This window comes from Lactuca virosa, chromosome 3, assembly GCF_052849685.1.
Source record: "Lactuca virosa cultivar CGN04683 chromosome 3, Lactuca_virosa_CGN04683_v6, whole genome shotgun sequence".
Taxonomy (NCBI): Eukaryota; Viridiplantae; Streptophyta; class Magnoliopsida; order Asterales; family Asteraceae; genus Lactuca; species Lactuca virosa.
Genome location: NC_136428.1, coordinates 155516487 through 155588575, shown reverse-complemented (window position 1 = coordinate 155588575; position 72089 = coordinate 155516487). Strand labels below are relative to the sequence as shown.

Genomic DNA, 72089 nt, shown 5'->3' with positions numbered 1-72089 from the left:
ACCTAAACGAGAATCGAAGAGCTCTTTAATTGTGGCGTAACAATAAAAAGACAGACGAAAACGGACGTCGGATGAAGAAGTTATGAATTTTTAACGGACCAATCCTGTCCCGGCCTGTTAAAAATATAACTTTTAAAATAAATTCAAAATTAGCCAACGGAGTCTAAACGAAAGTTGTAGATTACGTTCCCGCCTTCGCGTGGATATAAATAACGTCAAAAACGGAGCTCGTATGCGAGAGTTATGATTTTTCTAAGACGGGAGGCCGATACGCGATATTGGGTGACGTGGCACCACCAGAAATTGGACACATGGCACCACCAGAAATTGGACACATGGCACCACCAGAAATTGGACATGTGACACCACCAGAATTTGGACAAGTGGCACCACCAGAAGGCCACCACATGCCCCAACTCACTATAAATAGAAGTGCCGCGTTCTCTCATTTCTTACACCTTTCCTCTTCCACTTTCCCTCTCTAAACTCTCTCTCTAAGCTCCCTTGAGCCCCTAAAAGTCTAGGTAAACCCCCTAGCACCCGAAGGAAGTTCCGAGGCTCCCGGAGTCCCGAGAAAAGAACCTTTCGGCTCGGAAACGCTGCTCCAGCGAAGCCCGGTTTTGAGAAAAACCCGCTGTAAGTAAGGTACGCCTACGAAATTTTTAATATAACTTTTAAATAATTATAGTAATGTTATTAGGTCCTTAAAATAATTATTTGGGCTATTATTATTTATATATTGAGTGTTATTTAACGCTTATATAATAATAATAATAGCTAGACTATTAATTAGTCACGGTTAACGTTAAAACTAAACTCTAGTGGTATTAATACTAGGTTTTGGTCAAGGAAAAATTGTTTTGAGATAACGAAGTGCTGTTCAAATACCGAGTCACCACCTAATCAGGTGAGTGCATAGTTACTTTCATCTTACACATAGATATGAAGTATTTTATATTAATTACGTGCTATGTGTGCATATTATCTGAATACTTGCTGCCTATGCTGATGAAAGATTTTTATACATGTTTTAAATAATTTAAACTGTATATGTATTTTATATCTACAAAAAATGTTGGGGTAAAACATGGGTAGATGTAATAAGACGATGTGTGGTAAAATTATGAGAGGCCTCGATGTTGTTGTTATTGATTCTGTCATCTAGCGGAGTATGGATGACGACCACGGACTCTTCTAGACAGTCCAGTGGAACGCTAGCAGGCTCGCAACCTGTAGGTGTTTGTGAACGATGTGTTCACCGATGTACTCCATCCCCCTCATGGTTGCCTTTAGGACATTTATTGCTAAGGAAACCCCTTGGCAGTAGTGTCCATCCCGATATTGATCCTTAGTCTAGGTCCCTTATGATAGGTGTTTTAGGGACGTAATGTGAGGATAACGGGAACGGGTAATCGGGTTATTGTTGATTGATGAAATTAATAAACTTATTTATTGTGGGTTGAAAACCCTATGTGCTCACCAGGCTCCCAAGCCTGACCCACTCAGTTTCTTGTATTACAGGTAGTGGCGCACGAGCATAGATATGATGTTTGGGATGAGAGATTACGGATATAGGCCTGTAGATATGAATAAATGTAGTAAGGCTTATATTGTACTGTTTATGCTTTTGATCTGTATTGAACATGACATCCCGAGGTTTTTAATGAAATACATTTCTACGGAAATGCTTTGATAAATCTTTATCATATTTTATTTTGGGAACAAATTCCGCAACACTTTTATTTAAAATGTTACTCTGATTTTTAAACAAAGCATAAACAAAATCGGTCTTTTCTGGCCGTGAAAATGGGGATGTCACAGTTGGTATCAGAGCATTAGTTTAAGCGAACTAGGAATTTGTAGGATTTCTAGACTTAAACTTAGAATGCTAAGCAATGATTGTGAGGTGTGAGCACTAGCTTATTTTAGGAATTGTGCCTAAAATGCTTTTATGTGCTAAATGATTTATGCCTTATATGCTGTTATTTGTTCGGATCTATGGTCTGTTGCCGACCGGATCTGGAAACCTTATGTGTTTAGGATTCTAAACGTACGACTACGATATTAGAACTAACATGTAAACGTTTCGGAGAGATAAGGATGATTTAAACGTCTATCCTGAATAAAGATCTAAATTCACCTTATTCGGTGTATAGATCAAAATGGCAAGAACCCGCAGTGGAGCTGGAAACGCAAACGAAAACAGGAATCGACCACCTGTAATTGAGCAAATACCTGTTGTAGCTGCAGCACCTGAGCCAGTAACGATGGCTGGTGTACAATTGATGATTCAGGCGATGTTGGATAATCAGATGGAAGAAACTAGACGTCTGCTTCGACAAAATCGTGAAGAACTTTCAATCCAAGTTGAAGAGCCCGAAGTGAATGGAGGGCCATCGGAAGGTGGAAACTTCAGTGGTACCGTTGATCAAGACAACCCACAAATTGTTAGACAAGGCAATCGTAATGGAGGAAATGATGGAAGAGGATGTAAATACAAGGATTTTATGGCGTCTAAGCCACCGTGTCTATCCGGAAGCCCGACGCCGGTGCAAATTATGGATTGGATCTCCGAAATGGAGACAATGTTTGAAAGTTGCGAATGCAGCAATAGGCAGAAGACCGCTCTTGCGATCCCGTTGTTGAAATCTGGCGTGTTGAGTTGGTGGAAGCTGTTAGCTGACTCTATGCCCAAGGGAGACGCGAGTAAAATGTCTTGGGAAGATTTTGTGGAACAACTGAAACTGCAATACTGCTCAGAGCAGGACCTACTGGAAATCAATAACGAGTTTCAGAATTTGAAAAAGGGAAAGATGAGCGTTGCTGAATACGCTGCAAGTTTCACGGAGAAAATGAAGCTTATCCCATACCTAGTTCCAACAGAACTCTCAAAGGTCAATAAGTTTGCCCTTGGACTACCAGCGGACTATGGTCCAATGGTTAAGCAAGCAACCACGTTGAAAGCCGCCATCTGGGCTGCCAGAAATGTTGAGACCCAGATCAGGGAGAAAGGTCTGGAAAGGTCAGAGGTTGGTGAGAAGAGGAAGTTTGACGGACCCTCGGGGTCCAGCAAAAAGGGTAAATTCTCAAAGTCTAGTTCGAAAGGAGGTGGAGGAGGTGAAGTGAAGTGGTGTGACAAGTGCAAGAAGAAGCACTCTGGGAAGTGTGACGGAGGGGTCACTTGTTTCAAATGTGGGAAGCCTGGGCACTATGCCAATGAATGCACGTTCACTAAGAAGGTCTGTTATGAGTGCAACGAGGAGGGGCACATTTCGAGGGACTGCCCGAAGAAGAAGGAAGCAGGAAGACCCAACATTCCACCAAAGCCGAAGGCTAGAGCCTTCCAGATGACACTGGAAGCTGCTAAGGAAGAAGCTGATGTCGCTTCAGGTACCTTTCTCGTAAACAAATTGCCTGCCCAAATTTTATTTGATTCTGGAGCCAACTACTCCTTTATTTCGCATGAATTTGGTAGAAAGCTAGCTTTGCCTGTCGATAGACTAGATAATGCCTTATTAGTCGAAGTCGCTAGAGGCAAGTTTGTACCTGTTAACCATCGTATGAAAAACATCTTAATTGATTTGAACGGGAATAAGTTTCACGAGGAATTATTGCCTATCGAACTTAACGGTTTCGACATCGTGTTGGGAATGGATTGGCTTAGCACCAATGATGCGGAAATACTGTGCAAAAAGAAGATCGTAAAAGTAAACCCGCCTGGGAAAGAGTCGTTTATGGTGTATGGGGACAAACGCAGGGTAAATTCTGGAATCATTTCTCTAATGAAAGCCAGAAAATGTTTGACCAAGGGATGTACATCATATTTAGCATTCGTGATCGATGCTAAGAAGGAAAAGAAGGTGATACAGAGCATTCCTGTCGTGTGTGATTATCCGGAAGTATTTCCCGAAGATCTTCCCGGATTACCGCCTGATTGACAAGTAGAATTTCGTATTGACTTGTTACCAGGAACGACACCAATAGCAAAAGCACCTTACCGATTAGCACCGACGGAGATGAAGGAGCTGATGATGCAACTTCAGGAGTTATTGGACAAAGGTTTCATTAGACCTAGTTCATCACCCTGGGGAGCTCCGGTGTTATTCGTGAAAAAGAAAGATGGAAGTATGAGAATGTGTATTGATTACAGAGAGCTGAACAAGGCAACAATAAAGAATAGATATCCGTTGCCAAGGATTGATGACCTGTTCGATCAACTGCAAGGTTCGAGTTATTTCTCAAAGATCGATCTTAGGTCAGGATATCATCAACTGAAGGTGAGAGATCAGGATATTGAGAAGACTGCGTTCAGAACGAGATATGGACACTACGAGTTCTTGGTTATGTCGTTTGGACTAACTAATGCTCCAGCAGCATTCATGGATCTGATGAACAGGGTTTGTAAACCATTCCTCGATAAATCTGTGATAGTGTTCATAGATGACATTCTCATCTACTCGAAAAGCCAAGAAGAGCATGGTAGACACTTGCGGGAAGTGTTAGAAGTCTTGAAGAAGGAGAAGCTGTATGCTAAATTCTCCAAATGTGATTTTTGGATTCGAGAAGTCCAATTCTTGGGTCACGTGGTCAACCAAGAAGGGATAATGGTCGATCCAGCAAAGATTGAAGCGGTAATGAAGTGGGAACAACCAAAAGGTCCCACGGAGATCCGAAGCTTTTTGGGATTAGCCGGATATTACCGAAGGTTTATCCAAGGATTTTCTTCAATCGCTAGTCCATTAACAGCGTTAACCCACAAAGGAGCTACCTATGCTTGGAGTGATAAGCATAAAGAAGCATTCGAGAAGCTAAAGAAGAAACTATGCGAGGCACCGATACTTTCTCTACCCAATGGAGTTGAAGACTTCGCTGTTTATAGTGATGCGTCTGGTGTTGGGTTGGGTTGTGTTTTGACCCAAAGAGAAAAGGTGATCGCATATGCGTCTCGACAGTTGAAGGAACATGAAAAGAACTACCCGACTCATGACTTGGAGTTGGCGGCGGTAGTTTTCGCTCTAAAAATATAGAGGCATTACCTCTATGGCACGAAGTGCAAACTTTTCACCGATCATAAGAGTCTCCAATATCTCTTTAATCAGAAAGAATTGAACATGAGGCAACGACGCTGGCTAGAATTACTCAAGGACTATGACTGTGAGATACTTTACCACCCCGGTAAAGCAAACGTTGTCGCTGATGCTCTCAGTCGAAAAGTCAACCTTGAAAGAAAAAGGCCAAGAGCGTTGAGAATAGAAATTGTCTCGACCATTGTGGAAAGTATCAGGGAAGCTCAAGAAGAAGCTTCAGAGAAGAGTGACCGAAAAGAAGAACGTTTGGGAAAAACATTAGTGTTCGGTACAAACAGTCAAGGACTAAAGGTATTCCAAGATCGGATTTGGGTACCTAAGACTGGAGGAATAAGAGATCTTCTGATGGAAGAAGCTCACAAGACCATGTACTCGATTCATCCCGGTAGCACTAAAATGTATAGGGACCTAAAACCCTACTACTGGTGGCCGACGATGAAGCTCGACGTTGCGAAATATGTGGCCGAGTGTGTAACTTGTGCAAGAGTTAAGGCCCAACATCAGAAACCATATGGGAGTTTAGAACCCTTACCTGTACCCATGGGTAAATGGGAAGACATCACCATGGATTTTGTGACTAAACTACCCAGGACGAAGAACGGTCACGACATGATTTGGGTGGTCGTGGATCGTTTCACAAAGAGTGCACACTTCATAGCTGCCAATGAAAGGTGGTCTATGGATAAGCTTGCAAATGCTTACGTGAAGGAAATTCTGAGACTTCACGGTGTTCCTCTAACAATTGTATTGGATCGTGATAGTCGTTTCACGTCAAGGTTTTGGAGAAGTCTACAAGAGGAATTGGGTACGAAGTTATGTCTGAGTACAGCTTACCATCCGCAGACTGATGGTCAGAGTGAAAGAACGATTCAAACTCTTGAAGATATGTTGAGAGCATGTACCCTCGAGTTCCAAGGTAACTGGGATGAGCACTTACCTTTGGTAGAATTTTCCTACAACAACAGTTTCCACTCGAGCATCAAGATGGCACCTTATCAAGCTTTGTACGGACAAAAGTGTCGTACGCCTTCTTGTTGGCTTGAGGCTGGAGAAAAGCAGTTTATGGGCCCCGAGATAATCCATGAGACTGCTGAGAAACTGAAGGTGATAAAGGAAAGGATGTTAGCAGCTCAGGATCGTCAGAAGAGCTATGCTGACAAGAAAAGACGACCGATGACCTTCGAAGTTGGGGATTCCGTTTTGCTTAAAGTCTCACCGTGGAAAGGACTTATACGATTCGGGAAACGAGGAAAGCTGAGTCCAAGGTTTATTGGACCGTTCAAAGTTCTTCAGAAGATTGGGAACCAAGCTTACAAGCTGGAATTGCCCGAAGAACTCGATGGTATTCATAACACCTTCCATGTATGTTATCTGAGGAAATTCACGGGAGAAGTTCCCGACATAATTCCGATCTCAGAGTTAAGAATGGATGAGAATAAGAGGCTAATCGAAGAGCCCGAGGCAATTGTTGACCGTAAGATTAAGAAGTTACGACGCAAGATGGTCGACTTAGTGCTAGTCCGATGGAAACATTCGAATGGGCCGAATCTCACTTGGGAAACAGAGGATGACATGATGAGTCGCTATCCGCATCTGTTTGCTGACGCATGATTCCGGGACGGAATCATCCTAAGGGGGAGAGAATTGTAACGCCCGGGTTTCAGGGCTAAGCATTTTTAGACGATGTAATAGTCTAGGTCAACTATTGTAACTCTTTTGATGTAATAAAAATGAAATATTTGAGTATTTTGTGAATTTATGTGCTTATTATTTAATTATAAATGTATAATTAATAAAGAATAAAAATAAGCGTCAAAATTAAAATATGAGATAAGCCCGATATCTTTACATAAAGTTGTAGTGGTCAAAACAAGGATTCCGGAGATATAAAGAACGCCGAAATCCGAGTTATAACGAAGAAGTTATGACCCGACGAAGTTTCACGACGGAACCGGCACGATACCGGGAAGCGTGAATAGTGAATTTATGATAAAGCGAGTTTTTAGCCGACACGACCTAAACGAGAATCGAAGAGCTCTTTAATTGTGGCGTAACAATAAAAAGACAGACGAAAACGGACGTCGGATGAAGAAGTTATGAATTTTTAACGGACCAATCCTGTCCCGGCCTGTTAAAAATATAACTTTTAAAATAAATTCAAAATTAGCCAACGGAGTCTAAACGAAAGTTGTAGATTATGTTCCCGCCTTCGCGTGGATATAAATAACGTCAAAAACGGAGCTCGTATGCGAGAGTTATGATTTTTCTAAGACGGGAGGCCGATACGCGATATTGGGTGACGTGGCACCACCAGAAATTGGACACATGGCACCACCAGAAATTGGACACATGGCACCACCAGAAATTGGACATGTGACACCACCAGAATTTGGACAAGTGGCACCACCAGAAGGCCACCACATGCCCCAACTCACTATAAATAGAAGTGCCGCGTTCTCTCATTTCTTACACCTTTCCTCTTCCACTTTCCCTCTCTAAACTCTCTCTCTAAGCTCCCTTGAGCCCCTAAAAGTCTAGGTAAACCCCCTAGCACCCGAAGGAAGTTCCGAGGCTCCCGGAGTCCCGAGAAAAGAACCTTTCGGCTCGGAAACGCTGCTCCAGCGAAGCCCGGTTTTGAGAAAAACCCGCTGTAAGTAAGGTACGCCTACGAAATTTTTAATATAACTTTTAAATAATTATAGTAATGTTATTAGGTCCTTAAAATAATTATTTGGGCTATTATTATTTATATATTGAGTGTTATTTAACGCTTATATAATAATAATAATAGCTAGACTATTAATTAGTCACGGTTAACGTTAAAACTAAACTCTAGTGGTATTAATACTAGGTTTTGGTCAAGGAAAAATTGTTTTGAGATAACGAAGTGCTGTTCAAATACCGAGTCACCACCTAATCAGGTGAGTGCATAGTTACTTTCATCTTACACATAGATATGAAGTATTTTATATTAATTACGTGCTATGTGTGCATATTATCTGAATACTTGCTGCCTATGCTGATGAAAGATTTTTATACATGTTTTAAATAATTTAAACTGTATATGTATTTTATATCTACAAAAAATGTTGGGGTAAAACATGGGTAGATGTAATAAGACGATGTGTGGTAAAATGATGAGAGGCCTCGATGTTGTTGTTATTGATTCTGTCATCTAGCGGAGTATGGATGACGACCACGGACTCTTCTAGACAGTCCAGTGGAACGCTAGCAGGCTCGCAACCTGTAGGTGTTTGTGAACGATGTGTTCACCGATGTACTCCATCCCCCTCATGGTTGCCTTTAGGACATTTATTGCTAAGGAAACCCCTTGGCAGTAGTGTCCATCCCGATATTGATCCTTAGTCTAGGTCCCTTATGATAGGTGTTTTAGGGACGTAATGTGAGGATAACGGGAACGGGTAATCGGGTTATTGTTGATTGATGAAATTAATAAACTTATTTATTGTGGGTTGAAAACCCTATGTGCTCACCAGGCTCCCAAGCCTGACCCACTCAGTTTCTTGTATTACAGGTAGTGGCGCACGAGCATAGATATGATGTTTGGGATGAGAGATTACGGATATAGGCCTGTAGATATGAATAAATGTAGTAAGGCTTATATTGTACTGTTTATGCTTTTGATCTGTATTGAACATGACATCCCGAGGTTTTTAATGAAATACATTTCTACGGAAATGCTTTGATAAATCTTTATCATATTTTATTTTGGGAACAAATTCCGCAACACTTTTATTTAAAATGTTACTCTGATTTTTAAACAAAGCATAAACAAAATCGGTCTTTTCTGGCCGTGAAAATGGGGATGTCACACATATAACATATCATCAAGCATATTGTTGGATAAGGTGTCTAAGTCCATAACTATAATTAGTATGTACTTGACCCGAGAGTAGCATGGTCCATTTGGGTTGCATTTCACCAGAACAATTTGTAAGGATGGACTTTTGGAGAAGAGGTTATTTAGGATGGGCTAAACCAATATGGTAGTCCATGGAGGTTTAACCCATGGATCCTAAGTAATATGAAAGGTCATGTCCATTAAGGTTTACATGGATGTAACCCTAGACTTTGCCACACTATATAAGAAGCCCCTAAGCTCCTAAAATCAGCAATAGTGGTTCAAGGAGTTCATAAGAGCCGATTTTTGTGCTAGACAATCTCTCTCAAGTCCTCCATTATTGGTGGTGTTTTTAGAAGCATTTGAGGCATCACATTTGGGGTGCTAAGCTCTTAAAGGTCCAACTTAACAAGCTACAAGAAAAGGTAAGTCATCTAACTAGTTTTTTTATTCAAGTACCTATGATTTGTATGTTAGTTAGGACAATGCTTTGGAAAATCAAATTGCATGTATAATTAGAGAAAACATAGATCCAAAGAATTTAGGATTGTGTGTGCTCCATATGTAACGCTCAAAAATTCCAACCAAATTAAACTTTTCAAAAAAAACAACCATATTCATTAAGTTATTACAAAAAGGTTTTCAATTCATTTATTTTCAGAGTATCCCAGAAACATCAACATAAAACTGAGGAGTGGTACGATCACGCCTTCGCCTTGCCACAATCTCCTGAAGTACCTGAAACAATACACTGAAACTGTAAGCCCGAAAGCTTAGTGAGTTACCCCCAAAATACTACATACAGCACAAACGCCCTTCCAGGCCATAACAGCACGTACGCCCTTCCAGGCCATATCAGCACATACGCCCTTCCAGGCCATAACTCCATAGGATCTTTGATCCATATGTCTCAGGGGATTTCCATCCCATAACTCTGTTGACCTTCCGGTCCATACTCTGTTGACCTTCCGGTCCTTCCATACATAGCATACATAGCACATACATATCATATAACCGCATATAACACGATGACCTTCAGGTCCATAACATACTGCTCATATCGTAACATAACACATACAACTCTCATAACATCTAACAACATATATCTCATACTCTTCATAGCACATAAGACCTTCCGGTCGTACATATACCATCCTAACCATCATGATACCGACCTTAACCAGGTCCCTAACGTATACCATCCTAACTACCAGGATGCAAACATAGCAAAACAATAACATAACAATAATACCCGAATTTCCATCTGATAGAGGGCCGGCCTTGGTGCCGTAGACCCTGTCAGTATAGTGAGGATAACTCACCTTGAACTGCTGAAACACTGTTGGTACCCTTCTGGCTGCTATCTGAAAATCCCCGCACTGCTGCCCCTCTAGCTCCCCGAACTATCAATGCCACAATAACACTTAGCCCCAAAACAATATCCCTCTAAGGGTAAATTGACCATTTTACCCTTAACCCAATCTGACCCATGACTAAGGCCCAACACCATAATATGAAGGGCCCAACACTAGGTAAGCTTCTCAAGCCCACTAATGGCCCAATTTGCTACATTGGGCCCAATCCCTTAATGGGCCTCACCCTAAGCCCAAAATATATTCCTTGATCCATATAATATGATTTCTGATGGCCCACTAAGGCCCAAATACCCAAACATGCCCCAAACCACGACCCCAAAATTCATGATCCATACAGACAGAGTACGCGGGGCGTACCCCTCCCATGTACGCTAAGCGTACAGGCAGAATGGTGAGTACGCTGGGCGTACATCACTTTACGCGGGGCGTAAACTCACTGAACTAAAAGTCCTCATAAGTTCTTATTGACTTAAGCTCTTAAGCCCAAACTTCCGATCCATCGACCAAACATGCCTAGGATCCATAAAGTCTCAAACTTTATTACTTGGGACGTCCATAAAGCTCTTAACTCAAGGTCTTAATCCCTTAAGACCCACCTACATCATACATGAGACAACCAAAGCCATTGGGACCTCATTTTTCTCACTCAAGACCTCTCCTAAGGTCTGAAAGGACAGCTAATCTCAACCAACTCACATCATGCATCACTTTGGGGTTTGTGGGACAAGAAATGATGTCAAAACTTCATAACACCAAGATCTACACAAAATAAATGCCAAGCAAGAGTCTTTATAAGGGCTCCAAAAGATGATGCCTTCCCAGATCTACGAGCTCCAGCCACCCAACTCCTTCCTTGACAACTTCCTCTTTTCCTCTTCCAAGCTTAAACCACCAAGATGAGCTTTCCAAAGCCAAGATCTCTAAAAATGGAGGTTGGAACGTTCTAGGGTTTCTTCTGAGGTTAGGGAGGCTAATATGGGGGCTAGGGTTGAAGCCATTATGTTCTATATATAGTGGCTGGCCCTAAGATTAGGGTTTAATGACTCTGAGCGTACGTTGGGCGTACGCGTCCTTGCACTCGCGACCACTTACCCAATTACGCTGGGCGTAACCCAGCTTACGCTGGGCGTACCCACACGTGTCCCATTCTCATACATGGCCTTCCTCATCAACTTTTCCCATTAAGGGCTATAAATGTCAATATCTTCAAAGTGTCATAACTCCTTTATTCTAAGCCCGTTCCCGACGAACTTTATATCCACGCGAAGGTGGCGAGAAGCCCTACGCTTCTATCAACATACTGTTGGATTAATGTCTAAGTCCATAACTATAATTGGTAAGACTTGACCCGACCCGGCATGGTCCATTTGGGTTGCATGGCATCATGCATTTGGATAGACTATAATGAGAGAAATAACACTTAAGGTTGGTTAATATATTATAAGTTCTAATATATTAATAAGGTTATTTAATTAGTATTGATCAAGAATTAATTTGGAATTAATTAAGTGATCAAAAGGAGACTAATTAAATATATGGGTTGATTGTGTAAATCATTCATTCTTATATATGTGAGCTTGTGATCCAAGATTCCTTATGTTGGACTAAGTCCATGGGGTGACCCATGGATACTCCATGGAGGTTAAAATCCATGGAGCATAAGGAATGGGTAAAGTTATGAGTTACATGGTGTAACCCTAATAGCCACCATATAAAAGAATTCCATGGCTCAAGAAATCGTGCACTAATGTGTGAGTGTGAGGGCTAGACGATTTCAAGGAGTGTTCAAGTTTCTCTCAAGTTATTCCAAGTGTATTTGGTGTTGTGTGAACCATTTGAGGTGTCACACTTGGGGCACTAGGCACTCAAGCTTCATGAAGACATTCTACATCAAAGAGGTATGTATTCTATCTTGTTATATTTATTATTTTGTATGCTAGATTAGGATAATACCTTGGATGTTCATAATTGTATGTATAATAGAGAAAACATAGATCCAAGGTATTTAGGGTTGCATGTACACTTAGGAGTGTTAGAATGCTCATAACCCAACAGTGGTATCAGAGCCTAGGCTTGTTTTCTTGTTATACTTGCAAAAGTAGCTAAAAAATCGAGTTGGATGCATATATTCGATTGTTTTGGCTGGAATTGGACTAGGAACATTACCCTAAGATGTTTTTGGACTTATAAACTTGTTTTTGATGTGGTAATGTTCATGCTAATCCAATTTCTATGATAATTGTCATAATTTCAAGATTTGTATTAGTTTGTATGTTCATGCTAATTTCTTGAAGATTGATGATTTGAATTATCTTGTTCTTATGAGGTTCTTAGATTAATAGAAATAGTTGTTTTCAATCCATTTTAATCTAAGAGTTGATTTCAAAGTGTGTTTTTGTAACTTGTCCTCAAGTTATATGAAAAGTCACATTTAAGAATCATAAAACTCATAAAAGTTGGCAAAGGTTACAAAATGAAGAGTCTAGTTCTAATTAAATGGTTTTATGACTCCATAACTTGTCCTCAAGTTATGGAGGTTCAAGAGTCTCTTCATTAAATTAAAAAAAAAAGTGTAACCTTAATTAGTTCCATAAGTTACAATAAAAAAAAGTTATTTTTTTTTATTAATTAGTTTAAAGTCTTCCATAACTTGTCCTCAAGTTATGGAACTTGAAGAGTGTTTTTTTTTTAATTAAAACTACTTTAAACTCATAAGTTATGGAATTAATTAGTTTTAAATAGTTTCAAAACTTGCCCTCAAGTTTTGGAATTTGAAAAGTTTTCACTTATGAATACTTTAATTCCAAGTTAGCCCTTAGAATTTTAAAAGTTAAAATTCAACCCTTATACTTTATAATATTATAAGTTAATAATATTTATATATATGTATAAGAGTAAAGTCAGTCTTACCGTTAGTAGGCCTCATTCACGAAGCCGGTCTATAAGGGGGGTATAAGGTTACTGCCTATAAAATGACAGTTTAATGGGTGTCCACTCTCACCCACCGCTTCCTTGACTGGTGGAGGGTCGTTAGCCGAACGGGTAGGACAAGGACTATAATTCTCCTTTCATTAAAAGTATTAATGATAAATACTAAGTAACTAAACTCTTATTAATACCCAATCTTAGTTACTTAGGAAAATGTGAATTTGGTGCTAACCCATGAAATTACACTTTGCACTTTGCTTAAGTCGTTAGTGGAGCGTGTGTGGTTAACTGCCACACTAACCTGGACTTAACAAGGTAGGCAAAGGGTAACTTAATATTTATCATAGTATCGGTGGAGCGTTTATGGTTAACCAACACACTGATTAAGGGGTAAATATTAAGGGTACCAAGTATATTTGCATGGTTATTCACACCTTGTTTTGTGATCCTCGGCATCCCAGTCACAAAACCTGAAGGGCACACTCGAGATTGAAACATGCCTTTGAACAGTTCAATGAATCTCAAAGATCTAGGACTTTCAAATCCAATTAAAACCTAATAAATTATTTCGTTTTTCATGGTGGAAATTGGTGAATCGTCATTCACCTACCTTCAAATATTTTATAGCTTGGATTACGGCATCCCTCTTCTAAGTTATAAAATAGTTTGTTGGGTCCTAGCCTTAATATTTCATATTGGGTGTCATATTAAGGACTTTAAATCAACTATCTTGAATATCTCCCAAAAGGATGTCTGGTCTAGACATTTATGATCTTCCCAAATCTCTTGAAACAAGCTTTCCTAAATGAAGATAATGTCCCATGGATATCATACTTCTTTCACCTCCTCCAATTATTCTCCCTAACCCACAAGTTCCTAAAAAGTTTAAGGTCACTCAAGCCCTATTGGCAAGGCAAGGTCTAGGTGTGATCACATCTTGGAGATGTAGTCACATATTGACAAGCCGGGAGAGTTGGGTGTCAAAGTCTTGAGAAAGTTGGTGGCTCAACTACTTTCTAAGTCACATAGTGAGTTCTTTTGGGAATCCTATGAAACAGACTAAGACAAGACCCTTAATGATCTTATCTATTTGCTAAGATCAACTTCCTAAAACGCTATGGACATTGACAATGATGACATTGGATATCCAGTAAAGCTCTCTCTTCCCAATGGAAAGGGATCGGCCATAGTCAACTCGGTTGACCCAATGGTAAAGAGAGAGGCGAAGTCTGAGATAGTCCCATTATCAAGGGTCCATAGGTAACTATTGCCAAAGGAAGGGGCATTGGTTACGAAGCTGCCAAATTTACCTAAGGATGTTAAAGTCAATAAGTTTGGCTCTACTTCAGGTAAAGTCCATTGTCTAACTCTATTAAGTACATGTTGATTCTGATCGCGAAGATGGATTTCAATCGTATGGTTCGGTGATCAGAATTTTGGGCTATTACTTAAGAGTTATGATATTTATATTGCTTAGGAATAGATAACAACAAGGTTTTCATATGGATTGTAAGGATAAGTTTTTCCGCAAAGTTTTAAAATAAAAAAAAAGGTTTTGATTTTATTTATTTTAAGTATCCTTACAATGGCATTTGTGAAAAGTTGTTGCTTATAAGATTCCATTGATAGCAATATTGGAAAAATGGATTTGATTCTTTCGGTTGTGGTAGTGTCTAATATTACCAAATAAGGAAAGATTCTCATCACCCAAGGTTCAATTGGACCGAAACTTGGAATCATGCAAGTTGTATAGTATGATGAATGAGAACTTTCAGCTTGGAAAATTAAGACTAATTCCTTATGTGAATAAGGAAAGGACTAAGGGATCGAGTACACATTCTTGTGCACTGGTCAAGTCCACCACAAAAGATCAAGAAGACTATTCGTCATGATTTACTTAAGTTCAGTAAATATGGTTATACTTATAAGTTTAAGTATAAGTCTGTAGCATTGGAGAAGTTTCAATGTGAGACAGAACGAATAAGAAGAATCAAAGTATGGCAGAAAGATAAAAGTTTCTCAAATCTGAAAAGATGGGAGAGTACTTTAGTATCATGTTTATGATCATCTTAATGATTAAGATACCATATCACAATTGGTCCTCTAAAGTCATCTTAGTGCATTCTTATGACTAAGAAGAGGAGTCATGAATTGTTGAAATGGTTAAATCAAAAAGATGAGTCATACTTCGTTCCAAAACAATTCTTAGAGTCATACTCCAAGATTGTAACTTGAGTGACATATCTTAAAGAGGGTTTGTTAACACTAGTCAAATGTAAGAGTAAAAGGTTATCTACTATTGTACATTTGAAATTGGTAAGTTGTGATGTTTTGGATAAAACAGAGACCAACTTAGGCCAATTGTGTAAAGTGTTAGTCTTGATAAAGAATCCGCACTATCTCTTGAATATTTGACAAGGGAGTCTTATATGTCAAGAGGACAGTGGGAGTCTTAAAGCTCTTGAAAGTTTCAAGACTTAATCAAGAATAAAACCTAAAGTCCTTCACTAGCACACGACTTGAGGTTTATAACCTATCGTGTTGAAATTTTTGTGCCTATTCAAGTTGGCTTTGCATAGGAGTTCTGAGAGTTCTCGATTGGTTGCACAACTACTTGGAAGCAATGGCAGGCACCTGAGCTGCCAAATGGCAAGAATTTAAGATTGCACAAGTTTAATCAATATGAGTTTGGATTTGTCACTAACCTTGTCTTGTGAATATGGTTTTGACAAATTCACATGGATAAGAACACATACACTATTAAATCTAAGTGTCATAAGGTTTCTCTCCGATTCATGAAAATGATGGTGAGGAAACACTTTCACTAAGTAGATTTTAGCTAGATAGCAATTGTGATATTTGTATTCTCAAAGTCGTTAGTGGAGCATGTGTGGTTTACCGGCACACTAACATGGACTTGTGAGAAGTGGCAAAGGTCTAAACAATTGAGACTATGATTACGGCATCCCTTTTCATAGTTCTAAAATTGTTTAGACACACATGTGAGCTATCTAAGAGAGGTGTATGATTTTGATAAAGTTTTATCAAAACAATCTAGTATCAGAAATCTGAACTTTGGTAAGAAAGTCAGATGATTTTTGAGTACATGTCAAAGCTAGTGGAAGCATAAGTGTTATGCTAATAATCATCATGTTAGTGGGAGCATGATAATTATGACAAAGGTTGCAAGTTAGCAATGTTAATTATAGAAAACAAAAGTTTCAATTCGTGAGGTTGCAGGGGTTGAAAAAGTTGTTTTGCTATAATTAAGGGAGAGGAAACTATACTTCATTTCAATTCTAAAAGCTTAGATTGAGATTTTAATCGTATTTAATCAATGATATATATATGAATTTCATGTTGGAATGGCTCAACATAAGGAAATTCTATATATGGGTCCATTATTTGCGTTCTAAAATTCGATTATGATTACGGCATCCCTTTTCATAATCTGAATTTTGAGAACTTGGCAAATTGAAATGGAAATATTATAGCAAAAGATTGGTTTAGTCTTTATGTGAGACATCATGAATCGTGTCCTATATGCTTCGGATATAGGATCGATTACATGTGCTATATTCATCCTTTCTAAAATTTTCCAAATGCCTGGGGCATTATGAAGGGAAAAGGTCTAGAATTGGATATGACTAAAATGATTAAGCAATTGTCGAGGACAATCTAAGGTTTACCAAAGATTGGTTGCTCAAGGACAGTTGGAAGTATAATGTTAATTCTGGAAGGACCATATTGACATAATCTGTAAGGAGGCAACTCTTGTTCAGAAGTGATAGTCAAAATGGAATATGGAAATGTTTCAAAGTTAGAAATTATTCAATCTGTGTAAGATTAGGAAACTTAATGAAAGAAGGATGTTTCCAAGGAGCTGATCTCCTTTGGAATGCTCTGTAATGATTGTTGTCAAGTCTTTCTGACTTCGTGCATAATCATTAAGAGGATCAATGCATATAAGTTTAGAATCTAACAGATTTCAGTAAATGGCATGAATTTGGAATTCTTGCATTTGCAGTAAGGATTTGGGACTGTGAAATGAGGATCATTGGAGTGATGTTCAATTGATCTATTTTACAAAGTAAAGATCATAGACAAACATAGTATGCATACTTGGTGTATGGCATGACTAGTGTTTAGAAAACATAGTGTACATGCTTGGAGCATGGGACAACTATTGTTTTAAATTCAAGTATAAAGTTGATAAAACCGAAACAATGAATAATGAGTAATCAGTATGGTGATAAATAAAAGTGTTTATTTATATTCATAGGGTTTGATACCATATTTGATTCATTTATTCTTGTGTTTCACTTTGCATGTTTTGACTTCCAGAATAACTAAGTCGCTCTTCCTGAATGATTAAGTTATTCAAACCATCCACAGTCGGACATATGTTGGAAGTAGATATGAATCAAGACTGACATGGGTTGGTTTGTAGAGGTCCAAGTTGGTGGACAAAGTGGTGCTACAACACTCATGAGTGCTCATAAGTTCTGAGTATTGGATTCAACCCGCGCTCATTTGAATCACTTCATGGATTTTATCACGAGTGATCATGAGACGATAATATCCTATATTCTTCAAACCTAGAGATATGAGTTGTTACTATGAGTTGGTTATACATTGATTGCACGAAAACGCATTGGTAACTCGATGTTATAAAACGTGCCTTTGTGTATGATTCAACAAGTAGTAGAACAAGCCATATGAGTCGAAGTTTATCCATTCCTTTTACCTTCGGGATAAAAGCGATATTTGTGGGCCCCTCGATGATTTAAAGATGATACATGTGAGTGCTTGGCCAAGCCAGGACTGATTTGATTTGTTCAATCAGTCAGTCATCATGAATCGGAAATCGGGAAACAACAAATGGACAGAGAGAATGATTGATAATCCATGTCTCAGTCCATATGATATCTAGAATGGAGGAATATATGATCCCTTATCTAATGGACAAGTCATTGACAAAGGTCAGAGTTCATCACCAAGGTCAGAGTTCGACAGAAGCTTTTGAGAGCTACGATTGCTGATCGGTTCCTGAAGTCATACGCAATAATAGTTTTAGACTTATCCAAGTGGGAGACTGTTGGATTAATGTCTAAGTCCATAACTATAATTGGTAAGACTTGACCCGACCCGGCATGGTCCATTTGGGTTGCATGGCATCATGCATTTGGATAGACTATAATGAGAGAAATAACACTTAAGGTTGGTTAATATATTATAAGTTCTAATATATTAATAAGGTTATTTAATTAGTATTGATCAAGAATTAATTTGGAATTAATTAAGTGATCAAAAGGAGACTAATTAAATATATGGGTTGATTGTGTAAATCATTCATTCTTATATATGTGGGCTTGTGATCCAAGATTCCTTATGTTGGACTAAGTCCATGGGGTGACCCATGGATACTCCATGGAGGTTAAAATCCATGGAGCATAAGGAATGGGTAAAGTTATGAGTTACATGGTGTAACCCTAATAGCCACCATATAAAAGAATTCCATGGCTCAAGAAATCGTGCACTAATGTGTGAGTGTGAGGGCTAGACGATTTCAAGGAGTGTTCAAGTTTCTCTCAAGTTATTCCAAGTGTATTTGGTGTTGTGTGAACCATTTGAGGTGTCACACTTGGGGCACTAGGCACTCAAGCTTCATGAAGACATTCTACATCAAAGAGGTATGTATTCTATCTTGTTATATTTATTATTTTGTATGCTAGATTAGGATAATACCTTGGATGTTCATAATTGTATGTATAATAGAGAAAACATAGATCCAAGGTATTTAGGGTTGCATGTACACTTAGGAGTGTTAGAATGCTCATAACCCAACACATACCCCGGTCCGACACCTTCTCGAATGAAACTCATTGCCCACAAAAGACCGAAACGCCCTTACTCTTGATCTCGGAGATTCATAAATAAGTACTTTTAGAACGAGGCATTACAATTCTCCCCCACTTAAATTAGGCTTCGTCCTCGAAGCCTGCGGCAACACAAACTTCCAGATGATGCTCCTACAATGCATCCATTGATCTCAAACCGGCTCAGATTCCCTCAAACACAGGTATCGACTCTCTAAATCCATCTCTTCCCTTGCAGGGTCCCGATCAACTGCTTCAAGCAGGCCACCGGCTTCTTTTCTCTGACGAAAACGTTCGTCTTCTGAGTGCCGCCTGAAGACACTACCTTTCTTCTGTCCCACGCATTCATTCGCAACTTGCGAAACTGGATACCACAACACCCACTGAGCCCTTGCCATGGCACTAATCCGACTTCCTTCGCCCAAAATTGGCGATAACCCTGATAACTTGCAACTTGGAACGAATCATGTTCCATCCTCGGGTTCTACCCCTTACGCTCTGATAGGATACTACATCCCTCAGCACCGGTCCAGACTACTCGCGAGTCTGTTAACCTGCTGTCTCACCTTCCTCTGTCCCAATCTCCAATCGGGACTCCCTCACCTTCTCCTCTTCCAAGGAGACCGAACACATGCATGCGCATCATCCAACATTGCCACAACGGCCATCTTAACAGGCATCCAACCCGTATGTGTTTCCATAAATCTGGTACAATCCCAGTGCTTACTACCAATAACTGAAGCATCTTCGCTCATCCTTTTACTCTGCATGCCTTCCTCTCAGAGGACCCACACTCCTTCCGGAGCTACACACCCATCCTTTCCAGGAAGTCTACTTAACAACCCTTACCGCACCTATACGTGCCACAGAGCTAAACTCCACTCTACACTATCCATGTAGAGCAACCGTTATTCTCTATCTCCCATATACTGTGAATCCGATCACATAACTAACAAGGCCAATGCACGGCCTCCAGCCATCTCCATCATCATGATCAATACTTGGGGCCAGACCATATCGATTAATATTGCATGGCGACATATTTACTCATTCTCCTCATATCGATCCATTATCACATACAGAGTCTTCAGCATGACTGGACCGCCTTTCCAGGCCTTCAGCCAAACTGGTACGCCTTTCGGCCGGACCGGTACGCCTTTCGGCCTGACTGGTACGCCTTCCGGCCTTCAGTCTCCCCGATCCGCTCAAAATATCCATACATCATCACGAGCTATTCCTCCTGGGAATCTCTCCCATGCATACTGTTCTAGCCCTCTTGGGGTTCCGAACTCCAACTCCATTTCCATATACCCAGATCCCGGCCTAATCCTAAGCCTCACAACAACCAATCACCCTATCCGGAATCCTTAGTCTGTACTCCGCCCCATCGATCTGTCACTTACTCATACCAGCCCACACTCTTGGCTGACTAAAACACTATTGGATCCCCAACAGCTAATCAAACTCTAACGCTTATCGATCCTCCTGAGAATTTTTCAATTCTCCCCACTTAGAGCACTGACTTCCAACCACTGGTGACCCAACCGACATCACTTAAACAACCCTACTCAACATATTCCCCTTATCCATGAACTGATTCCCCCTAAAACGAGCACCTCCACAAAATTACTCCCCCGGCATCGAACATCTCGAACTCTAAGGGAGTTCGACTCTCCGCTGAACACTTCTCAAATCGCAATTGCTCTATCTAGCAACAAGACCATACAACCAATTTCTGACCATCAACCCCTTGGATGATAACCACATACCACTCCTGACTACTATCACTTTCAACCAACCCATGAAACATGCAGAATGGCGAATAAAATGCAACACCACAAAATAACCAGATAACCAGACAACAACGAAACGAAAACATACCCGCAACCGCATCCAGCTCTGCCCTGACCTCCTCTGCTGTAATCTGAAAAGCTCGACCCTAAGCCCTCGGGGGCTCCGCTCCACCCAGACCCCTGCCTGTAATCCTCAAAGTGGCCGGTGTTGGAGCCTGCACCGGTCTAGCAACAAGCTGTGGATAGTTGGCCCTCATGTGGCCAACCTGATGGCATTGATAACAAATCCTCATATCCTGAACCGGGGCTGACTGATGGCAATCCCTCGTATAATGCCCCACTCTCCCGTACTTGCGGCACGCACCACCGGACCTACAAACTCCGGTATGACCCTTCCCGCACTTCTCACAAATGCGGCCGCTCTGACTGTCCAACCAGGAATCAACGGTCTTGGGCCGTTTCGGCACCGGCTGTGACTGCACCGGGGCCTGCCTCTGCTCTCTCAACTGTAACTCAATCTCCAACTCACGCCGCCGGGCGGCCTCCTGCAGCTCCAGCAAGGTCTCGCACCTCAGCGTAGACACAAACTGCCTGATATCCCTCTTAAGCATACTCAGATATCGGAGCATCTGACTCTGCTCTGAAACAAACTCAGGGCAAAACATTGCCCTCTCAGTGAACATCTTGGTGATTTCCGTCACTGACTCCGAATCCTGCTCCAGTTCCAATAACTCCTGAGCCAACCTCTCCCTCTCAACCCGTGGAACATAACGGGTACTGAACATCCTCTGGAACTGATCTCATGTAACCGCAGCCCGTAGTCAACCTCAACCAATCCTTTGCCCCGAGCCTTAAAAGGTTCAGATCACATCTCACCCTCTGATCCATAGGACATGAACATGTGAAGAAACAACCCTCCATGTCTGACAACCACCTCATAGCAATTACCGGATCCTAAACTCCATCAAAAGTAGGGGGCTTCGTATCATCGAAGTCCCGATCCTCCACCTGTCACTGCTACAGCCGTTGCAGCTGCCGCATCAGCCGTCTCTGCAAGAGCCGCATAGCGCTCATCAAAATACTCCACCATGGCGGTCTTGATCGACCCAAACATCTCCGGCAATTCAGCCCAGAACATAGCAGCAACCTCATCATGCAGGATCTCACGAATCCTAGCATCCAACTCATCTATACTCATCTGACCAATGACCTCAGGTGGCGCTGATCCATGCTGAACACCCTCTCCTGATCCCGATCCTGATCCAGACCCATCCCCGGCATGCCTCAAAACCACCATACTGGAAATACACTGCCAGAAAATAAGATGCTTCCCCAATAACCCGGGAACCAACTCCCAACCCGACCCTAGGGGTTGTGACTTCCTTGATACGCGTATGGGTCTTGTGCTTTCAGTAGTACGGGCCCATACTACCTTCCACACCTACCCATATTTATATCAAGTATCACCACAACACCCTAGTGATGAACATGCATAACAAGCACTCAACCCTCACTCCTAGAGGAACACTGGAAATCTCATACAGAAAGAAACCCTAGGCTAACAGGCATCATAAATCAGGCAACTCTATCATGCAATTCCTGAAGATCCCTAGCCTAGTACTAGCATGCTGTTCTATCATATCTCATAAACAAATAACTTGTATGGTATTTTGGGGTTACTTATTGGCTCCGGCTGATAGTACCTCCGCGTCCTCCTTTACTCATTTTTGAAAACCATTTTTAGATTCTCTTTTGAAAACTCTCCTTGATTTGAGACTGGATTCACACGAATGTTCCTCCAATTCTCTCAAACCAAGGCTCTGATACCAACTTGTAACGCTCAAAAATTCCAACCAAATTAAACTTTTCAAAAAAACAACCATATTCATTAAGTTATTACAAAAAGGTTTTCAATTCATTTATTTTCAGAGTATCCCAGAAACATCAACATAAAACTGAGGAGCGGTAAGATCACGCCTTCGCCTTGCCACAATCTCCTGAAGTACCTGAAACAATACACTGAAACTGTAAGCCCGAAAGCTTAGTGAGTTACCCCCAAAATACTACATACAGCACAAACGCCCTTCCAGGCCATAACAGCACGTACGCCCTTCCAAGCCATATCAGCACATACGCTCTTCCAGGCCATAACTTCATAGGATCTTCGATCCATATGTCTCAGGGGATTTCCATCCCATAACTCTGTTGACCTTCCGGTCCATACTCTGTTGACCTTCCGGTCCATGTCATCTTGACCTTCCGGTCCTTCCATACATAGCATACATAGCACATACATATCATATAACCGCATATAACACGATGACCTTCCGGTCCATAACATACTGCTCATATCGTAACATAACACATACAACTCTCATAACATCTAACAACATATATCTCATACTCTTCATAGCACATAAGACCTTCCGGTCGTACATATACCATCCTAACCATCATGATACCGACCTTAACCAGGTCCCTAACGTATATCATCCTAACTACCAGGATGCAAACATAGCAAAACAATAACATAACAATAATACCCGGATTTCCATCCGATAGAGGGCCGGCCTTGGTGCCGTAGACCCTGTCAGTATAGTGAGGATAACTCACCTTGAACTGCTGAAACACTGTTGGTACCCTTCTGGCTGCTATCTGAAAATCCCCGCACTGCTGCCCCTCTAGCTCCCCGAACTATCAATGTCACAATAACACTTAGCCCCAAAACAATATCCCTCTAAGGGTAAATTGACCATTTTACCCTTAACCCAATCTGGCCCATGACTAAGGCCCAACACCATAATATGAAGGGCCCAACACTAGGTAAGCTTCTCAAGCCCACTAATGGCCCAATTTGCTACATTGGGCCCAATCCCTTAATGGGCCTCACCCTAAGCCCAAAATATATTCCTTGATCCATATAATATGATTTCTGATGGCCCACTAAGGCCCAAATACCCAAACATGCCCCAAACCACGGCCCAAAAATTCATGATCCATACAGACAGAGTACGCGGGGCGTACCCCTCCCATGTACGCTAAGCGTACAGGCAGAATGGTGAGTACGCTGGGCGTACATCACTTTACGCGGGGCGTAAACTCACTGAACTAAAAGTCCTCATAAGTTCTTAATGACTTAAGCTCTTAAGCCCAAACTTCCGATCCATCGACCAAACATGCCTAGGATCCATAAAGTCTCAAACTTTATTACTTGGGACGTCCATAAAGCTCTTAACTCAAGGTCTTAATCCCTTAAGACCCACCTACATCATACATGAGACAACCAAAGCCATTGGGACCTCATTTTTCTCACTCAAGACCTCTCCTAAGGTCTGAAAGGACAGCTAATCTCAACCAACTCATATCATGCATCACTTTGGGGTTTGTGGGACAAGAAATGATGTCAGAACTTCATAACACCAAGATCTACACAAAATAAATGCCAAGCAATAGTCTTTATAAGGGCTCCAAAAGATGATGCCTTCCCAGATCTACGAACTCCAGCCCCAACTCCTTCCTTGACAACTTCCTTTTTTCCTCTTCCAAGCTTAAACCACCAAGATGAGCTTTCCAAAGCCAAGATCTCTAAAAATGGAGGTTGGAACGTTCTAGGGTTTCTTCTGAGGTTAGGGAGGCTGATATGGGGGCTAGGGTTGAAGCCATTATGTTCTATATATAGTAGCTGGCCCTAAGATTAGGGTTTAATGACTCTGAACGTACGCTGGGTGTACCTCTAGTACGTTGGGCGTACGCGTCCTTGCACCCGCGACCACTTACCCAGTTACGCTGGGCGTAACCCACCCTACGCTGGGCATACCCACGCGTGTCCCATTCTCATACATGGCCTTCCTCATCAACTTTTCCCATTAAGGGCTATAAATGTCAATATCTTCAAAGTGTCATAACTCCTTTATTCTAAGCCCGTTCCCGACGAACTTTATATCCACGCGAAGGTGGCGAGAAGCCCTACGCTTCTATCAACATACCCCAGTCCGACACCTTCTCTAATGAAACTCATTTCCCACAAAAGACCGAAACGCCCTTACTCTTGATCTCGGAGATTCATAAATAAGTACTTTTAGAACGGGGCGTTACACCATAAGGTTGTTAGAGTGCTCAAAACCCTTCAGTGGTATCAGAGGCTAGGATTGTTTTCTGTTATACATGATGTTTATTGGTTTTCAAAGTTGAAAAAAAATGAATTTCTGCCTTCTGACTGGTGAACTCGCCGAGTCCACTGGCTGACTCGACGAGTCCAGTTCATGCACTCGCCGAGTTGGTGCTCCTGTGTGTAGAATTTTAAGTTTTTGGCCAGAATTGGATTAGGATCATTACCCCAAACTGTTTTTTGAACCATGAAATCTGTTTTTTGATATGGTAATGATCATGTTTGTCCAATTAAAAGATAATTGTCATAATTTCAAGATTTGTATTAGTTCAGATGATTAGGCTAATTTCTTGAAGATTGTTGATATGAATTATCTTGTTCTTATGAGTTTAATTAGATCATGTATGAATTATTTGATTTTGTGTTAATTAAAATAATGATCTAAATGCTTTTAATGGACTCCATAACTTGTCCTCAAGTTATGGAAAATGGAAGGTCTTTTTCTTTAAAAAGTCATTAAACTCGTAAGTTACGGAAATGAAAAGTTTTGAAGAGTTTCAAAAAGTGCCCTTGATAGCTTCATTTTATTTACTTCTTTTTATAGTTTTTTTTAGCACATTCCATTCGCATTTTAGTTAATTTCCATGCATATTTTCCTTTTTGTTATTTTTATGATCATTTCGGGTACTTTCTAGTTTCTTGAGCATTATTGCAGATTTTAAGGAAACTAGAGGAGCGGGAGTGTGCGAGATCTTTTGGAAGGCGATTGGACTTGAAGAGCAGTGGGGATTTCGTGCTTGATAGTTGTGGAGGTGATTCAGGGAGTAGGCTTGTCGATTGCTTGAAGGCGCAGAAGTGTTGAACTTTAAATTTGAAAGGGCGTGGGAGAATTCTTGAGTGTGCAGGATCGATGTTTAGGAGTTTGCGGAAGCTTTGAGTGATGTGGAAAGACAAATTGGGCTTTACTTGAAGAAATATTGAAGAAAAATGGGCTAGAAGCTGATTGGATTCGAACTGGGCCAATGGATTAGCTGTGGGGGCCCAAGACTTGAAGAAGCCTAAAAATTCCGTCGAAGTGACGCGGCCCGCGTAAGATTCCCCGCGGCCCGCATGGATTCCTGACAAGGGTTCGGGATTTTACATAGAGCTCTATATTGGGAAGGTTGGTGTGCCTCTTCAGCCTTATCTTGGAGGTCCGATTTTGATACTTTCTCTCTGGAGTTTGGAGCACTTTTGGAGGCCAAGAACAATTCAAGAATATCTTCTTTTCATCTCTTGATTCTTGTCAAATGTTTGGTACAATCTTAACTAACTTTGTTTCTTTGAGTTTAGTCATGCTTGGCTAAACTAATCTTGGTTGACTTTTTATTGAATCCTTTGAACTTTTGTTGGATGTTGAAGAATCCATGAACTTGTTCTTAAATCTTTATGGAAATGTTTTGTGTTTTATCATATTATCACTACTATTATAATTTTATTCATGAGTTTAAATGTGTTTGTGGTGATTAGTTGGCTAATTTCTTAATTAAGTAAAGGATCCTCAAATTAGAAAGCAACAAATGATTTTTGTGTTGTTTTTGCTTCACACAATCATAAAAACATTTTCTCCAACATGGTAGTGAAAGCAATTGACTCCTCTTGGATTTGGTGACTTTCTGGTTCTTAATGCTAGTTGACTTTCACTAATTACATGCTATTTGGAATTGGTGACTTTGACTAAGGAAATTGTTATGAGCTTCTCTAGCCATTTCAACAATTAAGAAAAGTCTAGGTAATCTCAAGCTCCTTGGATTACTATAGCCAAATTAAGGATTTAAATCAAAGTATTGCACCATTGGATTCTAATGATATGTTCATCAAAAGTCAAAGTGAGGAAACTTTAAGTCAACCATCTCTCCCTTATTGATTTTACATATAACCCTTATTTTTGTTGAAATTGTCTATTTAAATCATAGTTAATTCTAGTTTGTTTCAAGTATTTCAAAACACCAAAACCCCCCATTTTATTTTTATTGTTATTTTACAAGTATTTTTACAAAGAGATTTTTCATAGAGTTATAAATTGAACCAATCTCCGTGGATTCGACCCCTTTACCACTATACACTATTTTAGTGTGTAATATTTAGGGTTATTATTTTTGTTGGCCTCGACAACCACCAGCCCTCAAGTTTTGGAATTTGTAAAGTCACACTTATGAATACTTTAATTCCAAACCCTAGAATTTTAAAAGTTTAAAATTCAACCCTTATACTATTATAATATTAAAAGATTAATAATTATATATATATATATATATATATATATATATGTATGTATGTATAAGACAAGTCAATTTTACCGTTAGTAGGCTTCATTCACGAAGTTGGTCTATAAGGGGGTATAAGGTTACTACCTATAAAATGGTGGTTTAATGGGTGTCCACTCTCACCCACCGCTTCCTTGACAGGTGGAGGGTCGTAAGCCGAACCGGTAGGATAGGACATTAATTCTCGTTAAAAGTATAATGAAAATTATAAAGTAACTAAATGCTTTATTAAATTCCCAATCTTAGTTACTTTAGGAAAAATGTGAAATTGATGCTAATCCATGAAATTGCACTTTGCACCTTGCCAAGCTGTTAATGGAGCGTCTGTGATTAACCGACACATTAACTTGGACTAGTAAGGGTGGCAAAGAGTAGCTTGATGTTTATCATAGATCGATGGAGCGTGTGTGGTTAACTGGCACATTGATTAGGTGATAAATGACATCGAGTGTACCAAGCACATTTGCATGGTTATTCACACCTTGTTTGTGATCCTCAATATCCCAGTCACAAACTTGAAGGGCATAATCGAGATTTAAACATGCCATTGAAAAGTTCAATGAATCTCAAAGGAATCTAGGAATTTCAATCCAATTAAAACTTAATAATCAATTTCGTTTTTCATGGTGGAAATTGGTAAATCGTCATTTACCTACCTTCAAATATTTTACATTTGGATTACGGCATCCCTCTTCCAAATTGTAAAATATTGTGTTGGGTCCTAGTCTTAATATTTCATTTTGGGTGTTATATTAAGGATTATTGTCTAATCTAAACTTTGTCTTTCTTTTTCAGATGTCTTCCAACACTGCTTCTGGCTCAAATCCTACTGGTTCCTTCTCTCTCATGAACCTGTGTGGGAGAGTCATCTTTGATGGTACCAACTTCAATGAATGGATTAGGAACATTAGGATGGTCACTCGCTATGAGGACAAGGAATATGTCCTCGATAAGGAGCTTAAGGAAATCGATGAGTCGTCTGCTACTCCAGAGGAGATCGCTGAGTTTAGGACTCATGAGAAAGATGCCACGAAGGTGTCTTGTATCATGTTGGTGACCATGACAGCTGAACTCCAAAAGTCCTATGAGGACTTCTACCCTTTTGAGATGCACCAAGACCTGATGGAAAGATACAATCAGAGTGCTCTTCAAGAGAGGTATGAAATCATCGCCTCCATGATAACAACTAAGATGAAGGATGGTGAACCCATCACGACCCACTTGCAAAAAATGCAAAGGTTTGTGGACCGCTTGTTAAAGTTGAATGTGAACTTTGATGAGGAGTTGGCCATAAATATCATTCTACACTCCTTACCTCCATGTTATGATCAGTTCCACATGACCTATCATATGAACAAGGAGGAGGTCACTCTAAGCAAGCTTCAAGGCCTTTTGAGGACTGCTGAAAGTAGTCTCAAAGGTAAATCTATTTCTACTCCTACAGCTACTACCCCTGTCTTGGCAATTGGACATGAGAAGAGGAAGAAGATGAAGGCTCCCTCTAAGAGCCGCAAGGGAAAGTCTCTTGATGGATCCTTTTCAAGTGCGACCAAGGCTGGTTCTGCTGCTCCCTCTACCATTCCTAAGGAAGCAGAGTGTTTCTATTGTTATGAGAAAGGGCACTGGAAGCGAAGCTGCCCTAAATACTTGCAGGATGTCAAAGATGGGAAGGTTAAGGCCACCCATGCATGTATTTATACTATTCTATCTAATAACTCATCACATTCTTGTTCTTGGGTCCTTGATACAACTTGTGGATTTCACATTTGTTCTGATTTGCAGGTACTATGAAGAAGTAAGGATGTGGAGCACGGGAAGATGAACTTGATCATAGGGAATATGAAAGTTTCACCTGTCACCAAGATTGGAGTTTATTCTTTATTGCTTAGTAATGGGTTAGAATTAGATTTGAATAATTGCTGCTACTCGTCTGAAATGGCGAGAAATATTATTTCCTTTCATGGTTTGTACAAACAAGGTTTTAGTTTTTCATTTAATAATGAAATTGGTGCTATTAATGCTTTTTATAATGGTGTAACACCCGTTTATTTTTTTATAATAAATAAATTAATTAATGATCGTAATATAGCCCTAAAATCAATAATTATTAAGCAAGGTGTAATTTCAAGGAACTAATTGTAAAGATTTGAGAAGTCAAGGGTTAAAAGTGTAAGTTTCGGATGGGTTCCGTAAAGAATTATGAGTGCAGGGATTACTTGGTAATTATTGGGACTTCTTTTGAAAATAGTTTGTAGGGGAGGGGCTATTTTAGTAGAAACCGGGCCTAAATTGTTAAGGATTTAATGCTGAGGGTTTAAAGGGTAAAATATGGGATTTAATTTGAAAAGGTAATTCTGGAGAGGGGCCATTTCTGCCATTATGGCAGCAACTTTGGAAAGGCATCGGGTATATATTGTTTAACGAACCCTAACCCTAAATCATATTACAGTCGTCACCCCCTCACCCTTATATCTCCCATCTACGGCGCCACCTCCTTCCGATGCTCCTCAGCCGCCGCTGACGATCAGATGGAGTCTAGAACAACGCCGCCTGCTGCCTCACCATCGAAGAAGCCATCGTGGCTTTGCTGCCGGCGAAGACATGTCGCACTACTGTTTCATTGCCGCCTCCTCTCCACCGCCAAAGAATCACCAAAGCATCCTGGTTCCGTCGCCAACGAAGATGAAGGGTTACAAGGAGATCGTAAATCGTTGTTCGTGGGTGTTATTGCTGCTCGTGGCTAGGTTTTCTGTTGCCCCACTTTAGCCCGAGACCGCCACCGTCCCACTATTGCTGCCTTCGACCATGGCCTGTCACCGAGATGGCGGTTGTGATGGCGTTTCCTTATTCTGTAAGAGCTATTGTTCAGAATGGTTCATGTCGGGGGGTGTGGGTGTCATCCCGTGAGTTTGGTGTGTGTGTATCCGGTTAGGGCGACGATTGAACATGTGTTCATCAGTTTGATATGCAACAATGGTCGGAGATCACGAAAAGACCACCATGGCTGCCAACCATGGTGGTTGCCGCCACTCTTTCCTTCCCCGCCACCAACAGCCATTGTGGGTGGGTGGCTTTTGGTGAGTATTAGGGTGTCATTGCGTGTAATTTTAGGACTGTGATGGTTGTTGAGATATTTTAGACCGAAAAGTCCATGAGAAAGCCACCACCACCACCGTAAGGTGCTGGCTGCCGCCTCGTGCCACCGCCGGCCACCGCAAGGGTGGTTGCGTGTGTGTGTTTATGTTAGTGTAGGGTGTGTGTACGTTTATTTTAGTATTTCATTGTAAATTGTAAAAGTGGAATAATGGAAACAAATTGAAAACCACCACCTTAGGGTGGTGGCTGTCGCCTCCTGCCGCCACCGGCCGCCGTGTCGGGTGGCGGTGTGCTTGCCTCGTTGTGTTGGTTCGTTTGTGGTGCTTGAAACCCTAGTGGGCCCAAGGAAGCTCAAATGGGCCCAATAAAACTTAATGGACTCTAATGGACCCTAATAAAACCCTAATGGGCTTGATGACATTCTTATGGGCTTGATAGGCCCAATAAAGCCCTAAATGACCTAGAAGCCCAACAAGTTAATAAATGGGCTAGTCTTTGGGTTGGAAACCCTAATTAGGGTTTGGAAAACCCTAATGCCATGAAACCCTAATTTGGGGAATTAATCGGAACATTCGGGAATTATTTAATAATTTGGAATATTAAATAATAATCATTGGCAAAAAATTAATATAAGCAATATTGGACTTAATGGATTAAGTCCCTAATGGGTTAAGTGAGAAACACTTAACCCTAATCATCATTTTATGTGAAACCCTAATTTCACTTGGGTTTATTGTTGGGCCTTTCTATTGGGCCTTGATGATTGGATTATTATTGGGCCATCCAAAGTCAAGCAATTGGACTAGAATAATTAATGGGCTTTGAGGAGTTAGGCCCAATTTGGAAAATTGGGCCATAGATGGGCCATAGTCTGGGCCTTAATGATTACATATGATGTTGGGCCTTAGAATAAGGTTATGTATAGGCTTGGGCCCAATTTGGAAAACTGGGCCATATGTTGGGCTTTGAGTCCTAGTCGACTTTGGGCCTATGAATTGGGCCTTGGACTGGAATAAGCCAAGCTAGGGGTAATGTAGTAATTACCCAAAGCATGTACTTATGGTTATGTAATGGAACCCAATTATTAATTGGGTAATGTTTTGATATTGACAGATCGGGAATCTGTCATCCAGCAGCTGGGGTTGAGTCTGCGGGACTTCAGCAGTGTGGGGTTGAGTCTACGGGACTTCAGCAATGCGAGGTGAGTTACCTTCCAGTAGGGGTGGGTCTAAGGCCACAATGTCGGCCCACCAACAGGGGTGATTGGTAGATAATTGTCTTTGTGATAATTATCTTGGTATGCTTATGTGATATGCTTATGTGATATGGATATGAGATATGCTTATGAGATATGCTTATGTGATATGTGATATGCTTATGTGATATGCTATGTGTGTCATAGGTAGTAGCAGGGAATAATTCTTCCCTGATTTGGTCGTTAAGATCGAAGGGTAGGTCAGTACCCCAGATATGTCTGACTGTATGATTATAGCATGTTATTATATGGTAGTGGTAGGGGTGAAATAGTCCCCGGTTACCGGTTGAAAGATACCGATGGCGGATACTGGTTGAAAGATACCGATGGCGGATACCAGTTGAAAGATACCGATGGCGGATACTGGTTGAAAGATACCGATGGTAGTTACCGGTTGAAAGATACCGATGGGGTATACGGAACCCATGAAATGCTTATCTGTCTGTTTATGATATGTTAGTATGTGATTAGTAATATATGATGTCAGTATGTGATTAGTAAGATATGATGTCAGTATGTGATCAGTATGATATAATGTTAGTATGTGATCAGTATGATATGATGTTAGTATGTGATCAATATGTTATGATGTTAGTATGTGATCAATATGTTATGATGTTAGTATGTGATCAGTATGTTTATGATGTTAGTATGTGATCAGTATGATTATGATACATTATTATGTGACGATGGTAGGGGTGAAATAGTCCCCGGTTACCGGTTGAAAGATACCGATGGCAGATTCCGGTTGAAAGATACCGATGGTAGTTACCGGTTGAAAGATACCGATGGTATTATGTGGTATGTGGTATGATGGGGGAACTCACTAAGCTTCGTGCTTACGGTTTACAGTTTTGGTTTCAGGTGCTTTGTTTTCAAAGGAAAGGAGTCGGCTTGATCGCAGCGCATCACACTATGTTTTCCGCACACGAGATTCTTAGGATTATACTCTGATATGGTTTCATAATATTATATTTTGATTATTCACACTTTGGTTTTGTGAAATAACCTAATTAAAAATGAATTTTTTTGCCTTGAATTTTGGGATGTTACAAATGGTGTCTTTTATTTTAAAGCATTGCCTTGTAATGGTGTATATGAAACTATGATGGTTAAAGACAAATTAGGGAATAATTTGTTGCACATTGATTCTTCCAATGAATTGGATAAGGCATGCTTGTGGCATTATCGTCTTGGACATGTTAGCAAGAAGCGCATAGGCCAACTCCAAAAGGCTAGAGTTTTGGAGTCGTTCGACTTAAGGTCGGATGACACTTGCGAACCTTGTTTACTTGGAAAGATGACCAAGTCCCCCTTCATTGGTACTTATGAAAGGGGTGAAGGTTTGTTGGTTCTCATACACACCGATGTGTGTGGACCCTTCAGAACCGCCACAGGGGATGCTAACCGCTTCTATGTTACTTTTATTGATGATTACAACAGATATGGCTATATCTACTTAATCAAACATAAGTCAGAAACCTTTGAGAAGTTTAAAGAGTTTAAACAAGAAGTGGAGAATCAGCTGGGCAGGAAGATAAAGATGCTCTGATCCGATCGGGGTGGTGAGTATCTTAGTATCGAGTTCCAAGACTACCTCAAGGAATGTGGGATTGTTTCACAATTGATGCCACCTATGACACCACAGCTTAATGGTGTGGCTGAGAGGCGCAATCGAACCTTGTTGGACATGGTTCGTTCCATGATGAGTCGAGCTTCGTTACCTATCTCATTATGGGGTATGCCTTAGAGACTGTCGCCTATATCCTCAATCTAGTCCCAACTAAGAAGGTTGCCAAAACACCTCACGAGATGTGGACAGGGAAGGTTCCTTCGTTAACACACATCAAGGTTTGGGGTTGCAAGGCTTTCGTGAGACGCGAGACTCACGACAAGCTCGAACTTCGTAGTGAGCGGTGTATTTTCATCGGCTACCCACATAAATCCTTTGGTTATATCTTCTATAGACCGAGTGACAGTGTTGTCTTCGTTGCGAGGAGAGGACTCTTTCGCAAGAGAGAACTCATAGGTCAAGGAGACAGTGGGAGGCAAATTGACCTTGAAGAGCTTCAAGAGTCAAGCGGTGAAGGAACCTCAAACACTAGCAATCAACCTAAGGAGGAAACCCCTGTTGAGCCGATTGACGAGTCTGTACCTCTGAGGCGTTCCAGTAGAGTTAGTGTTCCACCAGTGTTGCACTGCTATGTTAAATCTTAGAAAAATCATAACTTCCTCATACGAAGTCAGATTTGGGCGTTCTTTTTATGTATGTTTTCGGTTTAATGTATACTACAACTTTAATTTAGATCTCTAAGGCTAAAAAGTAGTTTATCAAAAAATCACTTTTTACGATTCCCGGTGCCGTGCCGGTTTTGCCATAAAACTTCGACATGTCATAACTTCTTCGTTATAACTCAGATTTCGGCGTTCTCTATATGTACGGAACCTTTGTGAAATATAATATAACTTGGTTAAGATTATTTATTCTAAATCATCTTCTATCAAAAAGTCATTTTTGACGTTCATTGTCTCTAAATTGCCTAGCCCGAATCTACGGGCGTTACACTTCAACACCTGTGCCACGGTGGCACTGGCACCCCACAGTTCAGGACCCCCATCCGATAAAGTAGTCAAGCGGGGATAACCGAAACCAACAAAATTACAGTTCACTCAAAGTCACTGATCCTGCCAGTCCTTCTTCGAAGTTTTCTGATTAATGATGAAGGCATGAATACCCCTCATCTGGGAAAAAGTATGGGCCCCGGACTGAGTGGTGGAATTGAAGAAAGCCTTGAACGCCCAGAACTGTGGCAAAACTCTGAGGGCCCGACAAAAAAGTTCGAAGCCGACGATCTTATTGACGGCGTTCGGAGTCATGTCGTCCACACGGAGTCCGTATTGACGCATAACCTTGTCAAAGAAATCCGTCGTCGGCAGCCTCAACCCCGCCTCGAAGATCGGAATGAGAATTCTGATCTTCCCTCCGGCGGACGCGAAATGATGGCCCCCCTTTCAAGGGTATTCTACGCCATGCTCGAGAAGAAACCTAAACCGCTCTTGCAGACTCAAAAACTCACTCGGGGAAGGAACGATATCAGTGTTAGAAGAGGTCATTGCTCGACAAGAGAGAAAGAGCAGAAGGAAATGAAAAGAGGAAGTGGTAGACGTGAGGGAAACCAGGAAAAGGGGAACCGACTCAAATAAGGAAGTTTTAAATGCAATCGGGAAGACTAAGTGGTTATGATGATGAAAACCGTCAGCACATACGCCTCCGTCACATCAACTACGGCCAGGAAACCATCCCCGCCGAACGCGTGTCCAGATCTAAGCTAGAACTACTCAGCTACCCTAAGCAAACGCTGACGTCTACTAGCCTAGGGGACTTGTTGACGTATCCCACTGGGAATCCATCAAAGATAACGGAACCGTTAGTTCGACAGACGGATCTGCCAAGGAGCAACGAGTCACTAACGTCGGGACTTCGCCCTCGCCTCCGAGACCCCGTATCCGTTCCTCGGTGACCAAGCGCCAAGGCTAACATTGAAGACAAAACAATACCAAGAGTTCCCCAGAACGACAGGTATAGTGCTCTGGACGCCGCTTCTGGCAGAATATGCACCAATAGCGAACAACCACCCATGGAACACGTTCCTCCAACCAAAAGCCATCAGCCCCTGCCAAACTTGAAAAGGTAGAAGATATTGTCGGGGATCTGTTCCCCCTAACCACAGTTATAAAAGGCACCCTTCTCCCCCAAGAGAAGGGGCCAAGATCTAAAACCCTTCAACACTTTGTTTATGCTTTAAACCCAATCTCTCTCAGACCCACACTAACTTGATCGTCAGAGCCTCGTTCCAGGACAACCTCCCGGACAACGACTGACGGTCCTATTTTCTTTGTTGTGATTCTCAGGCTTTTTGTTTCCACCCCTCGAAAAGACGGAGTTAAGCCGATGACATATCACAATAGCTACCAAGGTAGAACGCAGGGCATAAGCCTGAGTATGTCTGGCGTACTCAGCAACCTTGACTTCGGTTGACTTTCTCGGTTTGGGCCACTTTTGGGCTGAAGAGTTTTGGGCCCTATTGGTCCATTAGCCTTCTGATTTTTAGGCCATTTCTAGGCCTTGGGCCTTCTTGGAATTAGGCCTATGATGGGTTTTGAGCCCAATTAGGAAGTTGGGCCATATTTGGGCCTCGGATTTTGGGCCAAGTGAGGAAAGGGTAAAATGGACTTTTACCGTGAGTGTTGGACAATCGGACTAGGATGCCAGCTATGGGATGTGGACCAATTATTAGTTGGGTATTATTTGATAGTGTTAGTGCGGGGATTTTTTCGGATCAACAGTCTAAGTCTTTATCTAAGATATTCAGCAGCTTGATGTGAGTTTCCTCACTGTTCTTGGTGGGTCAAAGGCACCAATGTCGGCCCATGGTTTATTATGATTAGGATGCTAGTTATCTGCTTGACTCTTACATGTATGATATTTGATATGTATATCGGGCGGTGCCTAATGAGTATATTGTATGTTATTTATGTTTATAATCTGTGCATGTGTTTATGTGTTTATATGTATATCGGGCGGGGTCTGATGAATGTGATGAGACAGGGCCCGTCTCGTATTTCTGACAGATCTGTTTCGAGCGGTGCTCGATGCCCGGCGGGGCCCGTTATATGTTTGTTATGTATGGTATGTGGTGTTTTGGGGAACTCACTAAGTTTCGTGTCTACGGTTTTCAGTTTATGTTTCTGGTACTTCCGGATCCAAGGGGGAGAGCTCGGGGTGATCGAATCGCACACACCACATTGTTCCGCATTTTACTTGACTCTGATGTTTTTGGATGTTTTGGTCATACTTGATTCTATTATGGTTTTATGAACACATTTTGAAAGATGATTTTATTATTCTAAAATTAAAATTTTTGGTTTTAGTTTTTGGGACGTTACAAGAATAGAACTCTGATACAATGATTTGCTTCTAATAAAACTATAAAAATAAATAAATAAATAAATAAAGCCAGCTATATTACATTACCAAAAAATAAAAACTCTTATTTGCTTCTATATACAAAAGCAGAAATCTGAAAGTTACATTCTATTTTTCTGAAAATTCAAAAAAATATGAAATCTGAAACGTCTAAACCTCAAAGAAGGATTGTCAGTCCATAGATTGTTGTTTTAATACATCTGAATTCAATAAAATAGGAATAAGAAAAAATAAAAGAAATAAAAAACTAATTTACTTCTTATAGATCCAAAATTATCATAAATAAAAATAAAAAACTAACATTTCAAAAATTAGAAATTGATTTTCTTTTTCCTTTTATTTTCGAAACTGATTTCTTCGTGCCTTCTGGTTTTCGAAACTACTTTTTATGTACCTTAAAAATCAAAAAATCAGAAATCTCTTATATTCTTACTTCAAACCATAGTAAGCGAAGCACAAAAATTTGAACCAAAAATGTTAAAAATCAGAAATCCCTTACCTTTTGATGTCGAAACCTCAAGGTTGATTTTCGAAGCAGAGAAAAAAGATTATAAGGTTCGTTTTTTTCCGGAGATTGTAAGCACTTAAAGATGATTTTTGAGATTGTAAGCACTTAAATATGATTTTCGAGTAGACAATAGAATTGTTGCTTCTGATTTTCAGGAAAAAATAAGAAAGAAGTGAGATTGTTAGAGCAATGGGTATAGGTCACAACTATGCCCATTCACAATAATTGTCACATCATCTTCTTCTCTTCATGACTTTAAGAAGGGGTGGTATTTCCAACCTTAACGGCGTTGAGGTGAAGCCAAAAAAAAGAAGAGAAGCAGTGGGAAGAAAAAAAAAGAACCAATCACAATTCGTGTTGCATCTCGTTGTAGTTACAACCAATACACCATAAGGCCCCTTAATGAGATTGGGGGCGGTGTGCTCCTGTTACGACGTCGTTGTTACGACGTCGTTGTTACGACGTCGTTGTTACGACTCCACGTCGGCAATAACATCGTGTTTGTGTACTCACACTGTATGCTCTTAGAGATTGTTGCCATCATTAATTTCTCCCTCATGAGTAAATCGACAAACAAGAAATCAAAGAGTTTGTTTTTCCCGAAGGTTCATATTTTCCCGCTCACTCCTTTTGTGCGCTTGCATCGTACATGTTGTAACTGAGAATAATGTTAACCTAATTTGAATTGGGCCAAAAACTGAACATAGGCTAATAATATATAAGATTATATGAAAATTTTAGGCTCTATTATTTAGTGGGCCTTGTTCATGATCACATTTTGAACTCTATTTGGGCCGGCCCTTTGAGAGATAAGGAATGACTCTTTTATATAAAAGGTTATGAGTTCAAGTTTCGGTGAAAACATAGGTGGTTATTTAAGAGTGTGTTAGTTAGTTTTCTTTACTAATGTAGTTTGAAAACACGGTTGACTCATGTAGTTTGAAAATGTTGTAAAGTTTGTTTTTTAGCTAACATCGTTAGAAAAAAGAATGGGTAGAGTATTTGTGAGATGATCAATTTATCCATCTTTTATTCTTTTTCTTTACTTTTGTTAAGAAACACATAACTGAGAATGTAAATTGGGGATCTAGAGAGCAAAGCAGATTCAACTACCAGGATTTGTGTTTTTCATGTGTCGATTTGAACATCTTTGCAACGATGATAGTGGACCCTAATCACAACTATCTTCATCACCAATAAACAACCAATTTCAATGGAAGCTTGTGTATCGTCTTCACCTTCAATATATGCGTTACTTCAAAAACAAATTATTAAGAGCGAAATCCTCATTTAGATCAAATCCAGAACAAAATAATATTAAAAATAGAACCAAAACATATCTAATCTCAAACTGATCATAAATTTACACCATTTACAAAAACTAACCCAAACTTTTGCTTTCTCTCAAAATTTACCCCCTAAAAACTACCAATCTTCAATTTCATCATCATCATCACAAATCTCCTCAAAATGATCCAAATCAAAGTCATTATTATCAACCATTGATCCACCCAACCACTTACTAACCGGTTTCCACTCAGTTGCAATCACTGAAAGATCAGATAAACTCACACCATTATACCCACCAACACATCTTTCCCCAATCATCTCCTTCTGACATTACATTATATAAAAATATGTTAAAAATAAATAAATAAATAATATCTCTGACAAAAACTCAAAACATTTTACTTAATGTCTGAATCCCAAACCTTGTTGCGCCATTGTGATTGTTCAACTTGCCACATCACCGGACGACGAATGGCATGCCACCTAAGCACTCATAACACAATATTTCAATCTTTTTTTTTTATAATTTAAGTAATTATAACAATTATTAATATTTTAAAAGAATACCTTGAAGATAGAGGGTGACGATTTCCAAACATGACCCCACGAACAGCAACTGAAGCAGCAGTTGATTGGATGAGATTCTCAGCTTCATAACTTCTTGATCTTATTCCATTTAATGAAGCAAGAAGTGAGTCAGCATCACTTAAATATGAAGCTACAACCCATGCATCATCTATTCCTTCCTCTTCAACAAAATCTAAAACTGAATCAAACAAATAATAAAAATAAATAAATAATTCCATGACTCATGGTTAAAGGATAAAAAAAATATAAAAAAGATACCATTTTCGTGTAGGAAATCAGCAATAGGTCTTGCTTGACCATGTGCTTGACCAAGGACCTTCTCTGGTACATCCATTTTCATGGGCAATCTTGTAAATTCCTCCTTTAAAGAGACTAGAACAGAAGAAAGAAGGTTAAGAAGTTGTACACCAGAAGGAAGGGCAATAAAGTAATTTCCATACCAGATGCAGTTGCGTTCTCTGTTTCTCTTTTGTTGTGGAGGAATTTCCCGAGGGCGTGGAACAGGGAGAGAGTTTCATCTCTGCCACATGATAAAGAGTACCCATCATCTAAACAATTGGAATTGACGAAAATACCCTTGGAATTGGATTTCAGATTGAAGTACTGTAAAGATGTGATTGCGTTTCTGATATCACCTCCACTTGCTTTAGCTATAGCATCAATCTGTTCAGCTTTTGTTTTAAGTTTTTCTTCCCTACAAATTCTTGAAAGCATTTTTGTGATGGAGTTTGCTGTGATTGGATTGAAAGCAACTTTAAAAGCTCCTGCATTTTGAAGAGATGTTTGAAGTTCTTCCCAGCATCTTGAGGTGTAATCAGCTGTGTCTGATCTACCATAGTCTGTGATTAATATAACTGTTGGAACACAAACATATTGGACAAGAAGATGGAGACAACGTTGTAGTCTACCATAAGAAATCTTTCCATTTGTAACTGGAAGATCATCAATCAAGATAAGAAAGGGTTTCTTTTGTGGTTCTTTAGTTAATGAAGAAGAAATTAATCCGTATTTTCTTATTTTCTCAACAAAATTCTCGAATTCATCTAACTTTGACATGTAACGCAACCCTGCATTGGTTGTATGAATGTGTTCTTGCCAAATTGTGGGAGTAGGTGTGTTCCATTCGTATATTGTGGCTCCAAGATTGGAAGCAATTGCTTCAACAGTTGCAGATTTTCCAACTCCAGGAAGTCCAGTTATGACAAGAACATGATTGTAATGATTGTTGTTTTTCAGTTTGAGTCTTTCTTCAAGCCAGATTTTAACCTCTTCAACTTTCTTTTTGTGAACAGATAAGTCTAGCAAAGAGCGAGGCTTATACTTGTCTACCCATAGTTCTTTGTTGTCTCGTTTATGACCTGAATCAGGATATGTAATCATGTCAGATATGGAAGGAGAAGGAGAAGGAGAAATATATAAACATTCAGTTTCATTTTGTAAGTTCAATAGCAGAAATGAGAAAACGAGTATAGCATACCAGCAGATACCTTGAACCCAGTAAAGCCTTCACCAAAATCCTCACAGAACTCTTTCATCTGCGACAAGGAATTTCAGATTTATCATGCTGCTTAATGAAAAAGAAGACTAAAGTCAAATGTAACAGAAATCTAATCACATCAAAGCTATATTCTAGGTCTGGAATCAGCGATAGAACATAGAGATATCCCTTACACGCATCAAATAATCGTCATTTGATGCAGCTTGAGCAAATAACAAAATTACATACTCAAATGAAAGCACACACGCATACAACAATTGCACGCGAAACACGAACAAAACTCTCAAATCAATACCTCGTCAAATGGATTAGAACTTTTGCCTGGATGCGAACGAGAACTGGAAATTCGAGCTTTCTTTGGAATTGGACCCTTGGTGTTAGTTCGAGGAACAGAAGCTGCTCCCGATTTCGGCTTCTTGAAATACTTCAAAATCGACTTTGATGCAAAATCATTATCATTACAGTCACCATCGTCATCCGATGATGATAAAACAATGGTTTCCCTCTTTCCCATTTGCTAGAACCAAATAACTGAAAAGAGTAACTACTTCTCAATTAACCCTTATATCAAATACGATGTGCGACTATGCTTCAAATTTTTCTGTTTTGGCGTCGAAACAGTTGTCGATAAAACCCTAACGACTGCAAAAAGAACACTGAGAAACCCCCATTTGTTGTGTGCCCTGTTCTGGAATTGACGCGGGAGATTTTAGGCGTAGCTGAGAAGCTTATTCAAGGGTCAAATTTGTAATTAACCACTACCCTTTTAAAATCTTGAAAACATGAAACTAAGGTTTTTTAGAAGACAAAATTGTAAAAATGGTCCCTGTGATATGTAGATTTTGGGGTTTTAGTCTAAACCACGATTTTTTTGGATTGCTGATCCTTTTGGAGTGGTTTCTATGTGAAAATAGTCCATCCGAAAATTGAAATGACTATAATACCCTTGGGGTATTTATTTTTCATTTTTCGTAAAATTTAATATTTATTTATTTATTTTAACAATTAAAAAAATAATAGAGGACCCTCTCTCTCTCTCTCTCTCTCTCTCTCTCTCTCTCTCTCTCTCTCTCCCTCCCAACACCCAAGAACACCTTCATAATCTTAAGAACACATTTTCATAATCTCAAGAACACTCAAGAACATATTCATGACCTTAAGAATATCTTCCACAACCACCACCCTTTGACCACCGTCCGCCACCACCACCACCCTTTGACCACCGTCTACTTCCACCACTGTCTGCCACCACCTTAGTCTGCCACTACCACCGTCTGCCACTTCCATATATGGTTGAAATCTAATTCTACCAACCAATCACGACATCCACCACCATTGTTGAAATCTAATTCTAACCTCAAATCAAAACCAAAAGCTTATACTTAAAATCTAACCTGCAACTCAAATTCTTCAACACCTTCATCTTCTTCAAAAATCCAAACCCAACTCATATATTACCCATTTTCTCCTCACATACACATATACATACACCACACAATCGGATATTTGGTTCCTAGTTTACAAACCCAGAAATTTGCAGACCCATCTCCATCTACGCACCAACCATCACCTCAATTACCCTCCTATATCAAGATCCATCGTTTCTACAAACCTTACACCACCAGGCATCACCTCCTGCATCATCTTCTTTACATACCCACCTCCATTACCTTGTTCTTGATTCGTTTTTTTAGACTTGTTAATCGATTAAGAGAGTGGGAATAATAGAACGCAACACGCCACAAGGTTCTACATCGATTGCAAAAAAGATGAGGGGATGAGCAGATCTATTTTTTCTCTCTGTATACACTTTGACGGAAAAAAATCATATATTGTTAATCGATTGATAGCTAGGACCGGTTCTGGATTTTTTTGGGGTTTGGAAGGCCAGAAGTTAATTATTCAGAGATTCAAACAGAGGATGGGTTATGCGACTTTCATATCACTTAGGGAATTTCACTATAGTTGTTTGATGGGAGAAGAAGAAGAAATTCATCATATGGCTCGTTTTTTCCTGATGCATACCATCTGCTTCTTCCCCAAGTTAAAATTGCTCAGTTAATTAACTTCCTTCTTGGAGGAATTTCACTTTCACACTCATTATCTTGCGAGCAAATTAGAATATGAATTCATTTTAATAGGATCTTTCGATCCTGATTCGATCTTACGATCACAATATTATAAAACATAAATGATCTTAAGTAAGATCTCAATTTTGACAGCTTTACATGAAAACAATATTCTTCTAGCCATATTGAATAGGTTGAACTATCTATATCATATGTTGTACTTTTCATTTGAGTACTAACTTTATCATCTAAAATATGTTTCGTGGATCAAACCCGATATACTTTTAATTGATATTATATGTGATTGATGCTAGCTAGGGTCAAATCCGTCTTCATCCTAGCCAAATTCATTTTGGATTTTCGTACCACTTCCTTGTATCATCACATTCATGCTCTTGTTTTTGTAAAGTGAATGTATATTGTAAACCGTCAAAGTTTAGTTCAAAGTTCAAAGTTCGGTAAATCTTCATTTACTTTATGTAATGAAATAACAATCCTTAATTGAGTTTTACAAATTCAAAATATGATTTTGGTTGATGATTAATAAGCTAAATTAATAATATATTCCAACTCCTAATGTTCAAGACATCAATTTCAACATACATGTATTTAAAACTCTATTAAAGCTTAAGAATCCAAATTTGACTTCATTGAAGGTTTTAACTTTTGATTTGAACTTTGCATGAGTAATCTTATGTTGGTGATTTGTTATCATCAATGTTACTTAAGTGTAATGGGATTACTTTTGTTGACAAAATGTGATCTTGATAAATATTAAACGAGTAAGGAAGGTGTGGAGTACACACTTTGTTTAAGTTTGATTAAGTTTCAAAGTACATTGTCATTTATGGGCGAAGCCCCTGAACGAACGGGGGTCCGAGGGCAGCGCCCCTGGGAGCAGTGTCCAAGGGGCAGAGCCCCTGGCTATAGGGTATGTTGCTATATTAAAAATGCATCAGAAAATTGATTTTTCAGATAATTGACCATTGGTTTGACCCTTATCCATATATCCGTTTTATGACAGTTTTTATAGTTTTATGACAGTTTTCAGACAAAGATCTTAAAGTTGGTTTTTGGTCTCATTTCTGGTACATACGAAAATAACAGCAAACATTCTTTGTTCTTGTCTCTCTGAGTCTTATCCGATTAAAGATTGGGAGTACCACCCAAATACTTTAATCTGAAAGTGAAACCACAATTCTCAGAATTTCCAAGGCTATTTTATCCCGATTTTCTTACATCTTACATCTAAACATCATCATTAACCTAATTCATGGCCTAAAATCAAATTCCACTAGATCTAATGTTGATTTCACAAAGCTATGGTTTTCAAGGCCACATTTGAAGCTTCTTGAACTTAAATTCAAGTATAAGAATGCAATTACACTATTATATTTGCAATCTATGCATGGATTCATCATCAAAACTACAATTCTAAAAGCAAGTTATTTATAAAATCGGATATTATGATGATCTCAATGTTACAAGTCAAAAAGAGAAAGATAAGTGAATATTAGCTACCTTCCACAAGTTCATTTGATTATTTAAGCTTCTAATATTCAAACTAACTTCAAATAACTACTAGTTGTTTCTACAACGTCAAAAATCAAATTTTGTCTTTTTTTCCCTGCTTATAGGTCAAAATAAAGAGGAAATTAGGGAATTGGGGATTTCAGTTCAAATGTTTGCGTATTAACTAGAATAACCCTTATACTTTTCAAGTTTTCAGTATGCTCCCCAACTAACTTGCAACTCCCACACAAGTTTGAAATTTTATAAAATAACCCTAATAAGTTGGTATCTTAGCAATTAAGTTCCAAGATAAAACTAACCATATCAAACCTAAGTTTCCATATTTTGCAAGATTGGTCCATCAATCTTCAAAATTTTCGTTTAACCCAAATTAACTTTCCAAATAACCTTTTCTAACGTCTTGCTTACTAACTCAACGTTAAATGATAAAATTTATTGCAATTATGTTCATATCTTAATGAAATGAATTTGTGGAAATATCATTCTTTAATTTTAAATCTTACAGGTTTTTAACTTCAACTTTGCCTAAACAACAATAACTATACAATTTTAAACTTTTTATATTAATTAACTTTGAAGTTTTTAAAATCTTTATTTTTTTTATTTTACTAATTTTATTTATTATATGTTAATTTAAAATAAAATCATTCAAAATAATTTCACTAAAAGGGTAAATATTATTTGTCTTAAAAATGTCGGTATTACACAATCTGATTACAACATCACATAAATTAAGGTTATTGAAACAAGAAAAGAAAAACTTAGGGACATTCACTCGGAACTTATAGTCAAAACGATAATTTATTATTTAATTATTATCTTAGTAAATATTAATCATATTATTTTGACTTTTCTATAAAAAAGATGTAACGAATAATTATTTTACTTGGAAATCATTTATGAAGAAGTTTAGTGTTAATATATATTTTAATTAATATATGATTAATTAGTTAATCAAATAGCTGAACTTTCAGTCGTTTAAATTAATATTCTAGAATTTAATGAATCTTTAACCTTCTAAAATATTATTTTCAATTAATACATCATCCATATATAATATTTGGCTATTAATTGTTCTTTTTAATTTCATAAACTTTTCTTTTTCAATTTTTTGCAAAAAGAAAAGAAAAAAAAAAAAAAGTAAAAAGATATTATAATTTAAAAACATGACTTGATCTCCACCACGCAGGTAGCGATTCAACGGCATCATTTCCCGGCTAAATTAGGGTCCATTCTCTCTCTTGATCTCTTCCATTCTTCACCAAATAATTTGTTCTTCCCCTTTTCTTAAGGGTTTTCCTATTTCCCACATTCGATTTTCCACTTTTGCATTTTTCCTCTAGGGTTTCGCTGAAAAACCTCCAAAAATGTCCCGGTTTTGTATCAAACAATGGTGAATTTGTCAGAGGGAGAAAAATTAACATAGTAGATCAACAAGAAACGTGATCAGGTCTTCTAAGAATAGAAGAAGATCTGAGGCTCAATTTTTAACAAATATGAGCGCTTCCAGGTTCATAAAGTGCGTCACTGTCGGCGATGGGGCTGTTGGAAAGACATGTCTCTTGATTTCTTACACCAGCAATTCCTTTCCTACGGTGATTATTTCTTTTAATTCCTTCACAATTTCTCTTCTTATTCAATTTTACGAAACACATTTCAATCGCTTTTCCTGTTTATCCTAATTTCAAACTATCTATCGTATTCATTTCTTTACAATTTCCTTTTTGTCCCCATCTTCGAACTTTGATCATACGTTTTTAAGCTCATTTCTGCCTAATTTCTTGTGGAGATGTGAGGAAGAATCGGTATAATAATCACATTCTTGATGGAATTTTGCTTGTAAAGAGGATTGAAACATATATTTGTTTTCATTGTGTTCCAAACAGGATTATGTGCCAACTGTATTTGATAATTTCAGTGCCAATGTCGTTGTCAATGGCAGCACTGTCAATCTAGGCTTGTGGGACACTGCTGGTAACCAACCTTCTGAAACATCATCAATCATTTCTGTGTTCTTGAACTTTAAGGGTAATATAGACATTTCACTGAACAGGACAGGAGGATTATAACAGATTAAGACCATTGAGTTATCGTGGTGCTGATGTCTTCATTCTTGCCTTTTCTCTCATTAGCAAAGCTAGCTATGAAAACATCTCCAAGAAGGTGAACCTCCCATTGTCTTTTTTACCATTTCACCCTTCAAATACTTTACATAATCTAGTAACTGAATATATCTTTTTGTTTCTCAGTGGATTCCAGAATTGAAACATTATGCCCCTGGAGTCCCAATTGTCCTTGTTGGGACCAAAATTGGTTAGTTGTTTCATGATGATTTAGAATTTGATAATTTGTAGAAGTTAAAGTGCATTATTTATTGTTATAAATTGATTAGTTATAAATGACCAAAATGCCCTTACATGTTGTTGGAATTTAGATCTTCGGGATGATAAACAGTTCTTTGCTGACCATCCTAATGCAGTTCCCATTACAACTGCTCAGGTAATGATTATTACAATATTCTACTCAGCTATTAGTAAATGACCAAAATACCCTTACATATGGCAAATCGGCTATCAGTAAAGAAACATGAGTTTGTGGGCTTATTATAGGGAGAAGAACTAAAGAAGACGATTGGAGCTCCTGCATATATTGAATGCAGTGCGAAAACACAAGAGGTATTTTCTTAATATTTTAAATCTTGTTTAAATTTAGAATTTAGAAAAAGATGGTGATATAATAATTAATTATGTGTTTATGATTATATTGTCAGAATGTGAAAGCAGTTTTTGATTCTGCCATTAAAGTTGTTCTGGCACCTCCAAGCTCAAAGAAAAAGAAGGGAAAGGCTCAAAAGGGCTGCTCTATATTGTGATTTAACAATGGAATCAATGGAGAGAGAGAGAGATAAGCCTTGTGTTCATTTACCTTTCTACCCTTTCTCTCATCAAATCTAAATCTAACCATGAAAGCATGATTTTGCTCATCATGTGTCTACTCCACCCTTGTTAGGCTGATTTGATCTTTAATTGAGATAGTTTTGCTGGAGATCCACTTAGATTTGAAAAGGAAAAAAAATGATAAAAGAAAAAATAAAACTCGAGTTGGATTCTTTTTTTTTTCTTTTATATATTCATTTTGTTCGTTTGTATTTGTTGGAGACAATGTTACCCCACATTAAGTTCTGTAGTCGGCTAAACTTTTGGTTTGAGTTTTTTTGAGAATACTTTTATTGTTCATAATGTCATTTGGCAAATTTGATGTTAGGCTTCTTTGGTGTTCTTTAGCTTTTTTTTTTTTTAACAATTTTTGTTATGCGTTTTTGATGCACATTGTTGTGAAAGGAGTGGAATCTAATGCATATTTGATCATCTTTTAATCCTTTTTCAAGTAACTACAAAAATCATTAATTTTGGGAAATTGAGTAATCTAACTATAATGTAATGTATATTTGAAGAAAATAACCGAAAAAAAAATGTTTTTGGAAAAATAACCACCACGTCTAGAATAGAGGATTCTGGACCAAGAAAAAAATATTTTTTCTGACAAAAATGTAAATTTCGGACTGACATTTTGGGATTCTTCCCAGACCAATATTCCGGATTTCAGGAAAGAAAACTTTGAAGTTTCAAGAACAAATTTGAAATCCGATGAACAGTTTCGGTATTTCGGAAGAAAATATTGTTTTTTATTAAAATCTAACAAAAAATTGAACAAACACAGTAAATCCTCCTTAATAAATGAAAATAATTTTGTTATTTGTCATCCTTTTATGCATTATTATGTCACATGTCATTTTGTGGTAAATTTGGATTAAATTATATCTCTGTGTCATTTTGTGGTTTTTTCCATTTTATTAAATTTCATATAATACTTAAATGTGATAAATATAATAATAAATGTATATCCAATTCATTAATACAACTTTTTTTATAATTTCTAAATTTCTAAATTGAATCCAATTATTTTAGTTGTTTATTTATTTAAATTATTAGTTTAAATTTAAAAGATAAATAAACACTTTAATTTTAATAATTTAATATTTTTCTTTTTTTCTTATAAATTTAAATTTTCTAAATTTTTAGATCTTCATGTTTGTTTATTTTTTTGGATAAACTTATTTAATACATGGTTCTCACAACTAGTAGGAAATATATACGATAATAGGGCATAAAATCAAACATTTGATTGAAAATTGGTGTTATTAAATACTTCGAGATGGACATTTTAAATATAAGTAGAGAGACTTCATTGGAAAAAAAATGCAAAAACAAAAAATAAAAAAAATCCTCTGAATTTGAAGAACAATCCAGAATTGGGTCATTCGGGAAAAAGTGATCATTTTTCAAAAACCGAAAAAATAGTTATTTTTTAAAAACCTCATTTATAATGGTTAATTAACTTAATTTCTCATTAATTTATACATGTATGTATGCATGTGTGTATAAGTATAGACTTACATGCACAAAACAATAAGTTACTTTCGGTCAAGTTTTTTAATACACGGTAAATTTTCCTGCATAATAGCAATATGCTTTATTTGAAGCTTAATAGAAAATTGGAAGCTTTCTGCAAGATCCTACTAGAATGTGATATCCACTTCTCAAAATGGCGACGAGTGACTATTAGGTCCAAGGTTGTATGTAACAACCATGATGCCAAAAGATTCACCATCGCTTCAACTCACATAGTAAAGTTGTGTTTGACATACTAGCTGAAAGACTAGCTTTTTACTATATAATCTAAATGGTAGTTCATAAAGTAATAATAGTTGTTAAAGCTAAATGATAAGTTAAATGAAAAATATAAAATGATATTAGCAGGAAAAGAAAACATAAGAATATATTTGGAAAACTTATGGAAAAATGTGCATGAGCTATTCAGGTAGATATCTCAAAGATCTAAAGGGTCTGTGACCCAACAGTATGTTAGGGATTGTTAGGGTCCGAAATCGGACTGAACCAAACTGGAACAAAAAACCGAAAACCGAATTTATGGATTTGGAGGAATCAAGAATTGAACCGAATTAAGAGAAACTCGACCAACTAATTAACTAACTAGGAATTCAATTAATTAATATTTTCATTGAACTCAATTAATTTTATATTATCATACATCATTTGCAATGTAGTTACAAGCAAAGTTGTCAAAATCGCGATCTTGATTGTAGGATCGTACGATCCTACGATCCTATGTATGAAAAACGAGTCGGATCGTATACGGATCGTATTTGGGGTATGGTTGCAAGTAAGATCGTAGGATTGTAGGTAGGATCATATAATCGGGATCTGATTCGATCTCACCTTCCCTTGATTTTTTTTTTTTTTTGAAAAAAATGAATTTACCACTTTATGTATTTTATCCTTTATTAGTTTACCATTTATCATTTTGTGTTGTGAGTTGTGACTAATGTTTTGAAGTTTTTATAGCATTTGAACGGAAAAACTGAATATTTGAGGTATTTTCCATGTTTTAAAATTATAAGTTAAAATTATGTTATATTTTGTTGGATCTTAGGATCTCGATCTTACAACCCAAAAACGATCATATGTAAAATCTCGATCTTGACAACCTTGTTTGAAGGTCATATAAGCTTTTAGACCAACATTTTAATTATTAATTATTTATTTCATCTCTTACTTGAGTATTAATTATTCATTTTATCAAGTTGTTACTATGTTAGTATGTTACTATATTAGATGTAGTTTCTATAACTAAAAAAATACATAATTTATTTTATTAAAAATATATTGATAATTATATTTAGAGAAATTAAATAAACTCCTACATTTTCTTCCTACTTATGTTCCTATAGGGTGGCAATTTATGACACGGCACGACAAAAACACACGACACGAAATGAAATTGGGACGAAACTAAAATTTGAATTCGTGTTCGTGTTAGCTGTAAAAAACACGATGTCGTGTTCGTGTTCAAAATTCGACACGAAATTGACACGATTTAGCAGTTCTTTATCGTATTTTTCGTGTTTATCGTGTTATCATAAAGTATTCATTAAATAAATGGCTAATTCCATAAAAACCCTCAAGTTTTCAAGAAATGTTCGGTTATATCCTAAGTCCAATTTTATGTCCACAAAAACCGCACATTTGGGCAAAAACTGTCATAATTGCCCTATTTTCCGATTTTACCCTTCTATGGTATTAGGGGGTGTTTGGTTCAGTGGTTTGTTGTTCAATAATTGTCACCCAAACACCCCTGCCCTCTTGCTCGATTTCTATTGCTGCTGGAGACCAAAAACAACTCCACCGGTGAGCTTCCTGCCGAGAGAAAACGAGCCAGAAACCCACCGGCTGCCATCTCCTGCTCACCACCGTTCCAGTACCTCATTCGATTGCTGAGAAAACCGACGAGCACCCCCTGAAGATCGCTGCTCCCCTCGAATCGAACCTCGAGTCCAATGAATCGAACGATGTAACATTTCTTCCCCTGAATTCCACTGTCATGAAACCCAACTCTTGTCGTCACCCCTGATTGTTTATCAGATGCAAACTCCTGCGATTTTACCCACTTCCCACCGCTGCCCTTAATTGTTCATCACCATCATCTCCTTCACCTCAGAGCAAAAAAAAAAAAATTAAGTTTTGGTTTAGATTTCATTTGGGTTTAATTTCAAGTTTGTGCATTTGTGTTGCTAACCACGATTTTGATTTCATCTGTGGTTTTTGAGTTTAAATTTTGGGTATCATAATTGGGTTTAATTTTTAGGTTTGAGCACCCATGACATCAATTTGGGCACTGAGTTTAGATATGGGTAAGAAAGGGAGGTGGTGGTGGTGGACGATGTCAATGTAGATGTGGTGACGGTGGTGGATTTCGGGAATGGTAGCAGTGATGTTTGATATTTGATGGTGATGGTGATGCATATCACAGGTGGTGGTGGTTTCTGGGTTACAAAAAGATGATCTTGTTCATGGGAATTGATTCCTTGAGACCAAACTGAGATTGTTCATGGGAATTGATTCAATATATGGATTTCGTTGAGTATGAATGGCATATATTTGAGCTTCTATGGTGATGAACAACAAACCACTGAACCAAACACCCCCCCCCCCCCAATGCCAAAGAAGGGTAAAATCGGAAAATAGGGCAATTATGACTTTTTTTGCCCAAATGTGCGGTTTTTTTGGACATAAAATTGGACTTAGGATATAACCGAATATTTCTCGAAAACTTGAGGGTTTTTATGGCATTAGCCCTTAAATAAACTAGTTTTTAGTATATATGTTATATTTGTCGTGTCGTGTCGTGTTTGTCGTCTTTTAATTCGTTCGTTTTCGTGTTAGTTAAAAAAAAACACGACATCGTGTCGTGTCGTGTCGTGTCGTGTTCGTGTTACAAAAAACTTTGTTGTGTCGTGTCGTGTCAGAAACACGAAACGATAGCACGATTTGCCACCCCTATGTTCCTACCCATGTAAAACTGTAACAAGTGTCATATTTTGATAAAATTAATTATATTTTAGGACATTTGTCATAATTTCAAATTGATAGGAAGATAATTAGGAAGAAAAGTAGAAGGATATTTAATTTCTCTTATATTTATAGATTTTAACGGTGTACATATATATCACATTAACAACTATATATTATTAATTTATAACCATATTTAATTTTATAGTAGTACACCAACGATTACATAAATATATATTTATATTAAATTAAAGATTGTATTATAGTTTCAATTTTTTTTTGGAAACAGTAAATTTTATTATGGATAAAAAAAACTAATGTTTTTCTCTACAATCCGTACAGCCTCACCTAACCTATTATTGTAATGATTGATTTGTCATCGGTCAAAAATTTATTATATGAACATAAGAGTTGGTTTTCCTAATTTCCTTAAACCTACTTTTAGATAGATTATAATAAAGTGTTCAATACATAATTTGAATATCTTATAATACTTATAACATAAATTTGTATGAGAGACAAATTATATGGACGATGATGAGTTCAAAATGATATCACTCATCATTATTTTGTGGTAGATAATTGGTTATAGAGGACTTTGATCCTTAGTTTTATGAAGGTTAATGAGGTTTATTCCTATTCATAGTTTGAACAAAAAAATTCCATCTTTTTAATGAGATTAAAAAAGTTGAAGTGAAAAAAGTTAGGACTTTTTTGTAAATTGAGTCAAAATAATCGAACTTTTCTAGAGACAACCAGGTAAAAAATAGTTTACCAGTAAAAAAAATGTTGATTTGAATTTTTTTAATCCGGTAATTAAGACTTTTATGTTAACAAAATAATATTTTAGACTTTTTCATAAACTATACCAAATTATTAAGATTTTCTAGGAAATTTCCCTTTTAAAAAATCTTAGCTTATAATCTACTTTTTTTGATTTGTCAAACATGCCTACCTAATAAATATGGCTTTGTTTGACAAAAATAAGCTAATTTATTGTAATTTGATGTTTGGTAAAACCCCAAAAAATAGCTTATTGTAGTTTACAAGCTAGCTTTTGATAAACTACTTTTCTTTTTTATGTAGTTTTTTCAAAAATATTTCAAATATGTCTTAACTATATTTAATGTTAGTTTTTTAGTTATATATATCTAAATGTCTATTTTTGTTATTTTACATTTACAATCTAGTTTACTTTTTACCGAACAATATTAATTCATAAGTTTATCTTAACAGCGACCAACTAGCTAAAGAATGGCGTAAACTCTAAGCTAGTTAAGCTAGTTATGACATGTTCATACATAGCCTAGTTTTCAATGAGGCTGGATTCTTTCTCAGAAAAATATTATCTTTTAAGACCAATTAGTAAATGTTGTCTTGGGCATATAATTTATATAACTTTGATAGATGCAGCTAATTTTCATTAACTGTTTAAGTAGGAAACGATTTTATTCACCATTCATATGATAATCAGAATTTGTTTAGACTTTTTAATTATACAATCAGTTTATTATTACTTCTCAATCCGAATTTAAAATTTAATATTCACTCTTTCGTAAAAATCAAAGTTGTTCCTATAATTCAAAAAAAAATAATAATAATAATAATATCAAATTGATACTTTGTTCTTAAGTTACACATCCTGAATTTAAAAAAAAAAAAAAAAAAAAAAAGTGAGGTAAGTCAAAAATATAGACAACCATGCATAGATCACAAATAGGTGTAGGAGGCAATTTGTCAGACCTTAATTGCCTGAAATTTCTCCCCTGTTGCTCCACCCTTATCCTTCTGTGACTGAATGTAGCGGATTGTGCTCGCAAAAAAAGCATCAGCAGCTGGATCTGATGTGCTTCTATTGTCACTTTGCATCTCACTTGTTACCAATTCAATCAGCCCTTGAATTGATGCAACCGTGATTTGTGTGTTTCCCTTCTCAAAAAAATACAAATACCTGAAATATAAAGTATAATCAAACACCATATTATTCAATCCATTTTCTCTTATATCAACAAATTCAAAATATTATTATTAAGGCTACTCACTTGTTTAGAATCTCAATAAACAGCAACACTGATCCACTGCTACCTTTTGTCACATTCGCCATTTGTTGAGCAGCATTTGCGATTCTTAAAGCACGCTTTAAGCAAAGCAATACTCTACAATACAAACAACTTTATTCAATTTTCTAAAACTTGGACGAAACTTGTGGTTTTGAGTAAAGCACAGGGACCAAATTTGTAAAATTTAAATGTATGTACCTCTCGCCATCCTTGATTCCGTCTTGATCATCAACCCAAAACAGATGTGAACAAGCATAAACAGCCCTACACTGATCTGGCTTCTTCAACAGCTTTGCTGAATACTATACCATTTTTTTTTTTTTTTTTAAAAAGGAAAAGGTAAGTAGGGATAAAAGTGTAATTTTAACAATACAAAAGAAAAGAATGAAATATGAATTACCCCTGTGGCCTTGTGGGTTAAGGTATCCCTGTTTTCAACTCCAAAGGTGTGCATCCTTTGAAGTGTCCCTATAATCAGATATAGTGCTGTTACCTGTGCCTTGGAATCCTGTCAAACAAAATAATAAATGGAACTACTTCACTTCCATATACCAAGGAAGATAAAAATTATTAATTATAATTTACCGAAATTTCTTCTTCGTATAATATATATGCTTGGGTGAAAAACTCATATGCCACAGGTTCTAGATCACAGTCATTTGCAGCCTACAAGGGTAGTGGAGGTCAATAAAATAAAAAATTAAAATAATAATACAAAAGTCACAAAATACATACCTCAGCACATTCCAAATATAACCTCAATGCAAGGTCAGGTACTGGAACCATTGACAAAACCTCAATTGTCTGATACACAAGAAACCAAACCCTCATAAGAAATCTTCAATTTAAATTATTTTTAATAATTTTAATAAATGAGAATTTGTTACCTGATTCAACAATTGAAATATTTTTTTTGGTGTGGCTGATGATGTCTCATCTTCACTACCATTCTCATCCTGACTTTGTACTCGCCTTACCAACTGTATAAGTTTCCATTTCCATAAATAAATAATTACTGGAGTTTAAACGAATTATAAATAATAAAATCAAAAAAAAAAAAAAAAAACCTTGAGAGCGTTGTATATAAGTGGAGGAATTGTGAAGGGAAGTCGCTTGGGTCCTCCACTCATGATATGCTTCTTCACCATACATATAATCTGCAACTCAATCATAATATATATAAATATGAGTAAATTACAGAAATGGTCCCTCTGGTATAAAGTAAATCACAAATTCAGTCCAACTTTTGATTTCGTTACATGGACCGTCCTCGTGGTTTCATGTTGTTGCGAATTTGATCCCTTAAAAACTGGTAGTTAATTCCATTGTAAAACCACAAATATACCCTCATCATGTCATTATTTATAGAGTAATTTATAGAAATGGTCCCTGTGGTTTAGTAAAAATTACAACTTCAGTCCAAATTCAGATTTCATTACCTCTGGTGTAAATTTGCTGTGGTTTTAGTCCCTTTATCTCACACCGTAAGAAATAACAAGCCGTTAAACATTATAAAAATGACCATTTTACCCCTTATTTTGTCCTTTTGTTAAATTGAAAATGTAAACTTCAAATACCTTCAACATCTCTTCTGGATCACTATTATACAACATTTGAATTAAACGTGCAACAGAATTCTGCTCTTCCTTAAAGTCCTCCTCATCCATCTGCACATCCCAGAAATAAATAAAAAAATTAAATATAAACTCATATAAGTGAAAATATGAATTGACTTATTTAACCTCATCATTATCATCGCCATCCAAATCTTTAATGAGCCCTTTTATTAGTTCAAATAAAGCCCCAACCTACAAAAATTGAAAATTTATTAAAAATTTATAAAATACAAACCTTTATACTGAATAATCATATGATATATAGTTATATATACCTTTTCAGCAGTTGAGATGTGAGTCTTGTTTTTCATGATGCTTTGGATTATAACATTAGACATGACTTTATTAGTGCTATCATCTAAATACTCCATAACTAGAGGATAATTTGAAAGCTTTAATGCAGTGTCTATATCATTATATTTCTCCAATGGAGCACTTAAAAGTGCAACAATCTGCTTTGTGGCTTTTCCTTCCAGCTTCCCTTTTCCAGCAATTTTGTTTACACATGCACCCTGAAAAAACAAAATTATAAAACTTTCAATTAAGAAAAAAAAAAAGAGAGTACTAAAAAATATACATACCAATATTTGATCCACATAGTCAAGCCTTTCAGGATGGACATGGAGTGTAAATGTCAGAAGAGATGAATATAAAGTAACAGCTCCAAAAACAGGCATATCTGGTTGTGCTTCTATCACCTGAAATTAAAAAAATAAATTCAAGAACTATTTTTTTATACTTTTGTGAAATGCTATGAGGTGTTGAAGAACTTATTTACCTGACCTATGGCGTTGTTCAGCTTTGCAAAAGCTTCTACTTGGACAAATTCTGGTAAAACCTGTAGAAAAACTATTATCAGGGATTATGAAAGTGAACTTTTTTTAAAAAAAAAATTAGCATAAGTTCACACACCTCAATGCTTGATGCAGCATAGTTAGAAAGCCTTTCCATTAAACCAGAAAGTACTGTTTTAATGTCAACAGAAGGCTGAAAAAATAAAAAATAAAACAATGAATATAGAAACTTAGTAACAGAATCTTGAAACAGTATACATAATAGAGCAGAAATTATAAAAAATATATTTTTATAAATCACCTGAAGCTGAGGACAAGCACCCAATAATGTTTCAAGAGTCTGTAAATGATACTCATCAGGAAAGACTTGAATTATACAATCCATTAAGTAATATTGAGCAAGATCATCTTTGCAATTCACAACCTGCAATTATTATGAGAATCTTGAGTTCATAACAATAAAAAAACATAACCAATATATAGAATATAGATACAAATTTATAAATTATAATACCTGCTCCAAGATTCTAGGAAGAACAGTGTCTCTGTATAGCTCTAGGTCAATGCCTTCAATTTGACTGAGAACATGTAGATTCTTTCCAACCTGTATAGCAAAAAAAAACACTTAGATATAAATATACATGGAAAGTGATATTCTTATATTCTTTATTTGAAATGATATATATATATATATATATATATATATATATATATATAAAATTTTAAAAATATTAATTATTTACAAGATCACGAAGCTCATTCCTCTCCTTTTCACGTTTCTCCTTCTCCCTAGCAGGTCCTTGGTGTTGCATTCGGACCCACAATTTGTTCATCTCTGTGAAGTTTTGAAGAACAAATTCAACAGCATCCATAACAGTGTTTTCATCCCTACAAAAAGCAAAGGGTATATTTAGTACTTCGATGACTTTGCAATTGGTAACTGAAAGTCTGAAACATGTACAAGTTTGACAATCTTACCCTTCATACTCGGAACCTATATCAGGTAACTTATCTCTACTGACTTGAGAAAGATAACTTCTTAGAAAGAGTCCACGAAGAGGATGTTGGATACCACGACACATTTCAACAAGATCTTTTAAAATGTCCTTAGCAGGAGCCTCCTTTGACCTAATGTACACAGATCCTACTGTACAAAGTAGATACCTGAATGAATGAAAGAAAGCAGGAGTATCAAAAACTGATAACCATAACATATAATCAATACAGTGATACACATCAGGTTATCTTTGAATTGCTAGGAAATATTCCTACATAACTACATAACATACTGCATTTTTCTGGTTCACAGGAATCAAGATTCAAGTTCTATTCCCAGTATCTATCTAGTATCCATGTAAGTACTACAGAATTCTCAACCCATAGCCCTTAACCCGGTTGTTTCCTATATCATTTACTGATGGATCTTTAAAATTCTTTGATGATGCAACATTTATGTGGTCACACAAATTGTTGTTTGTAGGAATTGTAGTGCATCCACCATTATTCTAAGCTGATCTTTGTTTAAGTTGGTTAAAACTTAAAAGACACTTGAAAACAGCCCAACATTTTGACTTTTTGAGAGTTGGAGAAATGTCTTCCTCGCTGTTTTTTATCTTCTATAGCTAATGCAGAACCTGACCATAGTACTAAGAAGAGGTAAATGGGTAAGGGTTTCTAGTTTCCCACTTACAGTCTCGGCAATATGTTGCCTGCATGCTGCACAAGTTCATACAGCTCAATAATCGAGCAACTACGCTTACTCTCCTCCTTGAAAAAGATCTCCAGCTTCCTCAATTCATCAAATGCCCTCATATCTAACCAAAAACAAAACACATTCACAGTCAAACACATCAATTTTATTTACTTCATTCACCACTATATCAGATCACTAAAGAAAAGAGTTCTATGAGTGTAATTACAGAGCTCGTAGTATTTGTGAGGGGAAAGCCTCGAAGTACGAAGCTCCGATAGCATCTGAGCAGAGTATTTCAACGCATCCTTTATATTATTCGAATCCTGGAGCAAATAATGCAAAGCAACACAAGCGGTTCATGAATTAGGGTTTTCGAGTATGAACAAAGTAATTATTTGCAATTTAGGGTTTAAGAGATCAAACTTGAATCGAATTGATTACCAAAGCGCGATGCATGTAGAAGGCGTTCTGTTGAAGGCCGGCGATGCCAGCTGTGAGCCATTTCTCTTCGTCTTCAACGCCGTCGGACATCATTTTGGGACCGATCTATCTCCCACTTCTTGTGGATGAATCTGTTGGGTTGATTTCGAGTAGGTGGTTAGTTTTGTTATGGTGGTGTATACTTTAGATTGAAAAGTCCGCTTTTAGTTTTGGACTGTTAGTCGCCAGGTATGTGCGTGTAGGCTGCAAAACAAGTTGGAGGCAATTAGGGAGGTCTTTGTTAGATCAAATTAGTTCGTGTTTTTCCACTTTTTCCAAGGCTATCAACATCGTTATATTATCTAAACATCGTTTTTATCTTTTGCGCTTTGTAACATCGTTTTCATAAGACCAGTGAGCAGGGCCGGCTCAACCAATTTGGGGCTCTAAGCGAACCAAAAAGTTGGGGCCCTTTCACGTGATTATTACTTATTTGAAGATATGGGTTAACCAATTAGGAATTTAGGATTATACCTGCCTTGAGATTTGATAATAGAACTTTAGAAGATAATGGAAAGCTCCAATCTGAAAAACTGAAGTCTAAAAACTCAAATTCTAAAATTCGTTCAAACCTGATTCATATATTCTCTATCCGTTGTAATCAATGAAGAGTAGAATCAAAAATCAGATAACTAAAAAAATAGAAACTGAAAAACATTATCCCTCAGCTTTAACTATTATTCTATTAACCCTAATTAGATAATCAGTTTTGATATATCAGATTATAAGTATGTCCGATTCCAGAAACAATTTCAACAACACTGTGTGACAGTGACACACCCTAATTAGATAATCAGATTCTAAGATTCAGATGACAGATAATGAAAAAATAAAACTAAAACGTGAAAAAATTGAACATACCGTTTTCAGTGACAGCCTTGAATGATTATTCATCAGAATTTTTTGAACAATGGAGTGGAGAAGCCAAGAATGGAAAAGTTGGGAATGGAGAAAGAAGAAGAAGAACAGAAGGTGATGTGTGTATTTCAGCGGTTTTGAATCATTAATCAGAGTCCGATTTTTGAGCCGCCCCTAAGAAGAAGAAGAAAGAAGTATGATCGTCGCTTGTAGAAGAAGAATTGATGAATCAAATGTTTGAGGCCTGTGCACAACAAGTCAGCGATTCGGCTAATATGGATTGTATTGGACATTGGACTGTATTGGGTATTTGGGTTAAATGGGGCCCTCTAGAAGTGGGGGCCCTAAGCCCTAACTTTGTTTATCTACACATAGAGTCGGCCCCTACTAGTGAGTGTCATACCATATCTTACTATAATTTTAGTCTCTCATATAGTATTCCCTCACCCATGTAACTGATGAATGTGATATCACACCTTACCATACTCACCACACCACGGTACAACTTTATGCACAAAGTACTACCTTTAAGGGGTATGTTTGTTTTTCCTGTGTGGTAGAGCTTCATCATAACCCACCCCACAACTAACCTACCGTACATGGTCGGTGTTGTGTTTACTGCACTACCGCAGTGCCGTGTAAGCCACCAGTGTGCGGTGTCGTGCCAGGTACTCCCACCGGTCTAATAAGATCATATTAGGCTATATGGAATGGTCTGTTAAATGCATCCGTGAGATGATATCGTAACCAAGTCACCGGTGGAACACCATTTATTGGAGGGAGTAAGTGTAGTGGCAAGAGTAGCTTTACGCCCGGTTACAAAAGAGACAGAAGACTTCTCTCTCTATCTTTCTCTTCCTGCCCTTTCTTTCGGTCTCTATCTTCCTTTATCTTTCTCTTCCTTTGTCTTCTTCCAAGTCACTAGTGAACACCATTTATGACTGTTAGTGGAGTGGTGTCGGTGATGATATGGCCATCTTTGACACGTGAAACACTCTGTATAACCTTACTAAAATTAACTCATATTCAAATTTGCTCGCAAAGTCTGAAGGGAAGAAAAACTACAATTTGATGATAGCAATCGAAAAGGTAGAATCGATAATCATCTAGCGGGGACGGTTTCACTTATAGGTCAAGGGGCTCGCCCATCTCTATTTCTTCTTAGCGAAAATGCACTTAATATATATATATATATATATATATATATATATATATTATAACTTGATTTTGATTAAAAACATCAATAGTGAAATCATATTTAACTTCTTAAGCATACTAACGACATAAGGTCACAAATGGAATATTGTGAGTGTGTGTTGCCTAATTTGAGATTAATGGATGAACCACTATATATATATTCTATGACACTTATGTCTACTTGCAATGCTATATATATATATATATATATATATATATATATATATATATATATATATATATATTATAACTTGATTTTGATTAAAAACATCAATAGTGAAATCATATTTAACTTCTTAAGCATACTAATGACATAAGGTCACAAATGGAATATTGTGAGTGTGTGTTGCCTAATTTGAGATTAATGGATGAACCACTGTATTCTATGACACTTATGTCTACTTGCAATGCTCGATTTCAAGTTGAATAAAAAATCTTTTATGCTCGACTATATAATAAAACTAAAGATGTAGGATCAGATCGTGTTAAAATCTTCCTAAGTTCTCAGTATATATATTGACTTAAATATGTAACGACCCGAATTTTCTATACATAATATCTAAAGGAAATATCATAGTTTTTCTTACATTGCGGAATTCTACTAAAATTAAAACACACTAATTCTCAGGACAAATCATGGGTTTACTATTAAAATCTATTTATTTGCATAAACAACTAGGAAATATAAATAATAGTATCCTACTATCTAAGTCTTGTCCTTGTGCTTCTGGTACCACGACTTGTAACGTCCGGGATTTATCAGGTATTATGTTGCTTTTTATTCAAGTTTTAATTATGAAATGTTGGGATTTTTGGGGCAGAGCATACGCTGGGCGTACAAGGTGTACGCACGGCATACACATATGAGGCGCAGAACGGAGAACCCCCATGCGTACGTTGGGTGTACCCATGCGTACGCTGGGCGTAAGGTGATCAGATGCAAACCCTAAATTTTAGGGTTTTCACCCTATTTAAACAACTTATAACCCTCCAAACCCTTATCCTCTCAGCCTCCCTTGTTCTCTCAGTGCCCAATTCGAACCCTAACTCCATTGCATGTATCTTGAGCTTACTTTGAGCATTTTGGTGTTGTTTTGGTGGTTTTGAAGAGCAAGGAGTTTGAAAAATGAGCAAGGACTTGAAGAGAGCTTGTAGATCTAGGAGATTAGCATCTTTTCTAACTCATTTGAGGTATCAAGCTTCAAACTTGACCATTGCATGCTTATTTGTAGTTTTGGGGTGTTTTATGTGATATTTTGACTCCATAGTTGAGGTTTCTTGTGTTCTGGTAGTTCCAGCCCATAAGAGTTGTCCTTTTGATCTCTTGGAAGCATTTAGGGTCATAAAAATCGGGCATTAATGATTAAGCCACAACCATGCAAGTGTTAGATGGTCACAAAGTGTGTTTAAGGACTTAAATCATGTATTAACCCCCATCCATGCATGCAAAGACATAAAGTTTGTAACTTTATGGTTTAGGACATCTTAAAGGACTTAGATCCATGTTTTGGACGTTAGGACTTAATGGATTAAGTCACAAAAGGAGTTTTAAGGAATCTGGACAATACGCTAGGCGCACCCCTGGTACGCTGCGCGTACTGGGTCAATTTCCCGCTTCTGGTCAAGGCCAGCGTACGTCGGGCGTACGTGCCAGGTATGCCACACGTACGCATACAGAGTGATTAATGTAGTTTTTGGGCCTTGGGTGATTGGGCCTGGATTTGTTGGGCCTCATGGCCCACTGTGGAGTAAGGCCTCTGGGCCTAGGACTGAGATTTATGGTATTGGACCTTTTTGGGCCTTATTGAGCTTTAAAGCTTAAAATGATGGACTGATTATGGATTGGACCTTGGGGGAAAAGGCCCATTAGGGAAAGGACTAGGGGACCTTGCCTTGGGACATTGTAACATACACGTTTTGAAATCGTGTTATGTAATTTGAAGAGTTAATAATATTATGAAATATTATGAGAAATTGAGTGTTGAGTTCTAACAGATAGTTTTTACTAGAAATGAAGTAAAACTATGTTTAGAATCACTCATAAAATATTGGAAGTCTTATGAGATTCCAATTAATAGTCAAATAGTGAAATTTAGCGAAAATATAAGATTTGAAATAAGTAAAATTTTATTATTAAAAGCTGTAGATAATCTCGTTAGAAACATGTAGGCGAAAACCTCGTCGAAATACGAGTTGTGACGAAGAACTTATGACCAATCGAAGATCCGCGACAAAACTGGCACGGTGCCGAATGACGTAAAAAGTGAGTTTTTGATAAACTACTTTTTAGCCTTAGTGATCTAAATGAAAGTCGTAGTATTCGTTAAACCGAGAAGTTCGATAAAAAGAACGCCAAAATCTGACTTTGTATGAGGAAGTTATGATTTTTCTAAGTTTCAGCTTAGCAGTAGACAACTAAAAACTCGAATTTTAGATCGAGTGATTTTTAGCTGACACAATCTAAATGAGAATCGAAGGTCTCATCATTAGCAGTACAACGGTAAAAAGTCTGACGAAAACGGACGTCGGATGAAGAAGTTATGAATTTTTAACGGATTTTCCAGTCTCAGTCTGTTAAAAATAATAATATTAAAAATAAAGTCAAAATTTTCCGACAAAGTCTAAACGAAAGTTGTAGAGCATAATTTTCCATACGCGTGCATATAAAGAACGTAAAAAACGGAGCCCGTATGAGAAAGTTATGGATTTTACAAGATTGGGCACAATTTTCGAGAAATTTCGAATGAGTCATCTTTGGACACGTCACCCTCGCATGCGAGGCTTCCACGTGTCGGACATGTGTTCGCTGCTGATTGGACCGCAGTACGCGTGTCACCCGCTGATTGGTCTGAAGTGCTGGCCCGAACCGAAGAGTTGTCGCGTCATCCGACCAATACAAAGCTCGCAGGTGTCCTTCCGAGCCTCGCCCTGCTACCAGCTGGTCCGAGCCTCGCATACGTGCCTCTCGCTTCCTAGCCTCGGATCCGAGCCTTCGGACCTCCCCCTCCTATAAATAGGAGACTTGCGAACCCTCCCGGGTAAAAATGGGATTTTGCCATTTTTGACCCATTTTTCCATATTTTTACTATCTCGACATTCCCCGAAGCCCCGATATCAACTATAGAGCCCGAAACACGCCCCAAGATTCCCGAGAAGCCCGAAAAATTTATCTTTTCGGTTTCGAAGCTCTACCTTCGCAGAGCCCGATTTTCAAGAAAACTCTCGGTTTTCAACGAAGAAAGTCATATTTAGAGCCGAAGTGCTGCCCAAATTACTATTTTAACCCCCGGTTATTTCACGGTGAGTTTAATATATAAGAACAATTGTATGTTATGTGTTATATGTGCTATGTGCTTTTCGGTGTTATTATTCTGGGTTATTTTCCCGTGTTATTTTTATTTCTGCTATTTATGATAGCAAAGCTATACCTTTGACCATGTGATCAGTTTAAGAACTCAGATTCACGGTGGTACTGGTATGTAGCCTCTGGCCATGTAGAGCATGTCCCCCAGTAAGTGAATGGCTCTATTCTATGGCATTGGCATAAGGTTAGACAGGGCGTACGTAGCCTCTGGCCATGTAGAGCATGTCTCCGTAAGAGAATGAATTCTATTCTATGGCATTGGCAGATGGTTAGACAGGGCGTGAAAACCTGTAATCTACCGAAATGTTTAAATCAGAATGTGTATGTCTTCTGTGCCATTTGGGCCAAAGTGTTATTGATGTTTATCATGTATGGAAATTGTTATGTCTCGTTGATTGTATATCTTTGAATCAAATCATTGATTGATATGGAAAGTTGGTCACATGATTCGCACATGCCTTTGTTGTTCCTTGTTCCTCTTTGCTTCTGCCATATTGAAGTATATATATGGCATAACGTTATATTGTATCTATTATTGAACTCACTAAGCGTCACCGCTTACCCTCTCAATGTTTAACAAATTTGCAGGAGATAAGTAACCAGTATAGTCATATATTGTCGAAAGGTTTAGAATAGTTGTAATATTACTTTTGTAATTAGGGATCATGTATGTATAAATGTATAGTATCCTGGGTAGTTGTGTAATATATATAACACTTTGTAATAGTCGGTTTGTATCCAATCCTTTGTAATCACTTTATCAATGTAAAATATTATTTTATAAATATGCATGTAGCATGTTTTGGAGTAACTATATTGTCAAGTATGAAAGTTTGGGTCTTTCAGAAATATGAAAGTATAAAAAGGGGTTCTTTCAATCATGGTATCAGAGCAGTGGTTTAAGTGAACTAAATTCCACGGATTGGTATTTAGACTTAAACTATTGGAAGTTCAATATATGAACTTAATCATTGTAAGTATAGGGATACAAACCATAGGAAACATTTAAGTAAAAGTATTAGGTAATAATAAACCCTAATATTCTAAAATACAAAGTTACTCCATATTGCAGAGCAATGGCTGATCAGGTTAGTAGTCATACCCCTGAGGTTGGTGGAGTTCCTCAACCTGAGGAAGTGAATACTCCAGTATCTCCTCGTGAGGAGTGACTCTTGGGTAAACTTACCGGTGTTATTCGACAGAATCTCGAAGAACACAAAAAGAGTGGTGATAAAGGAAAAGAGAAAGCCACTGGAGAATCTTCAAAAGGAGAGGTGAAGCGTCCCTCGTTCAAAGATTTCAAGAGTAGTGGTGCTACAGAGTTTTCATGTGTTCTTAATCCCATTGTCGTTCTTACCTGGATCCAGAAGATAGAGAAAGTGTTTCGTATTTCTCATGTGGATAATGAAGACAAGGCTAATTGTGCTTCTGCTATGCTCGTCGGAGAAGCCTAGGTCTGGTGGGAAGCAACATATGAAGCTCTCAACGAGTATGACCAGGAGAATTTATCCTGGGAGATGTTCAAAACTCGTTTACTAGAGAAGTATTGTCCTCTAAATATGAGGAGGAGATTGGAGAAAGAGTTTCTGGAGCTTAAGCAAGAAGGAATGGTCGTGAATGAGTATGAAACTCAATTTAATCAAAGAGCACGGTTTGCCGCAAAGTATATCCCCACTGAAGACGATAAAATTCAGTTATTCTTGGATGGACTGCGGTATGAGATCCGCGATTTTGTAGCTAATCGGGATGTTCTGTCCTTTGACAAAGCTGTTGAGTATGCTCGAAAGCGTGAGCATGACTTAGAAATACGTGGTGCCACTTTTTCTGTTCCAAAGCATCCACGTATCGATCAAACTGTTCATGTTTCCTCTATTCCACCAGCTCGATCTGTTCAATTTGATTCTAATACAAGAGAGCAATCTCAGAGCGCCGTTCGTGGTCGCGTTAGATCACAATCTTTTTCTATTCAATCGTCACCATGTCACATTTGTGGAAGGAATCATCCGGGCCAATGCAAAATAGACAAGGAATCCGTTGTCTGTTATGGATGTGGAGAAACGGGTCACATAAAGCCAGCTTGCCCAAGGAAGGATGTTACTTGTTATGCATGTGGTATTACTGGCCACAATAAGCGTTTTTGCCCCCACTCTTACAAGTCAAATGGCGGGGAGTCAAGCTCCCGTTCAACAACCAAAGAATACTCCAAAGGAGGAGGTGCCAAAAGCTAAGGGCCGTGCATTCCAGATTACCACAGAGGAGGCACGCGAGGACCCGAATGTTGTGACGGGTACATTTCTCGTAAACTTTAGATCTGCTCACATCTTATTTGATTGTGATGCCTCAGATTCTTTCGTGCCTTATAAATTCGCATATTCTTTTCAAATTGCTTGTTACGCAATTGTCCAATCGTTTCATGTAGATAACATAGGAAATATATCATTACTTGCTGATAAAGTCTATAGAGATAGTGTCATAGGAATTAAAAGTTATAACCTTTCTTGTTAACCTGATTCCCATCTTCTTGCCCAGCTTTGATAATATTCCCGGCATGGAATGGTTGTTAAAGAACACGCCCAGGCGTGAAAAGTTTCTTTGTGAAAACTTATGAATGGTGACTTGGGAACTGCGAGACAATACTTGGGACGAGTATGAGTAGATGTGAATAGTAGTAGAGGCCTATACTACTGGAAGCACAGGACTCACACTTGAATCAGGGAAAGTCACAAGATTACCAAGAAGCTAGTAATCGATTCCGTTTTGTTCGAGTATGTCATTACCCTCGTTTCGGTGATGACTAAGAAGATGATTTTCGTTCAGACCTTAATGGTCGTAAAGAATTGAGTCCGACTAAAATAGATATGCGAAGTGAGGTGATTGGTTCAGAGAACCATGTCTCGTGTAGTGGCGAAATTTCAGTCAGAGAATTTAAGAATGAGATGGTCAGACGGAGAGAAAAATCCGAACAATAGAAGATATTCTTTGTACATATGTCTTGAAGTGAAGTTGGTGCTTGTGAAGTGGAAACACCATCGACACCCAAATTATACTTAGGGAAAATAAGAATGAGATAAGAGCGAAATATCCTCATTTGTCTAACTGTTGTGATTCCGGGGACGAAATCCTCAAAAGAAGGAGGTATTTGTAACATACACGTTTTGAAATCGTGTTATGTAATTTGAAGAGTTAATAATATTATGAAATATTATGAGAAATTGAGTGTTGAGTTCTAACAGATAGTTTTTACTAGAAATGAAGTAAAACTATGTTTAGAATCACTCATAAAATATTGGAAGTCTTATGAGATTCCAATTAATAGCCAAATAGTGAAATTTAGCGAAAATATAAGATTTGAAATAAGTAAAATTTTATTATTAAAAGTTGTAGATAATCTCGTTAGAAACATGTAGGCGAAAACCTCGTCGAAATCCGAGTTGTAACGAAGAAGTTATGACCAATCGAAGATCCGCGACAAAACCGGCACGGTGCCGAATGACTTAAAAAGTGAGTTTTTTATAAACTACTTTTTAGCCTTAGTGATCTAAATGAAAGTCGTAGTATTCGTTAAACCGAGAAGTTCGATAAAAAGAACGCCAAAATCTGACTTCGTATGAGGAAGTTATGATTTTTCTAAGTTTCGGCTTAGCATTAGACAGCTAAAAACTCGAATTTTAGATCGAGTGATTTTTAACCGACACAACCTAAACGAGAATCGAAGGTCTCGTCGTTAGTAGTACAATGGTAAAAAATCTGACGAAAACGGACGTCGGATGAAGAAGTTATGAATTTTTAACGGATTTTCCAGTCCCGGTCTGTTAAAAATAATAATATTAAAAATAAAGTCAAAATTTTCCGACGAAGTCTAAACGAAAGTTGTAGAGCATAATTTTCCATACGCGTGCATATAAAAAACGTCAAAAACGGAGCCCGTATGAGAAAGTTATGGATTTTACAAGATTGGGCACAATTTTCGAGAAATTTCGCATGAGTCATCTTTGGACACGTCACCCTCGCATGCGAGGCTTCCACGTGTCGGACATGTGTTCGCTGATGATTGGACCGCAGTACGCGTGTCACCCGCTGATTGGTCCGAAGTGCTGGCCCGAACCGAAGAGTTGCCGCGTCATCCGACCAATACGAAGCTCGCAGGTGTCCTTCCGAGCCTCGCCCTGCTGCCAGCTGGTCCGAGCCTCGCATACGTGCCTCTCGCTTCCTAGCCTCGGATCCGAGCCTTCGGACCTCCCCCTCCTATAAATAGGAGACTTGCGAACCCTCCCGGGTAAAAATGGGATTTTGCCATTTTTGACCCCTTTTTCCATATTTTTACTATCTCGACATTCCCCGAAGCCCCGGTATCAACTATAGAGCCCGAAACACGCCCCAAGATTCCCGAGAAGCCCGAAAAATTTATCTTTTCGGTTTCGAGGCTCTACCTTCGCAGAGCCCGGTTTTCAAGAAAACTCTCGGTTTTCAACGAAGAAAGTCATATTTAGAGCCGAAGTGCTGCCCAAATTACTATTTTAACCCCAGGTTATTTCACGGTGAGTTTAATATATAGGAACAATTGTATGATATGTGTTATATGTGCTATGTGCTTTTCGGTGTTATTATTCCGGGTTATTTTCCCGTGTTATTTTTATTTCTGCTATTTATGATAGCAAAGCTATACCTTTGACCATGTGATCAGTTTAAGAACTCAGATTCACGGTGGTACTGGTATGTAGCCTCTGGCCATGTAGAGCATGTCCCCCAGTAAGTGAATGGCTCTATTCTATGGCATTGGCATAAGGTTAGACAGGGCGTACGTAGCCTCTGGCCATGTAGAGCATGTCTCCGTAAGAGAATGAATTCTATTATATGGCACTGGCAGATGGTTAGACAGGGCGTGAAAACCTGTAATCTACCGAAATGTTTAAATCGGAATGTGTATGTCTTCTGTGCCATTTGGGCCAAAGTGTTATTGATGTTTATCATGTATGGAAATTGTTATGTCTCGTTGATTGTATATCTTTGAATCAAATCATTGATTGATATGGAAAGTTGGTCACATGATTCGCACATGCCTTTGTTGTTCCTTGTTCCTCTTTGCTTCTGCCATATTGAAGTATATATATGGCATAACGTTATATTGTATCTATTATTGAACTCACTAAGTGTCACCGCTTACCCTCTCAATGTTTAACAAATTTGCAGGAGATAAGTAACCAGTATAGTCATATATTGTCGAAAGGTTTAGAATAGTTGTAATATTACTTTTGTAATTAGGGATCATGTATGTATAAATGTATAGTATCCTGGGTAGTTGTGTAATATATATAACACTTTGTAATAGTCGGTTTGTATCCAATCCTTTGTAATCACTTTATCAATGTAAAATATTATTTTATAAATATGCATGTAGCATGTTTTGGAGTAACTATATTGTCAAGTATGAAAGTTTGGGTCTTTCAGAAATATGAAAGTATAGAAAGGGGTTCTTTTAGACATGAATTGGAATTTGGGCCATAAGAGAGTCATACGTGGACCCAATAACTAACTAGGGGACTTGTTATGCTTTAGGGAGAGGAGTCCCGAGCCATCCGAGGAGTACAATTTCGGCATACACCGTTGAGATGAGTTACATTCCTGTATGAGTGGGTCGAAGGCACCAATGCCGACCCACTAGTAGTTGTTTGTAGTAGAGATCACTGTCTTTGTGATAATTGTCCAGTATGCCACTATATTGTAACACCCCGTTTATTTAATAAATAAATAAATTAATTAATGATTGTATAATAGCCCTAAAATCAATAATTACATAGCAAGGAGTAAGTTCCAGGAGTTACTTTGTAAAGGTTCTTAGTTAAGACCATGTGGGGGTTCCCATGCCATTGGGCTAAGACCATGTGGGGGTTCCCATGGCACCCGGCGTAAGACCTTGGAGGGTTTCCAGGGCTTCCATATATGTTTATATGCATGGCTTGTGTAGTTGACATGATTTACGTGAGTATGTGAATAAGACCCTGGAGGGTTTCCATGGCATCTTTATATGTGTATATGCATGCTTATGCGATTGTTATGGTTATGTAGCTGTTATAGCTGATATGGATTATGTGGTTATGTAGATTGTGTGGGGTATTCTCTGGGGAACTCACTAAGCTTCGTGCTTACAGTTTTGTTTATGGTTTCAGGTATCATCGATTTGGAAAAGAAGGGCTCAGATTGATCGTAGTGCACACACCTATGATTTCCGCAATGAGTGATTTTGGGATAAGCTCTGATAAATATTTTACTTAATGATGATTTGAAATGTTTGAAATAAATGGTATCAATGCTTTAGCTACATTTAAAAATAAAATTTTTACCCTTGATTTTTGGGTCGTTACAAGTTGGTATCAGAGCCTTGGTTTAAGGGATTCAGACATATTTTCGGGTGAGTCTGAACTCAAACTGAGGATCTGTAAAGTTTTCAAAAGGAAATGTTTTTAAGTAAAGAATTTCTAAAACAAAAAAAAGGTGTGGTGCATGCAATCAGCCGAGCTCAAATAAGTTTCCCAGAATACCCACATATGTTGTCTGTTATGGTTTGATTATGAATCTGTGAATCGCATGCTAGTTAGGGATAGGGGAGATGCATGTATATGTTGTATGAGCCGGTAGACTTGCATGTTGGTGCTGAGTAGTCAGCAATAGGTTGGCCTGATATGTGATGCTTGTAGCCGTGAGAATATTGGATGACATGATGGACTGAGAATGATAATTGGTATTTGTAACTGCTACGTGTATGCTTTTAAAATTGTATACGGTTAGGATCTTATAGCCTTAGAATAATTGATTTGGCATTATTTCATGTTCCTTGTCTGGTTGTGGTCCTAGGGTAGAGTCGATTATTCGATAGTCTATTAGATCCTGTTCTGTGTATAATTTGCATGCATAAGGCAGCCGACAGTGAGGGTAGATGGATGTGGATAACGCGAGTTGCGATATGTGGGCTGAATATTTATGGCAGATCTTTGGGTCGGAGTGCATCTGCACGAATGTTGCTTGCTTTGTGCTTTGTGGAACTCTTAATTGATGGGAGTCAGCTACTAAGTGGATGTGACGATATCCAGGAGGTAGATGACTAGCATCGTGGGAAGTTATTCAGAAGCTGATGGCAGGGCGAGGGTGAGAACCTAGGAAAACCTGGGATATGCTCCAGTGAGCTTAGTAGAGGCAGTTCAGTGAGGTTGGGAGCCTAGTAGGTGCTTTGGTGGATATTATGTCGCTGTTTGGCGGACATTTAGTACATCATGGGAGTAGGCGACTTAGAAGATTCGGGATGATTCCGGAGGAAAGTATGGATAGGTGTGGAAGGTAGTATTGGGCCCGTACTACTAAAGGCACAGGATCCATTCTCGAATCAGGAAAAGTTTTGGAGAATCTAAGAAGCCCGGGAAGGAGAATTCTTGATTATGATTGTACCGTGGGGATAGTTGCTGTGCAGAATATGGATGAGCACGAAAGGAGAAGGACCAGGGTTCGGTCCCGACTCTGGTGGTGAGCCAGACAGCAGAAGGACTGCCAGGAGTTTGAGTTCGCCTTGGATCTCTTGTATCAAGCGACAAGGATTGATTATGCGATCTATTGCACTTTCGAGATTGGAGACTATGTATTGGGGATAGTTAGTAGCCCGACGTAGAGCAGAGGTTGCTCTAACTATTGCAGTTCAACCATTGACAATTGAGCTGGTGAGTATGCCAGGGTTTGAGACCCTGATTGGCATGATTTCTAGAGCTCGAGAGCAGGGATTGGTTTGGAGCACGTCGGGAAGAGGGGACCAGATCGGGTGCCTATATTGGAGGGTCTCGGGAAGAGACCCAAGAGTTCGAGTCAGTTTTGAAGGGCCATCAGGGCTGGATTTGGTGCGGTACTTGCGGGAAACTGCACGAGGGAGTTTTTGTTTCGAGGATTTTAGTGAGTGCATCTCTGGGTTGTTGCCCTGCTTGTGTTTGGACCTTCCATTCAAGCATTCTTTGTATGTCGATTGCATACCGTGAGTTACGGGGTGGTTAGTAAAAGTTGCTTCCCTCTTCGCTGGCTTGGAGCATTCAGGGTAATTTGGGTCTAGGGTCGGGATCAGTTCAGGGACATGATGCGAAAGGTCTACGGATAGGATTGGTGACTCAGCCATGGTGCTCTAGTCGGCTTCTGGAAGCGCCAGGGGAAGTGGTTTACTGTAGAGGCTTTGATCTGGGCATCAGGTATCTGGACTTCAAGATATAGGTGGGGCATCATTTCAAGGCGTCTGAGATTATTAGTCTCGATGGGACTCGGAAAGTGTTTGTTAGATCTTTAGGAGCTGCTTGGTCCTTGGGGATTTGAGACAGTAATAGAACACTCGCACGGACAAGAAACAGGTTGGCAGCAGTTGGTTATTAAAGAGTAAAAAGGATCGGGAATCCTTCAGATCCCATGT

General features: G+C 38.1%; 3 protein-coding genes across 3 annotated transcripts; 1 reads left to right on the top strand and 2 right to left on the bottom strand.

The window, feature by feature from the left end:
• Window positions 1-38453: 38453 nt before the first annotated feature.
• ATRAD17 (RADIATION SENSITIVE 17) lies at window positions 38454-41252 on the bottom strand. The gene is made up of 7 exons (XM_079085766.1): window positions 40857-41252; window positions 40541-40598; window positions 39504-40421; window positions 39322-39435; window positions 39043-39241; window positions 38898-38958; window positions 38454-38799 (listed from the first exon to the last, which is right to left on the bottom strand). The coding sequence occupies exons 1-7, from the start codon at window positions 41073-41075 to the stop codon at window positions 38611-38613; spliced, it is 1758 nt and encodes a 585-aa protein (XP_078941892.1). The 5' UTR covers window positions 41076-41252; the 3' UTR covers window positions 38454-38610.
• Window positions 41253-45367: 4115 nt separating this feature from the next.
• On the top strand, window positions 45368-47426 carry LOC145166734 (rac-like GTP-binding protein RHO1). The gene is made up of 7 exons (XM_079085765.1): window positions 45368-45758; window positions 46050-46137; window positions 46217-46326; window positions 46413-46476; window positions 46598-46662; window positions 46773-46838; window positions 46934-47426. Exons 1-7 carry the CDS (start codon window positions 45660-45662, stop codon window positions 47033-47035), a joined length of 594 nt encoding a protein of 197 aa, XP_078941891.1. The 5' UTR covers window positions 45368-45659; the 3' UTR covers window positions 47036-47426.
• Window positions 47427-53123: 5697 nt separating this feature from the next.
• On the bottom strand, window positions 53124-58489 carry LOC145166732 (vacuolar protein sorting-associated protein 35A-like). Its single transcript, XM_079085764.1, has 22 exons — window positions 58198-58489; window positions 57983-58079; window positions 57754-57877; window positions 57042-57227; window positions 56807-56951; window positions 56578-56667; window positions 56365-56487; window positions 56182-56256; window positions 56048-56107; window positions 55851-55967; window positions 55545-55781; window positions 55396-55461; window positions 55231-55320; window positions 54721-54810; window positions 54541-54633; window positions 54389-54457; window positions 54239-54319; window positions 54054-54161; window positions 53852-53955; window positions 53636-53749; window positions 53337-53544; window positions 53124-53235 (listed from the first exon to the last, which is right to left on the bottom strand). Exons 1-22 carry the CDS (start codon window positions 58288-58290, stop codon window positions 53227-53229), a joined length of 2379 nt encoding a protein of 792 aa, XP_078941890.1. The 5' UTR covers window positions 58291-58489; the 3' UTR covers window positions 53124-53226.
• Window positions 58490-72089: the final 13600 nt, after the last annotated feature.

Excerpts from the sequence above, each read along its gene's own strand:
- ATRAD17 (XM_079085766.1), bottom strand. The coding sequence starts at position 41,075 with ATGGGAAAGAGGGAAACCATTGTTTTATCATCATCGGATGACGATGGT. Across the intron at positions 40,599-40,856 it reads GTTCTAATCCATTTGACGAG|ATGAAAGAGTTCTGTGAGGA; the intron begins GTATTGATTTGA and ends TCCTTGTCGCAG. Across the intron at positions 38,800-38,897 it reads AATCACAATGGCGCAACAAG|AAGGAGATGATTGGGGAAAG; the intron begins GTTTGGGATTCA and ends ATGTAATGTCAG.
- LOC145166734 (XM_079085765.1), top strand. The coding sequence starts at position 45,660 with ATGAGCGCTTCCAGGTTCATAAAGTGCGTCACTGTCGGCGATGGGGCT. Across the intron at positions 46,327-46,412 it reads ATGAAAACATCTCCAAGAAG|TGGATTCCAGAATTGAAACA; the intron begins GTGAACCTCCCA and ends TTTGTTTCTCAG. Across the intron at positions 46,477-46,597 it reads CCTTGTTGGGACCAAAATTG|ATCTTCGGGATGATAAACAG; the intron begins GTTAGTTGTTTC and ends GTTGGAATTTAG.
- LOC145166732 (XM_079085764.1), bottom strand. The coding sequence starts at position 58,290 with ATGATGTCCGACGGCGTTGAAGACGAAGAGAAATGGCTCACAGCTGGC. Across the intron at positions 54,162-54,238 it reads TATACGAAGAAGAAATTTCG|GATTCCAAGGCACAGGTAAC; the intron begins GTAAATTATAAT and ends TTTGTTTGACAG. Across the intron at positions 53,956-54,053 it reads TAACCCACAAGGCCACAGGG|TATTCAGCAAAGCTGTTGAA; the intron begins GTAATTCATATT and ends AAAATGGTATAG.